The 72089-nt window shown below is 41.9% G+C and overlaps 1 protein-coding gene across 2 annotated transcripts; it reads right to left on the reverse strand.

Moving 5' to 3' along the window:
- Positions 1-2128: 2128 nt before the first annotated feature.
- LOC128741961 (phenoloxidase-activating factor 2-like) lies at positions 2129-43395 on the reverse strand. 2 transcript variants are annotated; one of them, XM_053838104.1, is made up of 6 exons: positions 43234-43395; positions 43040-43153; positions 26330-26407; positions 26150-26274; positions 2848-3131; positions 2129-2792 (listed from the first exon to the last, which is right to left on the reverse strand). In XM_053838104.1, the coding sequence occupies exons 1-6, from the start codon at positions 43235-43237 to the stop codon at positions 2198-2200; spliced, it is 1200 nt and encodes a 399-aa protein (XP_053694079.1). In that variant the 5' UTR covers positions 43238-43395; the 3' UTR covers positions 2129-2197. The 2 variants fall into 2 exon arrangements, with proteins under 2 accessions (XP_053694079.1, XP_053694080.1); XM_053838105.1 differs by lacking the exon at positions 26330-26407.
- Between the last annotated feature and the right edge of the window lie 28694 nt (positions 43396-72089).

Consider the following 72089-nt stretch of genomic DNA (forward strand, 5'->3'; position numbering starts at 1 on the left):
AATGATTACAAGCATGAATACATGCTACTATCACTACAAAGCCACTTACGTAGTCCTGCGTCACCTATATATGCGGTCGTGTCTTGTACACAACCCCTCTGATTTTTTTTATCATTTTCTGGAATACTTCTGGAGGTTAACCTGAAAAATTCTAACCAATTTGAAGTTAAAATGAATTTTTGACAAATGTCTGAAGTTGAACATGTTGAAAAATGATATTTTGTTCTTCCATACAAAATGTATGGAAAACTCAACACCAATATTCAGCAATCAAGAAAGTATGGCGGGAAACGTCAGAAAACGATCACGTTAAATGTATCTTATAGAAAATTTTCTCTACTTTTTGGAAATCTAGGTGCCTTTCTGCGCTTTGCTGCGCTAAAACGTAATGTCGATTTTTTGGTGGGTATATTAGAAAGGATTTCTTACATGAAGGAATGATTTTCTCTTCCATAGGAGAATTCCACGAAAGTCCTAATTAGAAATGCTCGGGGGTGTCAAATTTTGTGTAGTTGTTTCTTTTCGGAAAATTTTAGACCCCTGACTTTTTACTTGGTGCTTAGGGTGTCTTTTTCTGAGTTAGGGTGATGCCAATAAGCATCATTTTTGACCAATTTTCTTTCTTTAAAAATCCGTAACTGTTGAATTACTGAACCGATTTGAATTTATTTTTATATAGTGAAGATACCTTACGATGGCGCTTAGAAGAGCTAATTCTATAGTTTGAACGGGCTTAGTGGGTAAGGCAATTTGCCAAAGTTTTTTTTGTAATAATTTTTTTATGGTTTGTGAACCACCTAATGCATTATGATACAAGTTTTTTATGCTTTCAACGGCAATTACAAAATTTGCCATCTCAAAAACAAAAACCACAATGAAACAAGTAAAAAAACGAAACTATTTTTTTTTTAATTTTGTGAACCACCCTAATGAGCAATCAGTTTTTTCGATTTCTGATCCCAAATTTGAAATCAGTGATCCAAAATTAGTTAAAGATGTTATATTCAGCCGATTTGAAGTAACTTTTGGCTTTTGGCCAAGCTTTTTATGGAGGAGCGCCACTGTGCAATGGTCTGCGAAAGAAAGAGGACGATGCACGGAGGATAGGATTCTCGTTCGTCCCCGACCATACGAGTGGATTGGTGTGAGTGCAATCTCACTAACTGTCAATTGTCGTCATACGTGTGCCCCACAACATGCCTCACGCGGCATAAAATGATCGTGTACATCCGACAAATGTCCACATTATCGTTTCAACGACAGAATCCGACAAACAGATCTCGCAGTTCATGTTCACCAAACTAATATGTCTGACTGAAGTTTTTGGAGCGTCTTAGTAGAATACGAAACCTAAAATTAAAAAAGGAGAAAACTAATCCAGTATAATTCTACTATGTATATTTCATACACGACACGTATCGTGAATTAAATTGGATAAGTTTTCTTCTTTTTTAATTTTTTTAAATTTTAATTTTAAACTACTAATATGTAAATTTGGCACAAACAAACCTGTAATATATACACCCCTATTCTGTATTTCGAACGGGTTTATGTTTCGTTCGAAACTGACATTTCGTTCGAAAAAACAGCGGTTCGAACGAAAGACCTTCATATGAAAAAACAACTCGAACGAAATATTTGCCAAGTCGATCGAAATATTTCAACTTGTTCGAAATATCGAAGATGGGTGATAGTATTTTTTTAATACGAGACAAGCGCCAACAGTAACGCGAGCAAATTTCGATTCGTCTACACTGTTTAATGACTGTTTCGCACCTTTTCTTCGGAAATGCATCGGACACACCTTGAAGAGAGGAGCGAACGAGATCAATAGAGAAGCATACGACTAGAATCCACAAAGACACCGTAAAAGAGGCAGACTCAGAGGCTAATGGCGACGCACATAACCCAACGATATGGCGACTGTTGATGATAACCTGCCCCGGCGACAAGTGAAACCTATAGCGCGTAACCGTCGGCAATGGAGATCTTTAATTTCATCCCTTTGTTCTGTCGGTCCTAAAATTAAAACCGCCTTTCAGCTTTTTCTCCTGGTTAAAAAAACTGTTACATACAATATTTTTGGTATTTATTTAATAAAATCAATATATCATAAACCTGTAGCCAACTATACAAAATGTATTTGCGCGGACGTAATCATGTGCATTTTCGGGACATTTTCTCTCACATACCAGAATTATGACGATCTAGTTACATTTGTGATCCACGGCAAATATGCAGCAACATTAACATATACACCGGGGATGTTTGATGTTCCACAGCCAATCCCCCATGCTACCAATCCAACAACGAAAAATTGTCCTCCTAATGGACAAACTAGTGGTGATCCACCATCACCTGTGCAAGCATCTCTTCCAGATTCACCTCCTGCACATATAAAACTGGTTGAATCAAGTTGAAACGCAGTCCCTAAGCGTGTTGTCTTCAAAGCCACCTCACAATCTATTTGGGATCGAATCACCACATCAACTTCTTTCTGGATTGCTTGATAAACTCCATTGAAGAAATCATTTTTACCCCATCCGGAAATCCAACAACGGCTTCCAACGAAAGAAGTAGAAGTTAAACATGCATTGGTTATAGTCGGTGTAATACCCAAATTTACAGCGGATGAAAGCCTTAGCACGGCTATGTCGTTTCTCAAATTTGAAGATGAATAACTCGGATGGATAAAAAATTTCATGACATTATACTCCTGGACGGGAATCAGTTCTGATGGTGTTGAGGCATCCCATTCACCCATTCGTATTTTTAAAAGTCTGTTACTGGAGCTGAAAAGGGTTACAATAATTAAATGAAAATTATAAATATTTGAAAAGTGTTTACACGTAATCATTTATTTTGTGAGCAGCAGTAATAACGTTTAAAGGATCAATAAGCGCACCGGACCCTACGTAAACATCTCCAGGCCCAAGTAAAACTGCCTGCCACGGATACTTGCCATATGGTGCTTGACCTGCTGCAGGCTGTTTAGCCGATGCAACTGATGGAAATTGAAGACCGCACTGATACCCACCAATCCAGCAACATCGCTCTAAACCAGTAACACAGTTTACTGGAGTGACTATGTAAGGAGTCATGTTTTCAGAGGTATTAGTTGTGCCGGTAGACTGAAAAATAAAATTGTATTCTATAAACAATAATTGGTCCAACTAAAAAGTAAAGGGAAAAATGGAAAATAATTGGAGTGGTTGTGTACAAAACCCGACCGCATAGGTGAAGTCTCTTTGTAATGATCATAGCACACTGAACCAGGTAATCCAGTTTTTTTTCTATAAGTAACCCTCAGTACGCTAACGGGGATCAAAAGCTCGCACAGAGAGCCCCCTGGTATCGGACACTTACAGAAACTCAGCTTTTGAGAGAACTGGACAACGAATTAAAAACTAAAGCTGAGGAAGAAAAAACGAAAAAGGTAGTTCAATCTATTGGAAAACATATATAGTTCCTTTCCTAATGATATCTATGTGAATGCCACATAATCATTCAAAAATTATTTTTGTTTATATTTATTGGAATAATCACATTACTTTCAAGTGACTCGATCAAATAAAAGTTATTAGATTTTTTCTATGCATCACATGTGCATGTTTAAAAGTTTTTATCTGATTTCTTGTATAGTATTAATATTATTTGTTTGAAACGGTGGTTCTACAATTGATGGAGGGACGGTAGGGGACAGTAATGAATTTTGAAGATCCTCCTTATTATGATGTAGCGATCAAGTGCCTCGATGGTTATTTTGAACCATTCCTTCGTAAAACTTTCGAACGACATTTGTCGAACCAGACTGTTCAAACTCCAGGTAAAAGGTTTACGAACTTTGTCATGCGTCTACGAAAGTAAGCGATGAGGAGTAGTTATGATCCATCGGTGGTAGACGAGCTCATTGCTGACCGTATTACATAAGGCTGTTGCACAGAAGCATTGCGCGTGAAACTACTCCAGATGGATCGGTCTCTTGATGAGATTGTGGTATCAGGTATCAGGTATCAGCATCTTTGGCTCGAGCAGCACGTTCCTCACAATCATGTGGAAGACTTGTGCCTTGCCCATCTTGCCCGTGTCATCATTTACCTGATGAGGACGGGAAGGAAAACAGGAGGAATAGGAAGGGGTGGATAAGGAATTTGGACAAATACAAACATATACATACCGAGAGATTTTTGTACCCCCGAGGGGATACTGCAATCCTTGGTTAACTTATTAAAAGTACACCCCCTAGGGGGTATACTCATGATAAACAAGAGCTTATAGCTCAATACCTCTTTCGGTAAGAAACATCAAAATGTCTAGTAATTTTAGTTTCCTAAAATCCGATTCATTTAAGACGTAGGATCCAAAGATCCTATGACGCAATTGTGCTACTGCAGGACAGTTGCAAATTACGTGATATGGTGTACCGTAAATTGATGATATTGTGTACATAAATTACAATGAAACGATTCAGCTCGCTGAATCCTAGCCATGTGATAATTTAGTTTGCAGTGACCACTCTGATCTGACAAGAATACTGCAATTTACCTTTGAGTGTTGCAAAAGAAATTTCGCAACCTTCTCACAAGGCTGAACAATGAAACTTTTCGTTTGACGACAAGTTTCAAGATTTTCCCAATAACGTTCATGTTCAGATGAAAACCAAGATCGAATCTTTTGTTTTATCCAACATGCCGCAATTGGTAAAGCAGGTTCCGGTCCGAAAACCGACTTTTCTGCTCCAGATCTTGCTAGTTCATCAGCCCATTCATTTCCGGTTATACCAGAATGGCCAGGAACCCAAACCAGACGAACGGCATTTAGAATGCTTAGTTCTTCTAATTGGGTGTGGCAGGCGATGACTGTTTTAGATTTAGAATTAGCCGCACAAAGGGCTTTTATAGCGGCTTGACTGTCAGAACAGAAGTAGATAATCTTGCCTATCAGTTCTTTCTGAAGTGCAAACTGAGCTTCGCACATAATTGCAAAGATTTCAGCTTGAAAAACGGTGCAGTAAACACCAGCACCCGCGCGACCTTCGTACAAAGAACCATCGGTATAACAGACCACATAATCGGAAATTTTCCGATGTAGCCTGACATCCAATCCTCTCTAGGAGGAAAGTCACTTGAAAAAGTCCTATACGGGAAAGTACGCATGAGCGTTACATCGCTAGGAGCAAGGGCAAACTTGTCCTCAGCAATAATTTGCGACCACAATCGAGTATGACCAGTGGAACCGTCCGCAGACTGCCAAAGGCCAATCGCGTGTAGTTGATAAGCACATATTAATGCCTCTTGCTTCAGGTGGAAGTGTAGAGGTTTAATATTGAAAATAGCTTCTAGGGCGGCAGTAGGAGTTGTAGTAAATGAACCAGACATTGCTATTAAACACATCCTTTGAAGATGGTTTAGCTTTGTCTGGACAGTCACAACTTCCCCTCTCTGCCACCATACAAGACAACCATACGCCAGTATTGGTCTGACAACGACCGTGTATAACCAGTGTATGTATTTGGGTTTAAGCCCCCAAGAGTTGCCAATTGCTCGTCTACATTGCCTAAAGGCCATGCACGCTTTTTTTAATTCGGAAATCAATATTTGTGGACCAGTCAAGCTTGGAGTTGAGAATCAACCCCACGTACTTCACTTCGTTCACAACATCAACATCCGAATCGTAAAAGCGCAGAGCGCTAGCTCCATTGGTATTTCTACGTCTTGAAAATAAGACGATAGATGTTATGCTCGGATTTACCGAAAGTGTAGTTTCTCGGCACCACGTTTCCACGACACGTAGTCCCTGCTGCATTAAGTCAAATAATGTGCTTATGCACTTTCCAACTACTAGGATGAGATAGTCATCCGCAAAACCATATGACGGATAGCCTAGACCATTGAGTTTCCTCAGTAGGCCATCCGCCACAAGGTTCCATAAAAGAGGCGAAAGAACGCCACCTTGTGGACATCCACAAACACTTTGCTTCCAAATGCTTGCTTGCCGTAAGGACGAAAAAAGCAATCGGTTACTAAGCATTTGTTCTATCCACTTTATGATTAATTGAAGGCACATTATGATAACGAGCAACCTCCAAAATGGAAGCGAAAGATACGTTATCAAACGCGCCTTCAATATCCAAAAAAGTTCCTAAGCAAGATTCCTTTTGTGAAAAAGCAACCTCAATTTTATCCACCACATCATGTAATAAAGTGGTTGTAGACTTGTCACTTTGATAAGCATGTTGTGCTGAATGAAGAGGAACTTCTACTAAGCTTGTTTCGCGGATGTGGTGATCAACAATCCTTCTCAAAATGTGTTTGAAGTACTTGAATCCTTTCTGCAGTAGAATAGGGTATATTCCATCTGTTCCAGGAGATTTGTATAGAGAGAAGCTGTTCACGGCCCACTCAATCGCTTCAGTTGTGACAAGTCTCCGAGGAAAAGCCCATGAGTCTAAGCCAAATAAAACGATTTCTGGATCGTTTCGAACTTCAGGTTCCGCACAGCCCGGATAGTGACTATAAAAGAGACATTCCAGGATTTCATTATCATTCGAACAGTATTAACCGTTCGAACTTCGAATGTTATTAACCTGATAATCTTTCGATTTTGACAGTATTTTATTAAGTCGACTTGCCTCGCCGAAACTGGAAACGTTGCTACAGAACCTGTGCCAGCTCGTGCGTGCAGAAGATCGTAGAGCCTTTGCATAGGCTTTCCGGGCCTGCTTGAACGACTCCACGCCATCCCTCCGAAGTCTATTCCAGGCTCTCCTGCATCGTTTCTTTAGTTCCGCGAGATGAGAGTTCCACCATGGTGTTCCTCTAGTCGTTTTAATAGTTTTTAGCGGGCAAGCTACTTCAAAAGCTTCCGCAATAAAAGATGTTGTGACATCTACAGCCACATCCAAGTCGATCGATGACTCAATCGTCGGTTCGAATCCTTGAAATTTCGTTGCTAGTTCCTCCTCAAAGAGTTCCCAGTCAGAAAATCTCGGATTGCGAAAGGTTGCAGCGTTCAAGGAGACACCCAAATGATCAAAATATATAAAGCAATGATCAGATATTGGTGTCTCATTTGAAACATGCCATTGTGTCAACTCATGACTGATCCTGTTAGAGCAGAGTGTTATATCTAACACTTCCTCTCTACCAGCTCGTATGAAAGTTGGACAATTGCCAATGTTAAGTGTTCCAAGGTTGGTACTACTCAAAAATTCCATCAATTCAGAGCCTCTCAGATTGATATCCGAGCTGCCACAGATGATGTGATGGGCATTGGCATCACTGCCTACAATGAGCGGAAGTCCATTAGATTGGCAGTATCTCACCACATTTCTGAAATCGTCGCTGGGAGACGATTCATCGTGTGGTAAGTATGCAGAACAGTAGACATAGCGCCTATGGACATCATCCACGACGAGTTCTACTGTGACTGCACAAATATCTCGAGTAGTCAACTCAGAGATAAGGCATGCACTTGTTGACCTATGCAACAATATGCATGCCCTGGGCATCAAACGAGGATTTGTCATACCAGTTTTGCTGAAAACTGCAAAGTTCTGGTTTCCAATATCCGTCGAATGAAAGTACCCCTTGCGAAAATATGGCTCCTGAACCAATGCGATGGTGACAGAGCCATTAAAAAGTCTTTCGCATAAATACAAATTTGCTGCCCGTTTGTGTTGAAGATTTATTTGTGCGACTCTAACTATTTGACTAGCGGAGTATATGCACAAACAATCTCCAACACAAATCAGACAGCAAATTGTAAGCGAAGCCAATTATGTTGGCCAGAACGCACTTGGCGTAAAACCCATAAGGGAAATTGGGCAGGACTACTATGCTGTTCCCACGAAACGCAAGGGACAACAAAGATCGACTGTACCAGAGCCCCGCATGGCACAGTAGGGGCAAGATGCCCAAAGCACTCCGTTCGCGACATGTTTTCACCCCTCCAGCCATTCAGTCATCGGCATGAAGTTAGACCTTGACTTAGGGGCTCCTGATTTGCCGACTCCCGGCAGGATCAAAACCGCCCAAGGGCGTAACTGCAGATTGTGTAAAACAGACCGATTAAGAGTCTCTCTCTCTCTGTGCTAAGCCAGCCGAGAAAATAACTCTCTCCCGGTGTGCCCACACCCCGCAGCCGCGCCCTCCGAAAAACCTGCGCCGAACTGCATGATTAAGTAACCGGAAACCACACGGTGAGTGTTCCACCTTCTCTGTCTGCATACGACAACCAAGGTTGCGTACCACCAGGTGCGCAACTTTGGCTACCGTACCCCAGCCGGCACCTCGTGGAGGTAGAGATAGGAGTTAGAAAACAGAGGTGATATATTTGCACATGCACACTCATTTGCCAGCCAAACTTTCGAACGACATTTGTCGAACCAGACTGTTCAAACTCCAGATAAAAGGTTTACGAACTTTGTCATGCATCTACGAAAGTAAGCGATGAGGAGTAGTTATGATCCATCGGTGGTAGACGAGCTCATTGCTGACCGTATTACATAAGGCTGTTGCACAGAAGCATTGCACGTGAAACTACTCCAGATGGATCGGTCTCTTGATGAGATTGTGGCACTTGGAACAAGTATGACTGAATCTTTCCATGTAACAGTTTCCGCGCAACAACTTGGAATACCTCGACCGTGTAACTACGATAGACTTGGCTCGCGGACAACTGTCATTTGGTACACTCGGTCACTTGTGATAAATTGAAATGAATTGGAGTCGGTCGAAGTAAAAGTGTACTAGCAGATTATTGTATAAGGAGAAGATGAGGATTTTTCTCTGGTGTCCAGAAGGTTGCGCACAGCAATCCGGATCAAATCGAAGTATCTACCCTGGTCGGTTCTATGGTACTGCTTGAGTTTATTGACGAAACTTACTGTTTTATTCATAATTATAGCTTACTCAGCATAATCGCTTAAATATCGATTATTCTCAACTCGGTTCCAAAATATTCATTGTTTACAAACATTGGCAGCTATTGTATCGATCCGCAATTCGATCTTATTTTGAACTGCACTTCGCCTGTGTGATGCCAGCGGCGCGTGCCTGTTCGGAGCTGGAGCCAATGCGCACCGGCAGCGATCAGTCACATCGTCATCGCTGCGAGTGGCAACGGTTCACTCTGCATCGTAAACTCAAATGCAACACATTGTGGCTATATGCATGACACAGCAGCGGGCGTAAACCACTCGTAGGAAATAGTTGGTTTACTGTGTACTGTTCATAGTACACGGGTAGCACACCTCACCTCTTAAAAAGAACGTTGTACAGAATATGAATCATTTCAACAGCATGATTTTCTTTAGTAAGCATGATAGTAATATAAAATTTTACATAATTTTAATTTTCTTCCAAAAACATCTTAATCCAACACTTCTTAATTTAACACTTCTTAATCGGTTTGGCTGGTAAACGGCTGGGTAATGCGTACCATCGGTGCCTTGTGCACTGGGCATAAAATAGACCCCACAGTGGTCAACATCCTCTTTCCGAGGAACCTCGGTAGAGATCGGGTAACCAACCCCGGTGGAAACCAAGGTCGTATGCTGACAGGGGAGGAGAACTCCTTCGAGCTACGTTGGCCTTCCGGCGATACTGTGGGGTTGGTCGCGGGCTTTGCAAGCCTGAACCTCTAAAAAAATCAAAGCAATGGACTCCGTACCGGCGCGGCGACCAAAACGGACTAACGATTGGAAATTGAAAACATGGAACTGTCGGTCTCTAAATTTCCTCGGAAGTAACCACGTGCTTTCTAAAGAAGTGAAAAGCCGCAAGTTCAACATCGTAGCGCTGCAGGAGGTATGTTTTACCTTTGTTATACTATAACAAAGGTTTAAAGATTGGTCGAAAAACACGAAATTGATCCAAGGCCCGGAGGGCCAAGTCACATATACCAATCGATAGGGTTCGACGATTTGAGCAATGCCTGTGTGTGTGTGTGTGTGTGTGTGTGTGTGTGTGTGTGTGTGTGTGTGTGTGTGTGTGTGTGTGTGTGTGTGTGTGTGTGTGTGTGTGTGTGAGTGTGTGTGTGTGTGAGTGTGTGTGTGTGTGTGTGTGTGTGTGTGTGTGTGTGTGTGTGTGTGTGTGTGTGTGTGTGTGTGTGTGTGTGTGTGTGTGTGTGTGTGTTTTTTTTTTTTTTTTTTTTTTTTTTTAACGAGTAGGGAAATCTGCTATCAGACACCTGAAAAGACAGCTCAGGGAGTGGGGTTTGGTATCCCGTGAAGATCGTGGAGATCCAGACCCACTAAAACCCTACTCGAGTCTCCAGCCTCAATCCCCCCTGGAACCACCTTATCGGTATTACTTCAGGGAGGGGCTATTGTGCTTAACGCACGCTCTTAGATAACTACTGGACTATGGTAGTTAGGCTGTTTATTCGCCGTTGATCGGCTTTCCAACGATTTTGTAGCTCAAGTACGATCTGGGTAGCAGCCGCATTGACCGCACCCCAGACGTCCGAGCTAGAACACATCCTTTGGACTAAGTTATCCGGAGTAGTGTCCTGTCCGCTAACTGCCATCATGTTGCTTCTCACGCCCTCGAAACGAGGGCATATGAAGAAAGCATGTTCTGCAGTTTCCTCAACGTCCGCGCATTCAGGACACTCGGGGGACTCCGCATGCCCAAATTTGTGCAGATACTGTCTAAAACAACCATGCCCTGACAGAATCTGTGTTAGGTGGAAGTTGACTTCGCCATGACGCCTGTTGACCCATCCGGATAGTTCCGGGATAAGTCTATGTGTCCACCGGCCTTTTGTGGAATCAGACCATGCCCGCTGCCATGTGATCATCGAGGCGATCTTGTGGTACTCCGTATGCCTCTAGTTCCACGTTGGTTGAAGCACTCTACGTCCTCGCTGATGATGATACCAATAGGCATCATACCCGCTAAGACGCAGATTGCGTCATGTGAAACTGTGCGGTACGCACTCGCCACTCTTAAGCACATGAGACGATAGGTGCTTTCCAGCTTGGCTAGATAGCTTTTGGTACCTAACGCCGATGACCACACCGGCCCGCCATACCTGAGTATGGACTGGACCACGTTGGCTAAAAGCCTTCGCTTGCTGCCATATACCTCAGAGCTATTAGACATCATACGAGACAATGCCGAAATAGCTGTGGAAGCCTTCTTGCAGGCATAGTCGACGTGGCTCCCGAACTTGAGCTTGTCGTCGACCATGACTCCAAGGAGTTTTAAGAACCGCGTTGACGAAATAGTGCAGTCCCCGACACTGATATTTGCTTGCTGCACCGACTTGCGGTTGTTAACCACGATAACCTCCGTTTTTTGATGCGCTAGGTCCAGTTTCCTGGATCGCATCCAATCTTCAACAATGCTTATAGAGTGAGCAGCCGTCAACTCAACCTCTCTGATAGATTCACCGTAGACTTCCAAGGTGATATCGTCCGCAAAGCCTACAATCGCCACCCCTACCGGAAACTTTAGCTTCAACACCTCGTCATACATGACGTTCCACAACACCGGGCCCAGTATGGAACCTTGCGGAACCCCTGAGGTGATTGGAACGCATTTCTGACCATCCTCCGTGTTGTAGCATAGCACACGATTCTGGAAATAATTTTCCAGAATTCTGTACAGCGACACCGGCACTTGGACGTTCCGAAGCGAGCTGGCTATGGAGTCCCAGCTAGCGCTATTAAACGCATTTCTCACGTCGAGCGTGACAACTGCGCAATAACGAATACCTGTCCTCTTGGGCTGGATTGCCACCTCGGCTGTCTTAGTGACAGACAAGATGGCATCCACCGTAGATTTGCCTTTTCGGAAGCCGAATTGGTTCCTTGACAGACCGTTTGTACCCTCCGTGTACTGTACGAGTCTGTTAAGGATAACGTGTTTAGCGGGCAAGCTACTTCAAAAGCTTCCGCAATAAAAGATGTTGTGACATCTACAGCCACATCCAAGTCGATCGATGACTCAATCGTCGGTTCGAATCCTTGAAATTTCGTTGCTAGTTCCTCCTCAAAGAGTTCCCAGTCAGAAAATCTCGGATTGCGAAAGGTTGCAGCGTTCAAGGAGACACCCAAATGATCAAAATATATAAAGCAATGATCAGATATTGGTGTCTCATTTGAAACATGCCATTGTGTCAACTCATGACTGATCCTGTTAGAGCAGAGTGTTATATCTAACACTTCCTCTCTACCAGCTCGTATGAAAGTTGGACAATTGCCAATGTTAAGTGTTCCAAGGTTGGTACTACTCAAAAATTCCATCAATTCAGAGCCTCTCAGATTGATATCCGAGCTGCCACAGATGATGTGATGGGCATTGGCATCACTGCCTACAATGAGCGGAAGTCCATTAGATTGGCAGTATCTCACCACATTTCTGAAATCGTCGCTGGGAGACGATTCATCGTGTGGTAAGTATGCAGAACAGTAGACATAGCGCCTATGGACATCATCCACGACGAGTTCTACTGTGACTGCACAAATATCTCGAGTAGTCAACTCAGAGATAAGGCATGCACTTGTTGACCTATGCAACAATATGCATGCCCTGGGCATCAAACGAGGATTTGTCATACCAGTTTTGCTGAAAACTGCAAAGTTCTGGTTTCCAATATCCGTCGAATGAAAGTACCCCTTGCGAAAATATGGCTCCTGAACCAATGCGATGGTGACAGAGCCATTAAAAAGTCTTTCGCATAAATACAAATTTGCTGCCCGTTTGTGTTGAAGATTTATTTGTGCGACTCTAACTATTTGACTAGCGGAGTATATGCACAAACAATCTCCAACACAAATCAGACAGCAAATTGTAAGCGAAGCCAATTATGTTGGCCAGAACGCACTTGGCGTAAAACCCATAAGGGAAATTGGGCAGGACTACTATGCTGTTCCCACGAAACGCAAGGGACAACAAAGATCGACTGTACCAGAGCCCCGCATGGCACAGTAGGGGCAAGATGCCCAAAGCACTCCGTTCGCGACATGTTTTCACCCCTCCAGCCATTCAGTCATCGGCATGAAGTTAGACCTTGACTTAGGGGCTCCTGATTTGCCGACTCCCGGCAGGATCAAAACCGCCCAAGGGCGTAACTGCAGATTGTGTAAAACAGACCGATTAAGAGTCTCTCTCTCTCTGTGCTAAGCCAGCCGAGAAAATAACTCTCTCCCGGTGTGCCCACACCCCGCAGCCGCGCCCTCCGAAAAACCTGCGCCGAACTGCATGATTAAGTAACCGGAAACCACACGGTGAGTGTTCCACCTTCTCTGTCTGCATACGACAACCAAGGTTGCGTACCACCAGGTGCGCAACTTTGGCTACCGTACCCCAGCCGGCACCTCGTGGAGGTAGAGATAGGAGTTAGAAAACAGAGGTGATATATTTGCACATGCACACTCATTTGCCAGCCAAACTTTCGAACGACATTTGTCGAACCAGACTGTTCAAACTCCAGATAAAAGGTTTACGAACTTTGTCATGCATCTACGAAAGTAAGCGATGAGGAGTAGTTATGATCCATCGGTGGTAGACGAGCTCATTGCTGACCGTATTACATAAGGCTGTTGCACAGAAGCATTGCACGTGAAACTACTCCAGATGGATCGGTCTCTTGATGAGATTGTGGCACTTGGAACAAGTATGACTGAATCTTTCCATGTAACAGTTTCCGCGCAACAACTTGGAATACCTCGACCGTGTAACTACGATAGACTTGGCTCGCGGACAACTGTCATTTGGTACACTCGGTCACTTGTGATAAATTGAAATGAATTGGAGTCGGTCGAAGTAAAAGTGTACTAGCAGATTATTGTATAAGGAGAAGATGAGGATTTTTCTCTGGTGTCCAGAAGGTTGCGCACAGCAATCCGGATCAAATCGAAGTATCTACCCTGGTCGGTTCTATGGTACTGCTTGAGTTTATTGACGAAACTTACTGTTTTATTCATAATTATAGCTTACTCAGCATAATCGCTTAAATATCGATTATTCTCAACTCGGTTCCAAAATATTCATTGTTTACAAACATTGGCAGCTATTGTATCGATCCGCAATTCGATCTTATTTTGAACTGCACTTCGCCTGTGTGATGCCAGCGGCGCGTGCCTGTTCGGAGCTGGAGCCAATGCGCACCGGCAGCGATCAGTCACATCGTCATCGCTGCGAGTGGCAACGGTTCACTCTGCATCGTAAACTCAAATGCAACACATTGTGGCTATATGCATGACACAGCAGCGGGCGTAAACCACTCGTAGGAAATAGTTGGTTTACTGTGTACTGTTCATAGTACACGGGTAGCACACCTCACCTCTTAAAAAGAACGTTGTACAGAATATGAATCATTTCAACAGCATGATTTTCTTTAGTAAGCATGATAGTAATATAAAATTTTACATAATTTTAATTTTCTTCCAAAAACATCTTAATCCAACACTTCTTAATTTAACACTTCTTAATCGGTTTGGCTGGTAAACGGCTGGGTAATGCGTACCATCGGTGCCTTGTGCACTGGGCATAAAATAGACCCCACAGTGGTCAACATCCTCTTTCCGAGGAACCTCGGTAGAGATCGGGTAACCAACCCCGGTGGAAACCAAGGTCGTATGCTGACAGGGGAGGAGAACTCCTTCGAGCTACGTTGGCCTTCCGGCGATACTGTGGGGTTGGTCGCGGGCTTTGCAAGCCTGAACCTCTAAAAAAATCAAAGCAATGGACTCCGTACCGGCGCGGCGACCAAAACGGACTAACGATTGGAAATTGAAAACATGGAACTGTCGGTCTCTAAATTTCCTCGGAAGTAACCACGTGCTTTCTAAAGAAGTGAAAAGCCGCAAGTTCAACATCGTAGCGCTGCAGGAGGTATGTTTTACCTTTGTTATACTATAACAAAGGTTTAAAGATTGGTCGAAAAACACGAAATTGATCCAAGGCCCGGAGGGCCAAGTCACATATACCAATCGATAGGGTTCGACGATTTGAGCAATGCCTGTGTGTGTGTGTGTGTGTGTGTGTGTGTGTGTGTGTGTGTGTGTGTGTGTGTGTGTGTGTGTGTGTGTGTGTGTGTGTGTGTGTGTGTGTGTGTGTGTGTGTGTGCGTGTGTGTGTGTGAGTGTGTGTGTGTGTGTGTGTGTGTGTGTGTGTGTGTGTGTGTGTGTGTGTGTGTGTGTGTGTTTTTTTTTTTTTTTTTTTTAACGAGTAGGGAAATCTGCTATCAGACACCTGAAAAGACAGCTCAGGGAGTGGGGTTTGGTATCCCGTGAAGATCGTGGAGATCCAGACCCACTAAAACCCTACTCGAGTCTCCAGCCTCAATCCCCCCTGGAACCACCTTATCGGTATTACTTCAGGGAGGGGCTATTGTGCTTAACGCACGCTCTTAGATAACTACTGGACTATGGTAGTTAGGCTGTTTATTCGCCGTTGATCGGCTTTCCAACGATTTTGTAGCTCAAGTACGATCTGGGTAGCAGCCGCATTGACCGCACCCCAGACGTCCGAGCTAGAACACATCCTTTGGACTAAGTTATCCGGAGTAGTGTCCTGTCCGCTAACTGCCATCATGTTGCTTCTCACGCCCTCGAAACGAGGGCATATGAAGAAAGCATGTTCTGCAGTTTCCTCAACGTCCGCGCATTCAGGACACTCGGGGGACTCCGCATGCCCAAATTTGTGCAGATACTGTCTAAAACAACCATGCCCTGACAGAATCTGTGTTAGGTGGAAGTTGACTTCGCCATGACGCCTGTTGACCCATCCGGATAGTTCCGGGATAAGTCTATGTGTCCACCGGCCTTTTGTGGAATCAGACCATGCCCGCTGCCATGTGATCATCGAGGCGATCTTGTGGTACTCCGTATGCCTCTAGTTCCACGTTGGTTGAAGCACTCTACGTCCTCGCTGATGATGATACCAATAGGCATCATACCCGCTAAGACGCAGATTGCGTCATGTGAAACTGTGCGGTACGCACTCGCCACTCTTAAGCACATGAGACGATAGGTGCTTTCCAGCTTGGCTAGATAGCTTTTGGTACCTAACGCCGATGACCACACCGGCCCGCCATACCTGAGTATGGACTGGACCACGTTGGCTAAAAGCCTTCGCTTGCTGCCATATACCTCAGAGCTATTAGACATCATACGAGACAATGCCGAAATAGCTGTGGAAGCCTTCTTGCAGGCATAGTCGACGTGGCTCCCGAACTTGAGCTTGTCGTCGACCATGACTCCAAGGAGTTTTAAGAACCGCGTTGACGAAATAGTGCAGTCCCCGACACTGATATTTGCTTGCTGCACCGACTTGCGGTTGTTAACCACGATAACCTCCGTTTTTTGATGCGCTAGGTCCAGTTTCCTGGATCGCATCCAATCTTCAACAATGCTTATAGAGTGAGCAGCCGTCAACTCAACCTCTCTGATAGATTCACCGTAGACTTCCAAGGTGATATCGTCCGCAAAGCCTACAATCGCCACCCCTACCGGAAACTTTAGCTTCAACACCTCGTCATACATGACGTTCCACAACACCGGGCCCAGTATGGAACCTTGCGGAACCCCTGAGGTGATTGGAACGCATTTCTGACCATCCTCCGTGTTGTAGCATAGCACACGATTCTGGAAATAATTTTCCAGAATTCTGTACAGCGACACCGGCACTTGGACGTTCCGAAGCGAGCTGGCTATGGAGTCCCAGCTAGCGCTATTAAACGCATTTCTCACGTCGAGCGTGACAACTGCGCAATAACGAATACCTGTCCTCTTGGGCTGGATTGCCACCTCGGCTGTCTTAGTGACAGACAAGATGGCATCCACCGTAGATTTGCCTTTTCGGAAGCCGAATTGGTTCCTTGACAGACCGTTTGTACCCTCCGTGTACTGTACGAGTCTGTTAAGGATAACCCTCTCCAGCACCTTGCCGGCAGTATCGAGTAGACAGATCGGCCTATATGACGAGGGGACACCCGGAGGTTTTCCCGGCTTCGGCAATAGGACCAGGTTCTGTCGCTTCCATCTGTCCGGGAAGTGGCCAGCTTCCAGGCATCTATTCATTACTGCCCCGAATAATTCGGGAGCCTCTAAAATAGCCGCTTTAATGGCCATTTTCGGGATACCGTCTGGCCCCGGTGCCTTGCTCACCTTTAGGGATTTAGCGATATCAATGAGTTCCTCGTTCGTAACCGTCACTTCCTCCCCGACCTCCAAACCGCCGTCGCCCACGTTACTTTGGATGTTCGGCTGGGAGGCCGACCATCCTACGCTATGGTCTGAGATACTGGAACGTCGGCCGTGGGACGACTCAGCGGCCTGGGGCCAGGGCCTTGGCTCGTGGCGCGGAAAGAGGCCCTCGATGATCCGCTCCAGCATCTCTGGCGATTGCTCAGCGGGCGCCATCACACCCTTGGTCTTTGCCATTACGACTCTGTAGGCATCACCCCACGGGTTCGCATTGGCACTAGCACATAACCTTTCAAAGCAGTCTCGTTTACTAGCTTTTATCCCGCTCTTAAGCGCTGCGCGTGCAGCAACGAGTGCTACTCGACATTCAGCCCTGCTTTCATCCGAACGAGCTCTTTGCATAATTCTCCTCGCACGAAAGCACGCTCCGCGGAGTTCCGCAATTTCATCTGTCCACCAGTAAGCCGGTGACCTGCCATACCTAGGACGACCTTTCCTAGGCATGGTAGCGTCACATGCTCGCGACAGTACCTCAACCAAATGATCAGCGTTCGGATCGGGCATACCGCGATCACCGCACTCTCTCCGGATCGCTTCCACAAATACTTCGGGATCGAAGTATGATGTCTTCCATCCACGGGTGGTTGGAGTGTTGGCCCTACTCGCCGCCTGCCGCCTCGTTATCTGACCGACACCATAGCGGACCGCCTGGTGGTCACTGTGAGTGTAGCCATTATCTACCCGCCAGTCTCCTATCAGACCAGGACTGCCGAAAGTCACGTCGATGATAGACTCCGCACCGTTCCTACTGAAGGTACTTGTGTTGCCGACGTTGGCCAGATCTACGTTAAGCTTTGCCAGAGCTTCAAGCAGAATCCGACCCCTATGGTTCGTGCGACGACTTCCCCACTCTACCGCCCAAGCGTTAAAGTCGCCCGCCACAACCACCGGCCTTAAACCAGTCAGCACAACTGATACTCGGTCTACCATCCGCGTAAACTGCTCGATAGACCAACTCGGCGGAGCATAACAACTGCAGTAGAACACTCCACCCACTTTGGCAACCGCAAATCCCTCGTCTGCAGTTGACACAACCTCCTGAACCGGGAACCTGCTTGTTGTCCATATAGCCGCCGTCGCAGACCTATCCGAGACCCAGTTGCCGTTTCCGGCAGGGACGCGATATGGATCCGAGACTATGGCAATGTCCATTGCTGACTCAGAAACTGCTTGGTGTAACAGCTGCTGAGCTGTGCTGCAGTGGTTCAGGTTGAGTTGTGTCACTTGCACTATGAACGTGGCTTAGTCGCCGGCGCACCGGCCGGGCACCTTGGACCTCCCGTTACGTGCTTTGCGTCCCGTTTACCGGTGCAGATCAGGCACTTAGGAGGCTCCGCGCAGTCCTTTGCTTTATGGCCAGCACTGCCACATCTCCTGCACAACTGGCTCCTATCTGGCCCCTTGCAGTTCCAGGCTTTATGTCCGTGCTCGAAACACCGGAAGCAAGCTTCCGACTGCTTGGACACGCTCAGTGGGCATACCGACCACCCCACTTTTAGCCTAGCAGCTTTCAGGGCTTTGTTTCCGTCAATCAGCGGAAGTCGTATGGTGGCTACCTGGGTCCCGGCCGGACCCTTGCGTAGGCGAACCGCCTCGGTTGCCACCACCACTCCACTTTGCTCTTTGAGAGCTTGTACGACCTCACGCACTTCGGTGATCTCGTCCAGGTTCTTAAGCTGGAGAGTCACTTCTGGTGTGAGAGCACGTACCTTCACTCCGTCCCCGAGCACTCCTTCCGCTATTGGCTTGTATGCGGAACTCTTCTTTGTGGCGTCCTTCTTTAACTCGAGGATCATATCGCCCGTGCGTGAGCGGCGGATGCTCCGTACGTCCGCGCCCAGATCCTTGAGTAGGGCGTCTCCTCTCATGGCCTTCAGAACCTCCGAGTATTTCGACCCGTCGGTTTTCAGGATAAGAGCGTCGCCCTTCTTCGCTCGCTTTCTTGCCGGTTTAGGTGGAGCAGTTTTTTTACTGGAGCCTCCTCCGCCTTTTCTCTTGGCCCTAACCTCGGTCCACGGGCCACCTGTCTTGGAGCTTCCCGCTGGTTCATCGGTTAGCTCTGCCAACCCGCTAGCCTGAGGGCTTTTACCGATCAGGCGTTTTTTCGGTCCGCCAGGGGTGCTATCCCCCGGGGACTGTCTCGGGCGCTTGGCGGATGCCTTACCGCTGCTGGTAGCGCCTTCCGTAGCCTCCTGGGCCGCGTTACGACACTCCGTCAACGGGCAAGCGTCCGTTTGTACTGCCTTCGACGCCTTCACGGTCACCTTCTTAGCCTCTCCTGCACGCGCCACGAGGTCGTTGTGCGTTTTGGTCGCTGCATTCAAGGTTCTCCGAAGCATGAGCAAGCTCTGCTTCAGGTCCTTGGAGAAATTTCCGCGACCTGACGTGAACTCGATTATTACCTCGAGCTGCTGTGACGCTGCTACCACTTTAGGTACAGCATCTCTATTTTTCTCCATCGCCCTGATAAGCGCTGGGCCGTTCATCGCTGTGTCCGGCGTGGTAGGCATACCGCTGCCTTTGCCACCCACACTAGCGCTCCTAGTTGCATCCTTCTCCACCCTTGGTGGAGAACGCTGGATGCCTCCTCTAGCGAACGGGTTTTCCACCGTATCCACACTTGTTATATTTTTGATTTTGTCTTCCATAAGAATCCCACGAGTTGAGGGGAAAGAAAAGTCCGCCACATCAGAGCCCCTCATGATGCGGTAAGGGCTGATTACTGTGGAGGGCGCTCTGGTACTCCACAGGCTCCGTTTGAGGCTGAGTATTTATAGAACCCCCCCCACCGTTCATCCCTCGGCACGGGTCGCATGACACCTTGGATTAGGGGTTTATCCATTCATGTTTTTACTTTTAGCCATGGATAATAGCTATTAAAACCATCCTCCTTTGGGGGCTTTGGACCCTCTGCTCAGGTTCTCGGTATTTTCAGGTTCATCGAACATGCTTCTACCGAGATCCGTCATTTGCAGGCGGAGAGTTTACACTCAGCCTTCGCATGAGTGCCCCCTTCTCTGTCCGCATACGACCCTAGTTTCCACCGGTTGTCCGATTTCCACTAAGGAGCGTATCCCGGATGGTACCACGAGGAGGTAGAGATAGGAGTTGCTAAATAAGAGGCTGTGGAACTTCGTGATAGTTCTGGAGCGCATTATTCAACCATTTACCATCCTGTGTGTGTGTGTGTGTGTGTGTGTGTGTGTGTGTGTGTGTGTGTGTGTGTGTGTGTGTGTGTGTGTGTGTGTGTGTGTGTGTGTGTGTGTGTGTGTGTGTGTGTGTGTGTGTGTGTGTGTGTGTGTGTGTGTGTGTGTGTGTGTGTGTGTGTGTGTGTGTGTGTGTGTGTGTGTGTGTGTGTGTGTGTGTGTGTGTGTGTGTGTGTGTGTGTGTGTGTGTGTGTGTGTGTGTGTGTGTGTGTGTGTGTGTGTGTGTGTGTGTGTGTGTGTGTGTGTGTGTGTGTGTGTGTGTGTGTGTGTGTGTGTGTGTGTGTGTGTGTGTGTGTGTGTGTGTGTGTGTGTGTGTGTGTGTGTGTGTGTGTGTGTGTGTGTGTGTGTGTGTGTGTGGGTGTGTGTGCGGGGCGCAACTTTTCTATCGCCTGTTTCTCGGAGATGGCTGAACCGATTTGTTCGCTATTACTTTTGTTTGAAAGGTATTATTGCCTAGTAGATCACTATTGAGTTGTTTCGTTATACGATGTTTCGTTTAAAAGTTATAAACAAAACCCGATTTAATCCACCTAGTGGTGAAAGGAACCTTTGTTATACGGTCTTACTTGCTTAGAACTTGAGATAGAAATCGACACGTCTTCGAAACATAATTCATCTTTAACGTCGGTTAACGTTGCGTGGTGCGTTGGTTTTCATTAAATTTTTGGAAATTTAATAAGTTTACAAAATTTGAACAAAATAGCAGCACCTATAAATTTTGATAGATTCTTTTTTCATGAAATTACTGAGTAAGGGTAAGCTGGTTGTTTCTAATTTGAGTAAGTGCAAGTAAAAGTAAGTTATAAGAGGAAATATTATTCTTTAACATATACATTGCGTAGTAAAAGTCTAGTTCATATGTTTTTTAACTACGCATAAATTTCTGTAACGCCATTATTTTTGATTGACATCAATAAAGTTTTCTTGAATAAATTTCATCAATTTCTATTAACCTTCGATTACTCACGCTGTTGCATTTTGTACAACACGTGTAGGTTTTTGAATGCCATATTGTTATAAAGTTACAAATCTCTGCTTAACTAACGTATGTTCTTCAATTACCTTGTTATGAGCAAAATGTCATAATTATGCATTAATACTTTAAATTGTTGGGCAAATAGATCAGCATAAACTGACATCACAGAAACGAAGCAATCAGCATGTGAGTTGTACCGCGATTGGCCCTGGAAGTTTCTCTCGTTTCTTCATATGTAAAAATGGTGTCTGTATGCAGCAACATAATTAGCAAATATAAAATGTTTAAAATGCATCTGTTGGTAGTCGAGTCATTCGGGGTCAAAATTAAGGCTTTTTTTTAATCAAAGTTCTACAGCACCTAAACAAACAAACATAGAGGTATACTATATTAATCAAAGTTGTGTATTTTTACTATTTATACAATTTTGTAGTACATAAAAAGGAATGCAACAATTACAAAAAGAGCTAAAATAGAAAAAACTGATCTTACAAATTCATATACAATGAATAAGATTTTTCTCTCTTCGCTTAATAGATAGAAGGTTACTGTATTCAACAAAATTTCTTGTAATAATATGTTCTAAAACTTTGCAGAACACATCAATGTGTTATATTGAAACTGAAGAAAAATATTTTTTTTATTTCACTTATAGAGGGATTAATCAAAATTTAAATTGCACCAGACGATAGAACTTTCAATTTCAAGAAATTCTTCCGAAGGTTCCATAAACCTAAAACCAAGTTTTCCCAGTCAAAATTCTAATGCGCATGTCTTTTTGGCTTTGGACCATTGTGCGCACGAGTAACCGAATTACAAAAGTCGGGGCGAGTGTTGGAGGGTTAATATCTTTTGATCGGCAAAACCGATTCTTCTGAAATTTTGCAGATATATTTGTAGCATTAAAATCTCTAATTTGATGCCAAAATAATTCAAACTAGATAAATCATCTTAGATGAAATCGTTATAAATTATTGTAAATTTTAATGTGTTGTATTCAATTGATCATAACTCTCAAATTAAACGTCCAATCAAAAAACAAATCAATAGTGATCTATTAGGTTATGTTACCTGTCAAATGAGACTAATAGCGTATAAATCGCTTTAGTCATTTCTAAGAAACAGGCGATAATTATTACCTTGTCAAAACAGGTTTTTTAAGCATAACTTTTAAACTGATTGTTTGTTTTCAATAAAATTTATCCGAAAAATTTAGTGTTAACAAGAGCTTTCATTCGATACCAAGATCGTTGAAATCGGTCATTTGGGTTCGGAGAAAATCGTGTCACGTAATTTTTACTTTTTTATTTATAACTTTTAAACGAAATGTCGGACCTCGAAACAATTCAATAGTGATATACTAGGCAATAATATCTTTCAAACAAAAGTAATAGCGAACAAATCGGTTCAGCCATCTCCGAGAAACAGGCGATAGAAAAGTTGCGCTCCGCACATACATACACACATACACACACACACACACACACACAGACATTGCTCAGTTCGTCGAACCCTGTCGATTGGTATATGTGGCTCGGCCCTCCGGGCCTCGGATCAATTTCGTGTTTTTCGACCAATTCCTAAACCTTTGTTATAGTATAACAAAGGTAAAAATGTGAAAATTACGTAACACGATTTTCTCCGGAACCAAATGACCGATTTCAACGATCTGGGTATCAAATGAAAGCTCTTGTTAACGCTAAATTTTTCGGATAAATGAAAACAAACAAGTAGTTTAAAAGTTATGCTTAAAAAACCAGTTTTGACAAGGTAATAATTATCGCCTGTTTCTTAGAGATGACTAAACCGATTTAGGTGCTATTAGTATCATTTGAAAGGTAACATAACCTAATAGATCACTATTGAATTGTTTATTGATTGGACGTTTAATTTAAAAGTTATGAGCATTTGAATACAACACATTAAAATTTACAATAATTTATCACGATTTCATCTAAGATGATTTATCTAGTTAGAATTATTTTGGCATCAAATTAGAGATTTTAATGCAGCAAATATATCTGCAAAATTTCAGAAGAACCGGTTTTGTCGATCCGGTGTCGAAAAGATATTAACCCTCCAACACCTCCAACTTTTGTAATACGGTTACTCGCGCGCACAATGGCCCAAAGCCAAATAGAAATGCGCACTAGAATTTTGACTGGGAAAACTTGGTTTTAGGTTTATGGAACCCTCGGAAGAATTTTTTGAAATTGAAAGTTCTATCGTCTGGTGCAATTTAAATTTTTGATTCATCCCCCTAAAAGTGAAATAAAAAAATTATTTTTCTTCAGTTTCAATATAACACATTGATATGTTCTGCAAAGTTTTACAACATATTATTACAAGAAAGTTTATTGAATACAGTAACCTTCTATCTATTTGGTGAAGATAGAAAAATCTTATCCATTGTACATGAATTTGCAAAATCAGTTTTATTCTATTTTAGCTCTTTTTGTAATTGTTGTATGACTTTTTCATGTATTACAAAATTGTATAAATAGTAAAAATACACAACTTTGATGAATATGTTTGTTTGATTAGGTACTGTAGAATTTTGATTAAAACAAATGCCTTAATTATGACCCCGAATGACTCGACTACCAACAGATACATTTTAAACATTTTATATTTGCTGATAGTTTTGCTGCATACAGACACCATTTTTTCATATGAAGAAACGAGAGAAAATTCCAGGGCCAATCGCCGTACACCTCACATGCTGATTGATTCTTTTCTGTGATGTCGGTTTATGTTGATCTATTTTCCCAACAATTTAAAGTATTAATGCATTGAATAATTATGAGGTTTTGCTCATAACAAGTTAATTGAAGAATATACGTTAGTTAAACAGCGATTTGTAACTTTATAACAAAATGAAATTCAAAAACCTACACGTGTTGTACAAAATGCAACAGCGTGAGTAACCGAAGGTTAATAAAAATTGATTAAATTTTTTCAAGAAAACTTTATTGATGTCAATCAAAATTCTGAACCTGAAAGTTCAGCGCATCTGCTCTGCTATTGCGGAGCTCTTGCATTATCAAGGCACAACTTCTTAGGAAGTTTCCTTCTTACTCCATATCAGGTATGGAGCCTAAGTCCCAAAACGGTCATTGGCTTTATAAACCATGTAGTACCGAATTGGGGCACAGGATTACAACTATTCCGCTCAACTCCATCAATGGGTATGAGCGATCCGTAAACTGTGTACAGCAATCGGGGCCTGCCACAAAAGACGATCATTAAGACTGTCGCAGTGGCCTTTTAACCCAATGCCCTTCTGGCATACAAAAAAAATGTATAAGTAGAGTTTTGTAGTTTTTGAGGAGTCCAACGCTTGATGTAATTGATTACGCACTGAATTTTCAGAGAGCGTGTATATCTAAAAGCCTTAAACCCTTAATAATAAATGACAATCTAACAAAAACTCAAAATTTATCGGCTACACGTCGGAAAATACTCGGTGTAAAAGTTGGTTTGTCAATTCCCAATACTCTACGGTTGTATTGGTAGATTTTGCATCGACCCTTGTATTATAAACTCTGCTGATTATTACCTTATTTTTTGTAAAAGTGAATTCTTAAACAGCGCCTGATTTCATCTGCTGCAGCTGATCGTCTAATTACAACCTTTCTAAAAACAGGATCATTAATCACCAACTATATTTTAATTGACGCTGAAATATATCATTGTTCTATTTGATTCTCTCAAACACTTTTCGACCCAGTATCATCTTGCTATTCTGTATGCTGGTTCTTAAGTAAGCTAACAATTTGTTGACACTCGAGCATATTCCCTTCATCACAATCAAAGGTCCGTTTAAAATTTCCTGAGAATTGGAAATTCAATTCAATATTCTGATATATATTCCATGTCAATAGCCATGCGCTTTTTATTCTTAATCGGTTCATAAATTGTTTGATAAGAATTAGCCGAAATAATTGCATTGCCGATTCTCGATAACTGTAATTTGAAAACTACGTTAGTATTAAGTACTGATTCACAAAATGAATAAAAATTGTTAATTTCATTTCTAACCGCCTCCTTATCATTTTATAAACCTTTTTACACTTTTAAGGAGTCTAATACGAAATGAAATCTTTTGAAAGTTATCATTAGGTAGTAAATATTATATAATTACGATTCATTATAGTTGCTTCGTTTACTACTTTTGTAAAAATTCTCAATCATGTACTTTTACTGTTGATTTATTTGCACTGATTATCAACAATAACTGAATATCAACAGTTAAACGGAATATGTACGTAATCTGTTGACATATGCAAAATGTATTCTCCATTTGACGATTAGGAAGTGGAAATTTAGTGTTGTACCTTATTAATTGGTTATTTTCTGACATTGCAAACCCGTAAAAATTGTTAACAACATTGTTACATGTGGCGATTTCAATGAAAGTAACCACGTGTTTGATTGAATACGGAAACGGCGCTGCTAGAAATCGTACGATGATCATAGCAGCGAATGGCATGGCGCGTGCAATGCGCTGTGGATTTTATATGGAAAACTAATTTTTCGAGTTTTCCAATCTCTGCAGTAAATTTTCCAATTTTTCTCGCCGTAAAGACATAGCGGTGGTGAATACGAACAAAATAAAAAAAAGACGAACTAAATCGGACGCTCCGTTCTCAAGTGATGCGCGGTCGAGTTTTTTCGCTCCTCTTTTATATATAAGAAGATTTTCATATAGTAGAAAAGCAAAACCTTAATGAAATTGTGTACTTACAGTTACTATCCGAACATCCAGCATTCCAGAACCATCAAGTGTGTTTTGTGTTGAGTTACAGCGCCCGATTGGTACACAAATACATGTTTGTGTTATAGAACTTGAATTGTAGATCCCGGTTAAGCCTGAATGATTAATTTTTGGTTATTACTATAAGAGATATAAAAAAAACTATAGTACCGCTTTGTACCGGAATAGTACCACCCAAAATACCGGTAATAACTCCCATATTCGTACTTGTCTGTTGCTTCAACATATCTAAAACAAAAACATGAATTAATCCACCTAGCGGTGTGACCTAGCCTTTCTACTACAACAATTATTTTTCATTTTCTAAAGAACATCTATAATTATCTAATGTTTTGGAGCGTCTTAGTAGAATAGAAACTGGGAATTAAATAAAAAGAAAACTAATCCAATTTAATTCTACTATGTATATTTATTTTTGACAGATACGTATTTCACCTATGACTTGCTGGTGAAAACCGACGCTGAGGAAGCCGTAGCCGTCGTAGGCGAAATACGTATCTGTCAAGAATAAATATACATAGTAGAATTAAATTGGATTAGTTTTCTTTTTTTTTTTAAATTCCAGATCTATAATTATGTCGACTATATTTTTACATATCATGTATCAAAACCCTTACGTAACAGTAAAGTTCGTGCAAAAATAATATTTGCTTTTCCTGGGTGCGTAATTATTTATAAGCGTCATTTAATCTAGTTTAGAAAACCTTTTTTGTTTTTAAAATATTTACGTGGTTTATAGAAACATACGCAAACACAAAAGTTAATTTTTGCAGACTTGCATGAATATATGTAGAAAATTAGAAATTATGGAAACTAAATGAAATCAAAGAAATAAGTAGTGCAAAAGCAGCACTATAAATATGCTTGAGGACGGCAAAAAATGATCATTTTTCCAGCGCAAGTCGTTTTTGATAGCATGAGTGGTGCTATATGTGTTAAATTTGTTAACTTTTCGCTTAAAATTTGCGTTTCAGCGGCTTCTACTCATATAAGCCATTCCATTTAAAAATCTGGCAAGTTTTATTTACTTTATTCTTAAACATTAGATGAAATGCATGCCGACTGCGAACCAGATGTTTCCAAAATTATTCCGGTAAATGAACGTCTTTTTTTAACGAGTAGGGAAATCTGCTATCAGACACCTGAGACGACAACTCAGGGAGTGGGGTTTGGTATCCCGACCCCCTTACTGGGGCGTGAGGATCCAGACCCACTAAAACCCTACTCGAGTCTCCAGCCTCAATCCCCCCTGGCACCACCTTATCGGTATTACTTCAGGGAGGGGCTATTGTGCTTAACGCACGCTCTTAGATAACTACTGGACTATGGTAGTTAGGCTGTTTATTCGCCGTTGATCGGCTTTTCAGCGGTTTTGTAGCTCAAGTACGATCTGGGTAGCAGCCGCATTGACCGCTCCCCAGACGTCCGAGCTAGAACACATCCTTGGACTAAGTTATCCGGAGTAGTGTCCTGTCCGCTCATTGCCATCATGTTGCTCTCATGTTCTGCAGTTTCCTCAACGTCCGCGCATTCGGGACACCCGGGGACTCCGTATGCCCAAACTTGTGCAGATACTGTGTAAAACAACCATGCCCTGACAGAATTTGTGTCAGGTGGAAGTTGATTTCGCCGTGACGCCTGTTGACCCACCCGGATAGTTCCGGGATAAGTCGATGTGTCCACCGGCCTTTTGTGGAATTAGACCATGCCCGCTGCCATGTGATCATCGAGATCGATCTTGTGGTACTCCGTATGCCTCTAGTTCCACGTTGGTTGAAGCACTCTACGTCCTCGCTGATGATGATACCAATAGGCATCATACCCGTTAAAACGCAGATTGCGTCATGTGAAACTGTGCGATATGCACTCGCCACTCTTAAGCACATAAGACGATAGGTGCTTTCCAGCTTGTCTAGATAGCTTTGGGTACCTAACGCCGATGACCACACCGGCCCGCCATACCTGAGTATGGACTGGACCACGTTGGCTAATAGCCTTCGCTTGCTGCCATATACCGCAGAGCTATTAGACATCATACGAGACAATGCCGAAATAGCTGTGGAAGCCTTGCAGGCATAGTCGACGTGGCTCCCGAACTTGAGCTTGTCGTCGACCATGACTCCCAGAAGTTTTAAGGACCACGTTGACGAAATAGTGCAGTCCCCGACGCTGATATTTGCTTGCTGTACCGACTTGCGGTTGTTTACCACGATAACCTCCGTTTTATGATGCGCTAGCTCCAGTTTCCTGGATCGCATCCAATCTTCAACAATGCTTATAGAGTGAGCAGTTGTCAACTCTACCTCTCTGATAGATTCACCATAGACTGCCAAGGTGATGTCATCCGCAAAGCCGACAATCACCACCCCTACCGGGAACTTTAGCTTCAACACCTCGTCATACACGACGTTCCACAACACCGGGCCCAGTATGGAACCTTGCGGAACCCCTGCGGTGATTGGAACGCACTTCTGACCCTCCTTCGTGTTGTAGCATGGCACACGATTCTGGAAATAATTTTCCAAGATTCTGTACAGTGACACCGGCACTTGGACGTTCCGAAGCGAGTTGGCTATGGAGCTAGCACTATTAAACGCATTTCTCACGTCGAGCGTGACAACTGCGCAATAGCGAATACCTGTCCTCTTGCGCTGGATCGCCATCTCAGCTGTCTTAGTGACAGACAAGATGGCATCCACCGTAGATTTGCCTTTTCGGAAGCAGAATTGGTTCCTTGACAGACCGTTTGTATCCTCAGTGTACTGTACGAGTCTGTTAAGGATAACCCTTTCCAGCACCTTGCCGGCAGTATCGAGCAGACAGATCGGCTTATATGACGAGGGGACACCCGGAGGTTTTCCAGGTTTCGGCAATAGGACCAGGTTCTGTCGCTTCCATCTGTCTGGGAAGTGGCCAGCTTCCAGGCATCTACTCATTACTGCCCCGAATAATTCGGGAGCCTCCAGAATAGCCGCTTTAATGGCCATATTCGGGATTCCGTCAGGTCTCGGTGCCTTGCTCGCCTTTAGGGATTTAGCGATCTCAATGAGTTCCTCGTTCGTAACCATTACTTCCTCCCCGACCTCTAAACCGCCGTCGCCCACGTTACTTTGGATGTTCGGCACGGAGGCCGACCGTCCTACGCTATGGTCTGAGATACTGGAACGTCGGCCGTGGGACGACTCAGCGGCCTGAAGTCAGGGCCTTGGCTCGTGGCGCGGAAAGAGGCCCTCTATGATCCGCTCCAGCATATCTGGCGATCGCTCTGCGGGCGCCATCACGCCCTTGGTCTTTGCCATTACGACCCTGTAGGCATCACCCCACGGGTTCGCATTGGCACTGGCACACAACCTTTCAAAGCAGGCTCGCTTGCTAGCTATTATCCCACTCTTAAGCGCTACGCGTGCAGCAACTAGTGCTACTCGACATTCTGCTCTGCCCTCGTCCGAACGAGCGCTTTGCATAATTCTCCTTGCACGAAAGCACGCTCCGCGAAGTTCGGCAATTTCTTCTGTCCACCAGTAAACCGGTGACCTACCATACCTACGTCGGCTTTTCCTAGGCATGGTGGCGTCACACGCTCGCGATAGCACCTCCACCAAATGATCAGCGTTCGGATCGGGCATATCGCGATCACCGCACTCTCTTCGGATCGCTTCCACAAATACTTCGGGATCGAAGTATGATGTCTTCCATCCACGGGTGGTTGGAGTGTTGGCTCTACCTGCCGCCTTCTTCTTCTTCTTCAGCAGCATAGAGCCGGGGTGGCTCGTGCTGTTTCAAGCACTCGTCTCCATTCAACTCGGTCTTGGGCCACTCGTCGCCAATTTCCTAGTCGTCTCAGAAGTCGCAAATCGCTTTCGACCTGGTCGAGCCATCGTGCACGTTGGGCCTCCCTGTTCCTGGTGCCGGTGGGGTTGTTGAAGAGGACCGTTTTCGTCGCACTGTCGTCCGGCATCCTTACGACGTGTCCGGCCCACTGTAGCCTGCTAACTTTCGCTAGATGTACGATGGGAGTCTCCCCAAGCAGTGCCTGTAGCTCGTGATTCATACGCCTCCGCCACTCTCCGCTTTCAGTTTGTACTCCGCCAAATATCGTGCGCAGCACTTTCCGCTCAAACACGGCAAGGGCGCGTATATCCTCCGTAAGCAGCGTCACGGCTTCAAGTCCATAAAGAACTGCCGGTCTAATAATGGTTTTGTACATTGTTAGCTTCGTGCGGCGGCGTATGCTTCCTGATCGTAGCGTTTTACGAAGGGCAAAGTAGGCCCGATTTCCCGCTTGGATGCGCTGCTGGATCTCCTTACTAGTGTTATTGTCCGCGGTCACCAGCGATCCCAAATACACGAACTCTTCTACCACTTCTAGTTCGTCGCCGTCAACGGTTACCGTCCGTGGGATGCGCGCATTTGTTTCCTTTGAGCCTCTTCCTTTCATGTATTTGGTCTTCGACGCATTTATTTTTAGCCCAATTCTCCTAGACTCCGCTTTCAGTCTGGCGTAGATTGCCTCCGCCGTCGCAAAGTTCCTGGCTATGATATCGAAGTCATCTGCAAAGCCTAGAAGTTGGCTACTCTTGGTAAAAATCGTGCCTCTCGTTTCAATGCCCGCTCGTCGGATCACCCCCTCAAGAGCGATGTTGAACAGCATGCAGGATAGACCGTCACCTTGTCTCAACCCTCGTCGCGTCTCGAAGGGACTCGAGAGTGTCCCAGAGATGCGTACGAAACACATCACTCGATCCAATGTAGCTCTGATCAGTCGCGTCAGTTTGTCCGGAAAACCGTATTCGTGCATTATCTGCCATAGCTTGTCTCGATCGACTGTATCGTATGCTGCTTTGAAATCGATAAAGATGTGATGCGTGGGCACGTTGTACTCCCGACATTTCTGCAAGATCTGTCGGATAGTAAACATTTGGTCCGTAGTTGCGCGAGCCCCCATGAAACCCGCCTGATAATTCCCTACGAAACCTTGTGCTATCAGTGACAGCCGGCGTAACAGGATCTGGGAGAGTACCTTGTAGGCAGCGTTTACCAGCGTAATACCACGATAGTTGCAGCAGTCTAGCCGATCACCCTTTTTGTAGATGGGACAAACCACTCCTTCCATCCATTCCTCCGGTAGCTTTTCCTCCTCCCAAATCCTCGAAATAACCCAGTGTAGAGCCTTTGCTAGCGTTTCCCCGCCATGTTTATTAAGCTCTGCCGGTAGGCGGTCCTTCCCAGCGGCTTTATTGGTCTTCAGCAACCTGATTTCTCGTTTGACTTCTTGGAGATCAGGTGCTAGGACATCACTATCTTCCATGGGCGCTCCTAGGTTAATTTCCGTTCCGCCTCCTTCTGCGACTTCGCCATTGAGGTGTTCATCGAAGAACTGCTTCCACCTGTCGACCACCTCGCGCTCGTTTGTAATTAGATTCCCTCCCTCGTCCCTACACATGTCAGGTTTCGGTGTGTAGCCCTTCCGAGTTTGGTTCACCTTCTCATAAAACTTGCGCGTGTCATTAGCTCGGAATAGTTGTTCTAATTCTTCACGATCTCTGTCCTCCTTTTGGCGCTTTTTCCTCCTCAGGATCGTGGTCAACTGGTTCCTAGCTCGTCGGTACTTGGCCAGGTTCTCTCTAGTGGCAATACTTAGATAATTTTTCCAAGCGTTTATTTTCTCCTCCACCGCTTGTTGGCATTCTCCATCAAACCAATCATTTTGTGTACTCCGAGGCTCAATACCTAGTGCGGTAGCGGCCTCTCCGATGGCCGAGCGTATTCTGCCCCAACCGTCTTCGAGGTTTGAAGCACCTAACTCCTCGGAAGAAGGCAGTGCCTCATTCAGTACTCGCGCGTAGTTCTCGGCAGCTTGTGGGTTATCTAGCTGCCTGATGTTCAGCCGATGAGGGCGGCTTTGACGTGTCCGGTATACGGTGGACAGCTTTGAGCGCACATGTACTGCTACTAGGTAATGGTCAGAATCAATATCCGCACCCCGACGGGAGCGTACGTTCGTGATGTTAGAGAAGAACCGGCCCTCTATGAGAACGTGGTCAATTTGGTTCATTGTACGTTGGTCAGGTGATCTCCAGGTGGCTTTGTGGATATCCTTGCGCGGGAAAAAGGTACTTCGGATCACCAGGCCTCGGGAAGCTGCGAAGTTTATACATCGTTGGCCGTTATCGTTTGTGTCGGTGTGCAGGCTATGGGGTCCTACCACCGGTCTATACATTTCTTCCCTACCGACCTGGGCGTTCATATCCCCGATGACGATCTTGATGTCCCGTGACGAGCAGCTGTCGTACGTAGCCTCCAGCCTCGCGTAGAACGCTTCTTTCTCATCGTCGGGTCTACCCAAGTAACACACTTGGTTTTAAATAAGAATTGACAACGGATTTAAAACAAATCGAATTGCTAACCTTTCGTTTCCACATACTTAATTACGACCGGATTAACACTGAAACAGCGCAAGAAACGAGCTAAAATGTAACATGTTTGTGAAATATTTCAAAGTGACGCCTATACGTTGCATGGTATTTGTACTACCAACTGAAAAGCTTAATCGCGCTGTTGACAGGAATTTTTTTTTCTGATATTTCCCTGAAGTTATATTTCCATTTACAAGCAAATAATGACAGACATTTTTCGCAAGATAAAATGGCTAAAGTTATATTTCGGTAATTCATCAATCACTCAAAGCAACATTGTAGCCTTCAAATAACCCAAACTGAAGTGCAATTTTAAATTTATCGTGAACTTTGCCATGCTACTTCCGAAAAATTGATGCGCTCAAGATTTACTTTTATAAGCAAAAGTTGAGTGGAATCGAAATAAATATCATTTTTTGACAATCTCACAAAACATGCTAATCTCTTTGAAAACCGGCGGGATATTTTATATTAATTATGTTATATGTCCCTTGTATATATAAAATCATTCTACGAAACAAAAATAATGATCTATTACATTATATTTTGGCGCAGTCATCGGCCATGTTTATACAAGATTGCGTTCAAATGAGCACACCGATAACCGAAAAATTCGAAACCAATAAAAAGCTTTACTGTATGCATTTTGTTTCGCGTTAACTTACAACTGATTCACAGTTAATTTTTATTTGTGAAAGAACTTAAATTGCGCTCAAAAAATACCCAGAATACTCATAAACTGGAGCATTTAAGCTCAATAAAATATTGGAATGTTGCGAAAATGTGTCAAAATTATGGATCTGTGCTTTGCCGCTGTTCAATGCCGGCAATTCGCCACTACGAAGTTGCTGATATTGGTTTGATTTTTGTGTGAGAAACAAAGAGAAGGAAGTATTTTTGCTTTTGTTTTCACGTAAGTTTTGACAATTCGGCACGGGGTTTCGTGTGAGTGCGAACAGACTTAGAAATCTCTTTTACTTTCGTAGTCGCGAATACTCAGTTGTAAATGTTCAATAAAAACTTAGCTTTACAACCGAAATGCAACTTTAACCTGTCATTCTGGCTGAAAACATCGGCGTTAGAAATAAAACATTTTTATAACATCTTGTTTTCCATGAAACTTATTTATAATTTAAATGCAACTGTTTTCTGAATATTTTTCTAAAAAACATGTTGCAAGTGTTACTTGGGTACCTTCGTGCGGGCAGTGCACGTTAATGATGCTATAATTGAAGAAACGGCCCTTTATCCTCAATACACACATTCTCTCGTTGATCGCCTTCCAATCTATCACGCGATCCTGCATTCCGCCCAGCACTACAAAGCCCGTTCCCAGTTCGTTGGTAGCGCCACCGCTCTGGTAAAACTGGGCCTTTCCGCCACGGATCTTCCATACCTTCTCTCCTTTGCGACAGATTTCCTGCAGAGCTACGATGCCGAGTTTGCGGGGTTCCAGCTGTTCAATCAGCACCCGCTCGCAACCTGCGAAATTTAGCGATCTGCAGTTCCAAGTCCCGAGTCTCCATTCGTCGTCCTTATTTCGTCGCCTAGGTCGATGCCGAATATTCCGCTCCGAATATGCTTGAATGTTGTTAGTTAAGTATAGTTTAGGTGTGTAGCCGTACTGGGGCAACACTACCGAGTCTCGCGATGGGGCTGCCATCTCATAGTGCCGAGACGCACTATACCTCCTTCCCGGTTAGTATACGACCTTAGTTTCCACCGGGGTTGGTTACCCGATCTCCGCTAAGGTTGCTCGTATTCCGGCTGGTACCACGAGGAGGTCGGGATCGGAGTTGCTGGATAAGAGGCTAACGACCACTATGGGGTCTATATTCCGCATTATCTAGCCGTTTACCTACCCGCCGCCTGCCGCCTCGTTATCTGACCAACACCATAGCGGACCGCCTGATGGTCACTGTGATTGTAACCATTGTCTACCCTCCAGTCTCCTATCAGACCAGGACTGCCGAATGTCACGTCGGTGATAGACTCTGCACCATTCCTACTGAAGGTACTAGTGGTGCCGACGTTGGCCAGGTCTACGTTGAGCTTTGCCAGAGCCTCAAGCAGAATCCGACCCCTATGGTTCGTGCGACGACTTCCCCACTCAACCGTCCAAGCGTTAAAGTCGCCCGCCACAACCACCGGTCAGCCTTAGACCTTAGACCAGTCAGCACAACTGATACTCGGTCTACCATCCGCGTAAACTGCTCGATCGACCAACTCGGCGGAGCATAACTGCTGCAGTAGAACACTCCATCCACTTTGGCAACCGCAAATCTTTCGTCTGCAGTTGACACAACCTCTTGAACCGGGAACCTGCTTGTCGTCCATATAGCCGCCATCCCGGACCTATCCGAGACCCAGTTACCGTTTCCGGCAGGGATGCGGTATGGGTCCGAGATGAAGGCAATGTTCGTCGACGACTCAGTTTAGTTGTATTACCTGCACTACGCCCGTGTTTTAGTCGCCGGCGCGTCTGCCGGGCACTTTGGGCCTCCTGTTATGTGCTTAGCGTCCCGTTGGCCGGTACATATCAGGCACTTGGACGGTGCAAAACAGTCCTTCGCTATATGGCCCGCACCGCCACATTTTCTACACGGGTGGCTTCTGTCAGGCCCCTTACAGCTCCAGGACTTGTGCCCTCGCTCAAAGCACCTAAAGCAAGCCTCCGGCTGCTGGAACACACTCAGTGGGCATACGGACCATCCCACCTTCAGCTTGGCCGCCTTCAGGGCTGTATTTCCGTCTACCAGTGGAAGTCTTATAGTTGCTACCTGGGTTCCCGCCGGTCCCTTGCGCAGACGAACTGCTTCGGTAGTCACCACCACGTTACATTGCTCCTTGAGAGCTCGTGTCAGTTCGACCGCTTCGGTGATCTCGTCCAGGTTTTTAAGCTGGAGAGTCATCTCAGGCGTTAGTGCGCGGATCTGTATGCCATCACCAAGGACCTTTTCTGCCAGCACTTTGTAGGCAGAACCCTTCTCAGTGGCATCCTTTTTGAGCTCAAGGATCATGTCACCGGTGCAGGAGCGGCGGATACTCCGCACATCCGCGCCATGACCCTTCAGCTGCTCGTCCCCTCTCATGACCTTCAAAACTTCTGCATAACTCAGCCCCTCTGTTTTGAGGATAAGGACATCGCCCTTGCTCCTCTTTTTTTTGACCACTTTCGGTGGAGTTCGATCCTCCTCCTTCTTCCTGGCCTTCCTCTTTTTCACTGTTTCCCACTGATTGTCGGGCGCTAACTGCATCTTATTGCCCTCGGTGGGTTCCTCCGTTTGCTTGCGACCCTCAGCGATCAAGCGCTTCTTCGGGCCCGTGAGGGTTTCTTCCCCTGGGGACTGCCTTGCGCTTTTAGTGGATACCTTGTTGTCACTAGACTGCTCCGTAGTCGCAAGGGCCACGGTGTGGTCAGTCGTTGACAGGCAGGCATCCGTTTGTACACACCTCGATACAAATGCCTTCTCTACCACTTTTACTCGTGCTTCGAGTTCTCTGTATTCTTTCGTCGCAGCACGCATGGTGCCCCGAAGCATGAGCAGACTTTGTTTCAGGTCCTTCGCTAGGGTGCTGCGGCCTGCCACGAACTCGATAATGGCATAGAGCCGGTGAGACGCCGCTACCACTCTTGGTAGCATGTCTCTCTTTCCTTCCACTGCTTTTATTAGCGACGGGCCATTCATCGCTGCGTCCGGCGTAGATGCAGTTGGAGCGACAGGTGTGCCGCTTCCCTTTCCGCTTACGCTGGCGCTTCTACTCGTATCCATCGGCGGAGATTGCTGGATACCACCTCTTGCGAACGGATTATCTAATCCGCCCGCGCTCACTGAAGTTACGTTTTTTTATTTTGATTATTCTTATAGAATCCCACGAGTTGAGGGGAAAAAAGAGTCCGCCGCATCAGAGCCCTTCATGATGCGGTAAGGGCTGATTACTGTGGAGGGCGCTCTGGTACTCCACAGCTCCCGTTGAGACTGAGTATTTATAGAACCCCCCCCCCACCATTCATCCCTCGGCACAGGTCGCATGACACCTTGGATTAGGGGTTTATCCATTCACGTTTTTACTTTTAGCCATGGATAACAGCTATTCAACCATCCTCCTTTAAGGGCTTTGGGCTTTGGACCCTCTGCTCAGGTTCTCAGTATTTTCAGGTTTATCGAGCATGCTTCTACCGAGATCCGTCATTTGCAGGCGGAGAGTTTACACTCAGCTCTCGCATGAGTTCCCCCTTCTCTGTCCGCATACGACCCTAGTTTCCGCCGGTTGTCCGGTTTCCACTAAGGAACGTATCCCGGATGGTACCACGAGGAGGTAGAGATAGGAGTTGCTAAATAAGAGGCTGTGGAACTTCGTGGTAGTTCTAGAGCGCATTATTTCAACCATTTACCATCCGGTAAATGAACGTCTCGATTTTTTAGAGTGCATCTATTTCATGCGGCAGGCAGAGTTGCCATTTTGAAATCTGTGTTTCTTGTTTAAAAATCTGTGAAAATCTGTAAAACTATCGAAAAAAATCTGTTACTAAATCTGTGTTACATAAATTATGCTCCCATGAAGAAAAATTAGCATTTTAATGTTTTTGAACAATATGGTTTATTCAATATCATCCATACACTTCGTAGATTTTGTTTTTGATGTGCAGTAACTTTACCTCCCGATTTTTTGTGTCATTTCGCTTCCACTGATAAAATTGATAAACTTTTCTTCAACATGTAGCATATCTGTGAAAATCTGTGATTTTCAAAAATATCTGTCATTTGTGATCACAGATTCTGTGCTTTAAAATGACGAAAAAATAAACGTTTGCAATTTGTCAGTGCTCATGCCGTTGCTCTTGGCGGGGTTGAAACTGTAAAAATAGCCAGAGCGAAACCTTCGTCTAAAAAGTTCAACTCAGAGCGAAACAAAATTCAACCTGAGTGAAAAAACAATTTTTTTGACAGCGGTTCGTTTGGAACTAGTGCAAACCTAAGCAAGGTTTTCGTCATGTAATAAAAAAATCTAACGGAAGATATGGCAACATTACATTGGGTAAAGAAAAGCGAATTTTGTGTTAAGCTCTCGCGTGACTTTAGCTGAAATGTTCATCATATGCTATACAATACTCACGTGTTTTAATAACATTGCACGTCAAACTGCATGTATACACACAATGCGTTTGGTTATTTGACGCTTACAGTTTCTATTCTATTCGCAAAAGAATACGCTCAAAATAAATTTTACGTCGAAATCATAGGAAAAGTTATGTGAAAATAATTACTACTTACATTTACGTTTACTAGCTCCAAAGAGCGCGTCGATAAAATTTCTTCATTAGACTGGGCGTCGTCGTTTGGTGATTCAAATTCTTCCGTGTTGTGCGTCAATTGTAGAGAAAATTCGCGTTGTAAGATTTACGTCACGGTACAACGCTTGTCGAAAATTTATTGTTACTTTCGCGCAATTGCTGAAGGCGGTGAGTTCGTTCGCTCTCTAAAAATTGTCTGTACGACTGCAAGTTAGCTTCTGCTTCCGGCGGTAAAAATCCATATTCCTGGTAGACTTCTAGAAAGATGCGCTTAAGATGTTCGAGAGACGTCGGGAGTCCTTCGGATGCCAAAAGCATTCGAATGCTGGTTGATGTTAGTCCTATACAGACTGACGGCTGCTGGTCTTTCATATATGCCAAGTACAGGCGGACGATTTTCATTATTTTTGGTTCGCGCAGTCTAGCTTTCAGAAAGTGCCCGTCGCCGTTTTTGACTGCTGAGTGAGACGGACTATAGGTGGACGCATTGGGTCGTATTCAAATAGACTGTCTTGAGGAGGTGCTGGAGCTGGGTGTGAGGTATTGTTATTGCTGGCGTTGTTATTTTCGTTTTCGTTCAGGGTGGTGTTAGTCTGGTTTTCGGTCCTATATGGATGAATTGTTTCGCTTTTTTGAAAATTTATGAATTTGGATATTATGTGCGTTGTTGGTGGTCCAGAAGCATTGGCTGATTGCTTTCGACAGTTCTATGGACAGTGTTGCCACATGTACAGATTTATCTGGAAAAGTACAGATTTTTCCGATTTTTACCTTTGTTATACTATATAACAAAGGTTTAGAAATTGGTCGAAAAACACGAAATTGATCCGAGGCCCGGAGGGCCGAATCACATATACCAATCGATAGAGCTCGACGAACTGAGCAATGTCTGTGTGTGTGTGTGTATGTGTGTATGTGTGTATGTGTGTATGTGTGTATGTGCAGTTCATTTTCTATCGCCTGTTTCTCAAAGGTGGCTGAACCGATTTGACCGCTTTTACTTTTGTTTGAAAGGTATTATTGCCTAGTATATCACTATTGAATTGCATTGCTGTCTGACGTTTCGTTTAAAAGTTATAAGCAAAAATGTGAAAACTACGTGATACGCGTTTCTCCGGACCTACGCAACCAATTTGAACGATCTTAGTACCAAACGAAAGCTCTTGCTATTACTAAACTTTTTACCAAGTTTTATTGAAAACGGACAAGCAGTTTAAAAGTTAGCCTCAAAAAACCGGTTTTGACTAGGTACAAATGATCGCCTGTTTCTCAGAGTTGGCTGAACCGATTTATACGCTATTATTCTCATTTGAAAGGTAATATAGCCTAATAGATCACTATTGATTTGTTTTTTGATTGGACGTTTAATTCAAAAGTTATGAGCAATCGTATACAACACATTAAAATTTACAATTATTTTCGACTATTTCATCTTGGATAATTTATCTAGTTTAAATTTTTTTGGCATCAAATTAGAGGTTTAAGTGCTGCAAATATATCTGCAAAATTTCAGAAGAATTGGTTTTGCCGGTCAAAAGATATTAACCCTTGAACACTCGCGCCAACTTTTGTAACACGGTTGCTCGCGGGAGACAATAGCCCAAAACCAAAAAAATGTGCGCATTAGAGTTTTGACTAGGAAAACCTGGTTTTAGGTTTATCGCACCTTTGGAAGAGTTTCTTGAAATTGCAAGCTCTATCGTCTGGTAGAATTTAAATTTTGATTAATCCCCCTAAAAGTGAAATAAAAAAAATATTTTTCTTCAGTTTCAATATAACACATTGATGTGTTCTGTAAAGTTGAAGAGTATATTATTACAAGAAACTTTGCTGAAGACAGTAACCTTCTATCTCTTCAGCGAAGAGAGAAAAATCTTATTTATTTGTCAAATCAGTTTTTCCATTTTAGCTCGTTTTGTAATTGTTGTATGACTTTTTCATGTTGTACAAATAGTAAAAATACACAACTTTGCTGAACATAGTATACCTCTATGATTGCTTGTTTAGGAACTGTAGAACTTTGATTATAAAAATATCCTAGTTTTGACCCCAAATTACTCGACTATCGACAGACGGATACATTTAAAACATTTTACTTTTGCTGATAGTTTTGTTGCATACAGAGACTATTTTTCCATATGGAGAAACGAGAGAAAGTTCCAGCTGGGGCCTATTGCGGTACATTTCACATACTGATTGCTTCGTTTCTGTGATGTCAGTTTTTGCTGATCTATTTTGCCAACAGTTTAAAGTATTAATGCATTGAATAATTATGGTATTTTGCTCATAACAAGTTTATTGAAAAATATACGTTAGTTAAACATCAATTTGTAACTTTATAACAATATGGCATTCTAAAACCTACACGTGTTGTACAAAATACAACAGCGTGAGTAACCGAAGGTTAATAAAAATTGATGAAAACTTTATTGGATCAATTAGAATGGCATTACAGTAAATTATGCATAGTTCAAAACCTTTAAACTAGACTTTTACTACGCAATGTATATGTTAAATAATAATATTTCCTCTTACAACTTACTTTTACTTGCATTTACTCAAATTAGTAACAACTTACTTATACTTTCTCAGCAATTTCATGAAAAAAGGATCTATCAAAATTTATAAGTGCTCCTATTTTGTTCAAATTTTGTAAACTTTTTCAATTGCCAAAAAAATTATGTAAACAAACGCACTACGCAACGTTAACGTAGATGCAGACCGTATAACAAAGGTTCTTTCACCACTAGGTGGATTAAATCGGGTTTTTTGGTACAGATTCTGTACGGTACAGATTACAGATTTTTGTCATAAAGTACAGATTTTTTTGGGTGTCAAAAACTAATTTTTTTCTTTCAGTTTTGTTACTTGAAATCAATAGAGGAGCACCTCTTGACATGAATGCAAACAAAACAAAACATGTCTCTCTTTAAGGTTATGTACCAATATCATCAAGGAAATCAGTAATTTGCGATTTTTCTATTCTTTAAAGCAAACAAACCAGGTTTCCCTATGTAACAAACCAACTTTGTGGTACAGATTTTGGTACAGATTTTTGAAAGCAAAAGTACAGATGAAAAAGATTTTTTTACCTTCCAGTACTGCTACTCACAGCATGAACCCACTTCCCGTTTCATGAACGCCTTTAACGAGCTTCAGCAAATTATAACCACTGACATGAGCGCAAATACCATTAAACATAGGCTTAGGTTATACTACAGAGGACAACTGCTTTAGTGATTGTATTTTTATTTAATATTTAACTTGTTCCTATATGTAGAATTTGTCCAATAATTGTTTGTAAATTAGTCTTAAGAAAGGATAACGGGCTCATAGCCTATATTCAAAAACAAATACAAATACAAATTGTAATATCGCCCGGGTGTTTGCTGTATGACCTGCACTGCATTTCTTTTTGCTATAATCGCTATTGAGTGAGCGATATGCTTATTAAGTTTTTATGCGTGCTTGCGTGTATTGGGGTTTACCCTTCCTACAAAGCTTGATCTACGTTACCCACTTATTCCTCGCTGCCAGCACTATCCCATATTATAGCCGTCCCTGGCGAGGACTCATTCGTACCTCTGATCAGTACACTTAACTATAAGAGGGACATTTGCACTGTCAAGAGGCTTCAGAGGGTAAATATAGAATTCAGCACGAAGGAAGGATAAATGGAGGGGCCTGAGAATAAACCCATGCTAAAGTCACTTGACATCGAATGGCTTCATTCTACTAAGATTCGAACCCACGACCGCTCGCTTGTCAAAGCAGACTCAGTAACCTTGCGGCTACGGAGCCCCCCTTCGACAGTAGGTTGCTTATTTTAACATTATTTGGAATCACAGGAAGTTATAATTACTCCTAGTTATACAAAATCGAGGACAAAATGAACAGCTCTTGATTCGAAATCCGTACACTTTTTTATGTCTGATTCAAAATCCGTACACCTTTGATTCAAATTCCGCACACCATGTTTAAAATTAACTAAAGCCCGTGAATCTAAATCCGTGTATACGTGTCGATTAGACCTCACCTCTATTTTTTACATTTTAAGAGTACATTAACTTGACATATACTCACAGTATATAACAGTTTTATTCTTGATTTTTATTGCAAATTATACGGAAAACTAAAAAGTTGCAGAAGGGACTCCGTTATTTCGAGAGTACCAATTCAATATGGAGAGTACCAATTCTTATCGTAGTGACCGGAACTGCAATTTTCTACTATCTATCATCGCAAATGCCATATTCCAGTATATCAACATTTGTTTAGCTTTAGTCCTTTCTATTTTCTTTTCAAAACATGGAATAAAGTTGGATAACTAAAGATATTGCACTGGTATACGGATTTAGATTCAACTAGTAAAAATGATTCAAAATCCGTACAGTACTAAATAGGATGAATAAATATTACTTCAATGTTATAATGAATAAAATATAACTGTACAACGATAATCATCTATCTTTCAAATCTATTTTCGGGATTTGAAACAGGAAAATCACTTCAAGTACGCTGTACACTTGATTTTATTGAAAATGATTTTCTTGGCAAATTGCTAACGACACGGCAAATGGACAAAGAAATCCAACAGAAATTTCTAGTTTGATTTATATTAATTGTATTTCATAGCCTACTGCCTAAGTTTTGACTTCGATATAATGCTAATAAAAAATGGGTCTGGACCTGTTATTATTATTTTGCATTCAGACTTTTTTAATACATATAAACAAGCAAATTCTATTAGGTGTACGGATTTCAAAGCTCTACGGAATTCGATACTGTATGGTATAGTTCCAGTAGTAATCTCTGCTACTGGACTAATTTCCTGTACTCTTGTGCGCTCATTGGTAGAACTGAAGCTGCGCACCGAACTGCAAATAATCAAGTGCAAGTGGTTCTTGGTAGCTGGAACATAGCACGGAGGTTCCTGAATCACCATAACTGATCAAACTGAAGCAAACAATCAAACACTTAAAAAAATTAATAACTGATGAATGAGACCGTTTGGCAAAATGGTTAGCGCGAGGTAGATGAGAGTTTCCAGCATTACTGCTGAGAAGTGAAAAATTATAATAAACAAATTAGTTCTCAATGTTCCATTGTTGCACGATATCATGATATCATCTTACAGAAGGGTCTTACCGTTTATATCTCCACCGGACCAATCCGCGAAACTTATTTTTTGAGTGGTCGCGTCAAACCAAGACAGTAACATCAAAATGGATACGACTCCAAAAAATCCTTTTATGTTTGAACCTGAAAATGAAAAAGTTGAAGGTTGTATCAAAGACGTTGTCGACATTGGACTGTAACGGGAGTGGTATGTCATGTCATACCCATGTATATTGGTTTCTATAGTCTAAAGTTGCGTTATACAGATGATCACTAATTCTTGTAGAACTATATGTATATCCAAGAGAGAAACGAAATAATAAATACTTCGTTTTCAGAACTGTTCTGAGTCGCACGTATTATTCTTACATGATGTCAGTAAGTACAAAAGAAAACGTCCTTTGGTCTTGTGCGACTTGTATCTATATGAGGAAATCACCCATTGCGCAGCGCATTGACCGGAATGTAAACTGACGTCTTACCTGACAAGCTGCTTGACACTGAATGACGAAATCAGTGTTGCCACCTGTACAGATTTATCTGGAAAAGTACAGATTTTTTCAAATTTTTTGGTACAGATTCTGTGCGGTACAGATTACAGATTTTTGCCAAAAAGTACAGATAGGTACAGATTTTTATGAGTGTTAAAAACTCATACTTTTTTCTCAGTGCTGTTTCTTGAAATCAATAGAGAAGCAATTCTTAGTTATATATAATTCGATTACTATAAATTCTTTTTTTTCGAGCCGAACGCCTTGCCTTCGTTCGAACTACGGGTTCATGACCCTTTTTCATTCCTAAGTTTCAACGTAAGGTTGGTGACTTTTTCCATACCTTCGTTATTTCATTAAAAGCTCTGTTTTGCACCTCGTTGGTATTTTTCAACGTGTAAAAAAAATAAAACCTTTCCCCCCCCCCCTCTCTCTCTCTCTCTCTCTCTCTCTTTCACTTTGCGCTCTCTCATTTGCCTTTTAACTCTTCTTCAATAATAAATTTATCTTTGATCGTCTGTCTTTTCCCGACTTTCCCACTTTATTATGCAGTAGCCTGCATCTTCCTCCCCTCTCCCTCTATAGGTGCAGGCACCTGAGTATTTTGGCATAGGGGCACGGTAAGACTGTGCCATTCATACTTCCATTTATTCCAGGCGCCGAAACCGGCTCATTTACTCATCACCATTCATACTCGGCAAACAGTTTGATTCAATAACAGTCCTACTAGCCGGCTTGCGCGAGAAATCCCCTTCAGGAGATTCTACCAACATTCCAAATAATTCTTGTCAACATTTTCCCCTGTGTCTATGTTTCATCTTTGCTAATAATAAAAAAACTTTCATTGTCATAACCATCATGGCCTCTTGTCATTCATTGTTCTTTTTGCACAATCTTGTATGTAGAACAAATCCTTTAATTACCTTTGCCTTCTGGGAAAAGTCCTACGACTCCCTATCGTCATTATGTATTCGTTTTTATTATGGAGTGGCTGTTTCTGGCTCTTCTCCATATTTATCTTGTTATTTTTCATAAATCATATTCAATAGATTTGCTCGTGTGCATAGTATCTCACGTTTTCTATGCACCGGCGCTTGTATATTTTATATCTTCTCCCGATTTCATCATCTCTTTTTAGTTTTGCTCGCGTATCATGTCTCATGTTTTCTATGCACCGGCCTTCGCGTTCTTCGCGGATATATTTATTATTTTCTCACTATCTTTACCCGTTTCCATCTGTTTTATATTTCTCGCTCCTCCACGCAGTGTCTTATGTTTTCTACGTGGGGCGTTCGTCCTTAAATTAGGGTTGTCATATACCCTTTCGGCCGTGAAAGTCTTCCATGTTCATTGCCTTTTTGCAGAGAGAGAGAGAGAGAGAGAGAGAGAAAATTTGGCAGTTCTTTGCTGTTTATATATGATATTAAAAGGGAGGTGTTTTTCCACACTCTTTCGTCTGTCCGTTTGACTTGTTATATTGTCAAATTTGTTTCTTTCTAATGAGGGTACTCGTACTATTCCTTCTCATTTATTACTTTCCTTTCCATTTTCTCAAGTGAAGAAAAGTTATTTAATATTTACTCTACGTGTACTTTGAGTTTTGAATAAAAAATATTAACCAAGATATTTCCTACGAAATAAAAGAAATTTTTTTGTATGAAGTAGGCATCCCTACTACTAACAGACATCAGTCAGAGTCTGCAGCATGGTTAAAATCGCTGCTTGTGCATACAAATATGCTGTGGATGCCGCTGGCTGTCTCCACTGCTGCTGTCAGCTTATCAGCTGATCACATCGAATCAGTGTTGCCACATATTCATCTGTACTGGAAGGTAAAAAATCTTTTTCATCTGTACTTTTGCTTTCAAAAATCTGTACCACAAAGTTGGTTTGTTACATAGGGAAACCTGGTTTGTTTGCTTTAAAGAATAGAAAAATCGCAAATTACTGATTTCTTTGATGATATTGGTACATAACCTTAAAGACAGACATGTTTTGTTTTGTTTGCATTCATTTCAAGAGGTGCTCCTCTATTGATTTCAAGTAACAAAACTGAAAGAAAAAAATTAGTTTTTGACACCCAAAACAATCTGTACCCATCTGTACTTTATGACAAAAATCTGTAATCTGTACCGTACAGAATCTGTACCAAAAAAATCGGAAAAATCTGTACTATTCCAGATAAATCTGTACATGTGGCAACACTGATCATCAATCCATATGCATGTCTATGTAATATACTAATAAATTTGTATAATATGTGAAAGCAATCCAAAAATGTCCTCCTTTTATTTGTAATTTATTATTATGAGTTAATAGCGGGGTCGCATTCCGGGGTTTGGTTTAATTAGAAACTGGCCGTTTTCCTGGATGTATTCGGAACGTTCCCAGAACGTGTCAAGCTGTGGTCAATGTAATCCTGGACACTTTATATCACGACAAATGAACTACTTTTGCAATTTTGAGTACTTGTATTTTGATTGTATTTTAGTTCAATTCAGAAACTGATCCCCGATCCGGAACATTGCCTGACGTGTTCAGATAAAGCCGATGATGTCTTGAACATTTTATATGCACTTGGAGGTGTCGCATGACGGATTTGTTATGATTCAAGCTGCATCTATGTTCAAGTTTCATATATTCCAGAACTTGTTCCGAACATTTCTTCGGAACCGTACACCCGGTCCAAATTCTGATCAATAGAATTCTTCTAGGCCACAAAACTTTGGTAGGGGTACTAGGGGCATAATGAGCACCCTAACTTGTTGGCTGATTTAAGCACCCAAAATGACTGAATTTTTAAAGTGTCGTCATTGCAAAACATGCATTCACTATCGATAATTAAAGGCATACTGTTAACAAATTGAAAAATAATTGATATGATGACGAAAATTGCAATTTAAACCTATGCTTCAAAAACTAAAAATCGGTTAGTGTGTGGGGCACAATGAGCACCCCCTGGGGCATAGTGAGCACCCTTGTAAACACATGCTTGAAGGGTGTATATAAGTACAACAACCACACACACCTACACACACATACACTTACATTGAAACACATGCATATACACATACATACACATACACAAACATAAAACGTGTCAAAACATCGAAAAAACTATTGACCGCAAACCGCTTAAAGCTGTATTTTAGTGTTGAAGACATATGCTTTTTCGTTTCCCTCTGCCAGCTGGTATACGAGGGTTCTGATTTCACGGGTAGTGATACCGTAGCATCGAACCTCCATATACAAAATATGGACCACCAGCTCTTGTTCTGCAGCGGGAGCGAAAACAGTTTTGAAGGAACCAATTTGGTCCACCTCCTGCCCCGAGATTGCCCTTTCGTATGGCCTCACATACCGAGTTAACGTGTGCCGCAGAATGCTGTGGTACTTGGCGACTTGTTTTGTAGATATTCCGTCTCGCCTTATAATGGTCAAGGCCGGCCGCTTGCAAGGCTTTTTTTGACAAATTATGTCTTTCGGATTCTCTTGGCATATTCATACCATCACTGTAAACAAACAATGACGCGATAAACAAAGAAACTGACAGGTTAGTTAATGCGAAATAGTGCTCGTTTCACCCCACCTGCCCATTTCGCCCCCAGTCAAATAGTTAAAGTAAAAATGGGTTTTTACACTAATTATAGTATAAAATCAAAACTTCAATGAAGGTAAAATTTGAGATACAATGTGTACAACATGTTGCACTGTGCACTTGATAGTTTAAGATATTTAAAAGATCGCAAAAGCTTATTTGGCAGTGCACCAAAATTATAATTTTTTCAGCGTCTGAGAACAAAGTTGACTTTTTTAATATAACTCCGTGTTTTAAAAGTAGAGATCACTCATTTGTTGATAAATAGATACTGTATTACCTACAGCAATGTTTCACATGCCATTTGATGTTACAAAATGCGTACTTTCGAAGAAAAGAGGGGTGCCCATTTCGCCCCGTGTGCTCATTATTCCCCCTCATTATGCATTAATCCCCCTAGTTATTCAGTCAAATCGGTCTAGGCATTTCCTAAAAACAGATGTTTATTGCTATATTTTCACTACTGAGACTGTTATGCGTTTATTTCTAACTTGTGACTGACATAGTTTGATATTTTGACGTAGGACTACGTCTTTCAGGAAGGTAACTGGTATAAGGAGTCATTCCAAAAAATCTTTCTCGAAAAGTGGTCAGGTTTCGAACGCTAATAGCTTAGTGGTTTCCACAACGATTTTCAATATTCTTACACCAATCGATTGGAAAATCTTCTAAGAATTGGCCCAAATGAAGAAAAGTATGGATTCTTGCTGTTGAACTATTGAAAAATTGAAAATAATGAACCTAATTTTTACCAAAATTCTCGCTTCGTGATTGGTTGGAAGATTCTTTACGATGATCTAAACCTATACCAATTTGATATCTGTGCTTGGGAAGTAAGCCAAAACAAGTGACAAAGTTTCCTTACTTGAACAAGATTTCTTACACCGCGATTAACCCATTAAGCCCCAGACTTTTCCCAGCAGGGATAGAAAGTTGAAACTTTCAGGAAAATTCTCTTTTAGGTCAACTAAGAAAAAACCACTGACATGTATTTTTAATTTTGATCCTGTGTCCCGCAACGCTACGTTGCGAAAACGCAACGCTGGGCATTAAGGGTATACCGTTTTTGCATACCTTCATTATTATGCATATAAATGCTTCATACTTTTTTACCGTTAAATCAAATTTGGGATTTTTTTTGTGATTTTGAGTATTAATAAAGATTAAATGAACGTCTTAGAGTATTGCATGTTATGTTTTATGATAGATATCAAACATTTGGGTTGGAGACCATCTTTGCACTAGACATGTATGCAGTTTGAATGCTAAATAAATGTCATCGCAGATGATTAAATGCCTACCAACACGTTCCGGAAAGGTTGTAACATTAAATTTGAGTCCATGAAACTGTCGTTGCCATCACTCAATTCCTCCAGATATTCCGGAGGCAAAGGTACTTTAACAATTTTATTACGTTCTTATCACAACGGCTTCTCCATCTGCCATTAGTGTTTGAAGCAGCGAATTGTATGTTATGTAAACTTTTATAATGTTTCCGGAAAATTTTAAATAAGCGAAAGATAAGATTTACATTCATTTGTTTACTAAAAAGCAACGAGATCAAATGAAACACCGCAGCGAACGAACGAAAACAAACATTCCCGTTGCAAATTTTGAATATCGTTAGTTCCTAGCGTTGCGTTTTCGCAACGCAAAGCTTCAAACCTATCTGAAAATTACAAAAATAATCAAAATTATGAAACAAAGTTTTTTTTGGCAAGCAACCGATTCTTACTAACACTGATTGATAGGTCAGGCGTTAATAGAGGTAAAATCGAGTTTTATGAGCATTTTTCCTTAACTGTCTGAAAAATAGCAAAACCTGTTGTTTTATCACAGCTGTAATTATGTTACATGTAACATCTGACCTTTGAGCAAAAACAGGTCGATTAGATTTTTTTTCAATCTTTCTTTGTTTCTCAGGGTCCAAGTTGATATCTTCAACCGGGTCTTCTCTAGAAACGAATGAAAGTGCGTTGCGTTTTCGCAACGCTGGGAGGAAATGGGTTAAACCGAGACTATTTTGATGTCCTTGCTTGAGAAGCACGCCAGAAAGAGTGACAAAGCCCCCTCGTGCCAACAGATTTCTTTCGAACGCGATTAAGCCTAGTCCGATTTGATGTCTGTGTTAGGGAAATGTGCCAGAAAAAATGACACAAGTTCGTTGTCCCAACAGATCGCAAATTCTTTACTGCGAGACGATTAAACCTAGGCGAATTTGATATCTGTGTTGGAAAAATGTGCTACAGCTGTAGTGTTCGGTTGTAATCTGACTCTGTATGAATACGCATGCTTACCGTTTCATTAGAAGTGTAGTGAAAAGATGTGCTGTTGATAAAATAGGATTGAATTGGTAAAATCCCTTCAACGTGGGGAACCATGGGTAATAAAAACAATCTTTAATTTCTGGAAGGTAGCAGGAAAGCAATAGTTTGTGTTCTTGAGCTTTTGAGGATTGAACGTATGCAATGTTACTACTTTGATAAATGTTACATACAACGCATGTAGCATGTATATATGTTGCATATAGCATATATGCATGAAGAATCGAATGATTACAAGCATGGATACATGCTACTATACTACAAAGAGACCTACGTAGGTCTGCGTCACCCAATGTTGCAGAAATTCATCGAATCGAGTATTCATGAAGCTTTCAATAACGGCAGTACTCGAGCAAGTGAATGTAGTGGTTTGCGTCTTGAGTGAAGCTTTGCGTACATACATTGGGTAACGCACGAATTCTTCAACTTAATTCCCGAACTTACACGAATCCACGCATACAAGTTCGGCTTATGTACGATTCACCAGTAATCTTCGATGCTTGCTCGTAATAAAGTTTGCCGTTCATTCGCGATTCTTCGCTTTATGTCCCATGTAGGTATTCGTTCATTAATATTCGCAGTGAACCATTCGCGATGAATATGGCGAATTGTGGTACATACTGGAGCGGCATTGCTCGACAAGAAACGCTAAAGTTAATCATTTTCATTATCTAATTAATGACAAGCAGCGTTGCGATTTTTTAATTTCAATTTGAAAATTCCAATTTCTAATTTAAAATTGGCTATAGCATATCAATCGAAAAAGAAAACAGCACGCTTTACCCGTAATAATTATTTTTAGGTGCTTCGCATCTAAATTAATTTTGTAGTGAGGTGCGGAATTCATGTGCGGAATTAGTTTCAGAAAGCGAGAATGTTAGTATAATATTAGGATGGAATTAGTCGTCATCGATTCTGCAAATTTAAAAACCAAAATTAAGACAATAATTTTGTTCACGAAAATATATTTGCTGTGTTCAGATTGGCAAGAAGAATGCAGTGAATATATTTTTATAAACAGTACCACGCTTTTGGGACCAACAACTGCTTCTGAAATTGGGCTCTCCGACGAAAAGTTAATGACTGCTAGTTTCCCGTTAACATTAAAATATTAACATGCGTCATATTTCTTTTAACATGCATCATGTAACTTTTAATATGCGTCATGTAACATCTAATATGTGTTATGTAACTTTTAACTTTTAAAAGGGTACATATTTGTTATATGTTACATACTCCTTAGGTGCGAAACAGCATACTATTAGTACTACTTACATGTTGCATGTTACAACTTACATGTTAGATATCAATTAAAATCATACAATAATTTCTCAGCTTTTCATTTTAGAAATTCAATATCAATAGCGTCTTAGTGATATTGATATTAAATGTCAATCATTGCCGATTACAATAAACAGCGCTGCTTTGTGCGAAAAAGGGCTGAGCTTATAAATACAAAAGCAAAAGTCGCGTCCCAGGTCGTTTGCACCCGTGGTATATATATCACTATCTGATCAATCGATATTATTGATCACATCAAGTAGACCAATTTTGTCTTTTTTGTTAATCGCTACTAAAAAAATATCATTGCAAAAAACGAGCGCTAGTCAATCAAAAAAGTTTGATGCCAAAAATGGCTGCTTCCAAAACTGGAAACGCACAGAAAATTCCAAATCACCGTAGGAGTCTAAAATTATTTATGCGCTAAAAATTCCGATTCGTTTCCACAAATTACATCATTAGAAATTGCTTTAGAAATAGAATAAAATTTATTTACATTTAAGTTAGAAAAAACTAGCCGAGTAAGCTGGCAGCGCAACGAGCAAATTTTGTTATTCTTCGCGAATGCCTCACAACGAATGATATACCTGCTCTTCATAGCGCATCTTCGCCGGTTATTCGTCAACCAACTCATCCAGTAACACTTGCTTCGAAAAGTGATCGAATGATGTGGCTAAAAGTAAAGCAAGATTCAACGAATGAATGCATGCAAGTAACCTATCGAAAGACAACCATTCGTTCAGTGCTTATTTACGAGCTTGACAGATTGCGTGCAATGAACATTAGTGTGTGCAATCTTCCTGGCATAACTAATATCGTTCATATTCATGAATATATTCACCGATCTGCAACCTTGGCGTCACCTATATATGCGGTCGTGTCTTGTACACAACCCTTCTGATTTGTTTCAAAATTTTGGGAACAAACATAACATTTCTGTTTGAAATATTAAAAGCATGAACAATTTAAAGATGATTCCCAGGCTTATCACAAAAGGGGTGAAAATCACATGGGACTGTTATGCATTTATGAGCAGTAATGGTAGTTATCATCAACACATATGCATGTGTATGTAATATACTGATAAATTTGTAGAATATTTGAAAGCAATCAAAAAATTGTGTGCAAAGTTCTTGGGCAGCATTGATATTTAAAGGGAACCCTCACTATAAAGTCGGAAAACTTGTTTGTTTTGCATTTTTAGAAACCTTTTACCTTCAGAAATGTTGAGTCCAAAGTATTTTTGGTACGTGGTCTCGTTGAGAATTTACAGTAAACTGTGGGATGGGAAGTGCAGTGCTGTACAATAGTAAACGCGCTCTCCTCGAAACCATATGTTTTCAGCGACGCACAGAGGAGTAACTAGGGCAAAAAGCTGGCCAAAATTATTTTCTTACGTATTAAGTAATATTTCGCTCGAATATGAAATGAAACGTAAAAATAGTTAATTTTGTAACAAACTGGTGGCATTACAAGTCATTTCAATTCACTTAATAGTGCAAATTATGCTTTTCTTCTATTCACTATTCACTATTTAGCCTTCTCCAAAACCTACAAATGCATTAGTAAATCAATGAGTATCTTGTTTGTCTCTTATTCATATAAAAAATGACATTGGTTAATACCAAATTGATGATACTGGAGTAGACTGATTCTTCGACACTAAATCGACGCAGATGTCTTCTCTGTGATATATAACCTCTGTTATGCAATTTATCGAATAACAATCGCGCCACACATACTATTACATACTTCACCGTCACCCAACTAACATTTTTCCTACTATTTTTGTCAGCGAATTTTGTTGAATGGGAATGTAGATTCAAATAGTGACATATTTGGAGAACAGACCTCATAATCCCTAGACATGTAGTATTGCTAGTGTGCCCATTGTATTGAAGGTGAATTATCTTGCACAGAAGATAGTACGCAACTAGATGCGAATGGTCGATATTTCCTTCAAAACAATGTGAAACATACAATTTTCAAAAGGGTCGCAAATGCCAGTCCGGACGTTTCCGGATGAGCTTTAGGTACCGATTTGTTCAGAATACCACAAAGATTCATTCCTTCATAGAATGTATGACCAGATTCTGCAAGATTAGATAACTTTTTTACCGTTGAAAAAGCACAAAATAGCAAAAAAATAGTTGTTTGACAAAACTATTTAAAACAAGTCATATTTTCAAAATTTCAAATTTTCTTCCTACAAACCAGTTAGAATTACTTATGATGAACCTATGTTTTTATAAATATCCTTTGTTAATCTTTTTGTTTACTTCTGATGGAATCCGTTTCCTGATACTTGATGATTTTTCAAAAAAATGTTTCAAATATTGTCAATGTTTGTACACCTGCCAAAACTTACAGGTATGTTTCCACGTGTTTTGACTAAGAGTACTTTGTGCAGCATCTATTTAAGCATACAAATATATATATATATATATATATATATATATATATATATATATATATATATATATATATATATATATATATATATATATATATATATATATATCTATATATATATATATATATATATATATATATATATATATATATATATATATATATATATATATATATATATATATATATATATATATATATATCTATACCTATAAAGAAGGATTTCTGTCTGTCTGTCTGTCTGTCTGTCTGTCTGTCTGTCTGTCTGTCTGTCTGTCTGTCTGTCTGTCTGTCTGTCTGTCTGTCTGTCTGTCTGTCTGTCTGTCTGTCTGTCTGTCTGTCTGTCTGTCTGTCTGTCTGTCTGTCTGTCTGTCTGTCTGTCTGTCTGTCTGTCTGTCTGTCTGTCTGTCTGTCTGTCTGTCTGTCTGTCTGTCTGTCTGTCTGTCTGTCTGTCTGTCTGTCTGTCTGTCTGTCTGTCTGTCTGTCTGTCTGTCTGTCTGTCTGTCTGTCTGTCTGTCTGTCTGTCTGTCTGTCTGTCTGTCTGTCTGTCTGTCTGTCTGTCTGTCTGTCTGTCTGTCTGTCTGTCTGTCTGTCTGTCTGTCTGTCTGTCTGTCTGTCTGTCTGTCTGTCTGTCTGTCTGTCTGTCTGTCTGTCTGTCTGTCTGTCTGTCTGTCTGTCTGTCTGTCTGTCTGTCTGTCTGTCTGTCTGTCTGTCTGTCTGTCTGTCTGTCTGTCTGTCTGTCTGTCTGTCTGTCTGTCTGTCTGTCTGTCTGTCTGTCTGTCTGTCTGTCTGTCTGTCTGTCTGTCTGTCTGTCTGTCTGTCTGTCTGTCTGTCTGTCTGTCTGTCTGTCTGTCTGTCTGTCTGTCTGTCTGTCTGTCTGTCTGTCTGTCTGTCTGTCTGTCTGTCTGTCTGTCTGTCTGTCTGTCTGTCTGTCTGTCTGTCTGTCTGTCTGTCTGTCTGTCTGTCTGTCTGTCTGTCTGTCTGTCTGTCTGTCTGTCTGTCTGTCTGTCTGTCTGTCTGTCTGTCTGTCTGTCTGTCTGTCTGTCTGTCTGTCTGTCTGTCTGTCTGTCTGTCTGTCTGTCTGTCTGTCTGTCTGTCTGTCTGTCTGTCTGTCTGTCTGTCTGTCTGTCTGTCTGTCTGTCTGTCTGTCTGTCTGTCTGTCTGTCTGTCTGTCTGTCTGTCTGTCTGTCTGTCTGTCTGTCTGTCTGTCTGTCTGTCTGTCTGTCTGTCTGTCTGTCTGTCTGTCTGTCTGTCTGTCTGTCTGTCTGTCTGTCTGTCTGTCTGTCTGTCTGTCTGTCTGTCTGTCTGTCTGTCTGTCTGTCTGTCTGTCTGTCTGTCTGTCTGTCTGTCTGTCTGTCTGTCTGTCTGTCTGTCTGTCTGTCTGTCTGTCTGTCTGTCTGTCTGTCTGTCTGTCTGTCTGTCTGTCTGTCTGTCTGTCTGTCTGTCTGTCTGTCTGTCTGTCTGTCTGTCTGTCTGTCTGTCTGTCTGTCTGTCTGTCTGTCTGTCTGTCTGTCTGTCTGTCTGTCTGTCTGTCTGTCTGTCTGTCTGTCTGTCTGTCTGTCTGTCTGTCTGTCTGTCTGTCTGTCTGTCTGTCTGTCTGTCTGTCTGTCTGTCTGTCTGTCTGTCTGTCTGTCTGTCTGTCTGTCTGTCTGTCTGTCTGTCTGTCTGTCTGTCTGTCTGTCTGTCTGTCTGTCTGTCTGTCTGTCTGTCTGTCTGTCTGTCTGTCTGTCTGTCTGTCTGTCTGTCTGTCTGTCTGTCTGTCTGTCTGTCTGTCTGTCTGTCTGTCTGTCTGTCTGTCTGTCTGTCTGTCTGTCTGTCTGTCTGTCTGTCTGTCTGTCTGTCTGTCTGTCTGTCTGTCTGTCTGTCTGTCTGTCTGTCTGTCTGTCTGTCTGTCTGTCTGTCTGTCTGTCTGTCTGTCTGTCTGTCTGTCTGTCTGTCTGTCTGTCTGTCTGTCTGTCTGTCTGTCTGTCTGTCTGTCTGTCTGTCTGTCTGTCTGTCTGTCTGTCTGTCTGTCTGTCTGTCTGTCTGTCTGTCTGTCTGTCTGTCTGTCTGTCTGTCTGTCTGTCTGTCTGTCTGTCTGTCTGTCTGTCTGTCTGTCTGTCTGTCTGTCTGTCTGTCTGTCTGTCTGTCTGTCTGTCTGTCTGTCTGTCTGTCTGTCTGTCTGTCTGTCTGTCTGTCTGTCTGTCTGTCTGTCTGTCTGTCTGTCTGTCTGTCTGTCTGTCTGTCTGTCTGTCTGTCTGTCTGTCTGTCTGTCTGTCTGTCTGTCTGTCTGTCTGTCTGTCTGTCTGTCTGTCTGTCTGTCTGTCTGTCTGTCTGTCTGTCTGTCTGTCTGTCTGTCTGTCTGTCTGTCTGTCTGTCTGTCTGTCTGTCTGTCTGTCTGTCTGTCTGTCTGTCTGTCTGTCTGTCTGTCTGTCTGTCTGTCTGTCTGTCTGTCTGTCTGTCTGTCTGTCTGTCTGTCTGTCTGTCTGTCTGTCTGTCTGTCTGTCTGTCTGTCTGTCTGTCTGTCTGTCTGTCTGTCTGTCTGTCTGTCTGTCTGTCTGTCTGTCTGTCTGTCTGTCTGTCTGTCTGTCTGTCTGTCTGTCTGTCTGTCTGTCTGTCTGTCTGTCTGTCTGTCTGTCTGTCTGTCTGTCTGTCTGTCTGTCTGTCTGTCTGTCTGTCTGTCTGTCTGTCTGTCTGTCTGTCTGTCTGTCTGTCTGTCTGTCTGTCTGTCTGTCTGTCTGTCTGTCTGTCTGTCTGTCTGTCTGTCTGTCTGTCTGTCTGTCTGTCTGTCTGTCTGTCTGTCTGTCTGTCTGTCTGTCTGTCTGTCTGTCTGTCTGTCTGTCTGTCTGTCTGTCTGTCTGTCTGTCTGTCTGTCTGTCTGTCTGTCTGTCTGTCTGTCTGTCTGTCTGTCTGTCTGTCTGTCTGTCTGTCTGTCTGTCTGTCTGTCTGTCTGTCTGTCTGTCTGTCTGTCTGTCTGTCTGTCTGTCTGTCTGTCTGTCTGTCTGTCTGTCTGTCTGTCTGTCTGTCTGTCTGTCTGTCTGTCTGTCTGTCTGTCTGTCTGTCTGTCTGTCTGTCTGTCTGTCTGTCTGTCTGTCTGTCTGTCTGTCTGTCTGTCTGTCTGTCTGTCTGTCTGTCTGTCTGTCTGTCTGTCTGTCTGTCTGTCTGTCTGTCTGTCTGTCTGTCTGTCTGTCTGTCTGTCTGTCTGTCTGTCTGTCTGTCTGTCTGTCTGTCTGTCTGTCTGTCTGTCTGTCTGTCTGTCTGTCTGTCTGTCTGTCTGTCTGTCTGTCTGTCTGTCTGTCTGTCTGTCTGTCTGTCTGTCTGTCTGTCTGTCTGTCTGTCTGTCTGTCTGTCTGTCTGTCTGTCTGTCTGTCTGTCTGTCTGTCTGTCTGTCTGTCTGTCTGTCTGTCTGTCTGTCTGTCTGTCTGTCTGTCTGTCTGTCTGTCTGTCTGTCTGTCTGTCTGTCTGTCTGTCTGTCTGTCTGTCTGTCTGTCTGTCTGTCTGTCTGTCTGTCTGTCTGTCTGTCTGTCTGTCTGTCTGTCTGTCTGTCTGTCTGTCTGTCTGTCTGTCTGTCTGTCTGTCTGTCTGTCTGTCTGTCTGTCTGTCTGTCTGTCTGTCTGTCTGTCTGTCTGTCTGTCTGTCTGTCTGTCTGTCTGTCTGTCTGTCTGTCTGTCTGTCTGTCTGTCTGTCTGTCTGTCTGTCTGTCTGTCTGTCTGTCTGTCTGTCTGTCTGTCTGTCTGTCTGTCTGTCTGTCTGTCTGTCTGTCTGTCTGTCTGTCTGTCTGTCTGTCTGTCTGTCTGTCTGTCTGTCTGTCTGTCTGTCTGTCTGTCTGTCTGTCTGTCTGTCTGTCTGTCTGTCTGTCTGTCTGTCTGTCTGTCTGTCTGTCTGTCTGTCTGTCTGTCTGTCTGTCTGTCTGTCTGTCTGTCTGTCTGTCTGTCTGTCTGTCTGTCTGTCTGTCTGTCTGTCCTGTGTTCCTTATAGAATCAAAAACTACTGAACCAATCGGCGTGAAAATTTGCATGTAGGTGTTTTTGGGGCCAGGAAAGGTTTTAGTGATGGTTAGAGACCCCTCCCCCCACTAAGAGGGGGGGCTCCCATACAAATGAAACACAAATTTCTGCATAACTCGAGAACTAATCAAGCAAATAGAACCAAATTTGGCATGTGGGTGTTTTCGGTGACAAGAATTTATTCTAGGGTAATTTGAGAACCCTCCCCTCTTTATAAGGGGAATTATAACTCCTCTACCCTTTAAGAGGGGGGGCTTCCATACAAATTTCCTCATAACTCGAGAACTAATCAAGCAAATGGAACCAAATTTGGCATGTGAAAGTTTTCGAGGGCAAGAAAATTTTCTATGTTGAATTAGGACCCCTCCTCACTTTAAGAGGGGGGGCTCCTGTACAAATGAAATACCAATTTCCTCATAACTCGAGAACTAATCAAGCAAATGGAACCAAATTTGGCATGTGTGTGTTTTTGGAGACAAAATTTTTTTCTATGATGAATTGGGACCCCTCCCCACTTTAAGTGGGGGGGGGGCTCCTATACAAACGAAATACAAATTTCCTTATAACTCGAGAGCTAATCCAGCAAATGGAACCAAATTTGGCATGTAGGTGTTTTTGGAGGCAAGAATTTTTTCTAGGATGAATAAGAACCTCTCCCCACTTTAGAAGGGGGGCTCCTATACAAATGAAATACAAATTTCCTCATAACTCGAGAACTAATCAAGCAAATAGAACCAAATTTGGCATGTGGGTGTTTTCGGTGACAAGAATTTATTCTATGGTGAATTGAGACCCCTCCCCTCTTTATAAGAGGAATTATAACTCCTCTCCCCTTCAAGAGGGGGGGGCTTCCATACAAATTTCCTCATAACTCGAGAACTAATCAAGCAAATGCAACCAAATTTGGCATGTGAAAGTTTTCGAGAGCAAGAAAATTTTCTATGGTGAATTAGGACCCCTCCCCCACTTTAAGAGGAGGGGCTCCTGTACAAATGAAATACAAATTTCCTCATAACTCGAGTACTAATCAAGCAAATGGAACCAAATTTGGCATGTGAAAGTTTTCGAGGGCAGGAAAATTTTCTACGGTGAATTAGGACCCCTCCCCACTCTAAGAGGGGGGGCTCCTGTACAAATGAAATACAAATTTCCTCCTAACTCGAGAACTAATCAAGCAAATAGAACAACATTTGGCATGTGGGTGTTTTTTTGGTGACAAGAATTTATTCTATGGTGAATTGAGACCCCTCCCCTCTTTATAAGAGGAATTATAACTCCTCTCCCCTTTAAGAGGGGGGGCTTCCATACAAATTTCCTCATAACTCGAGAACTAATCAAGCAAATGCAACCAAATTTGGCATGTGAAAGTTTTCGAGAGCAAGAAAATTTTCTATGGTGAATTAGGACCCCTCCCCACTTTAAGAGGAGGGGCTCCTGTACAAATGAAATACAAATTTCCTCATAACTCGAGAACTAATCAAGCGAATTGAACCAAATTTGGCATATGTGTGTTTTTGGAGACAATTTTTTTTCAATGATGAATTGGGACCCCTCCCCACTTTAGGAGGGGGGGTCCTATACAAACGAAATACAAATTTCCTCATAACTCGAGAACTAATCCAGCAAATGGAACCAAATTTGGCGTGTAGGTGTTTTTGGAGGCAAGAATTGTTTCTGTGATGAATTAGGACCTCTTCCCACATTAGGAGGGGGGGCTCCAATACAAATGAAATACAAATTTCCCCATAACTCGAGAACTAATCAAGCAAATAGAACCAAATTCGGCATGTGGAGGTTTTTGGAGGCAAAAATATTTTCTACGGTGAATTAGGATCCTTCCACACTTCAAGAGGGGTGGCTTCTACACAAATGAAATACAAATTTCCTCATAATTCGAGAACTAATCAAGCAAATGGAACCATATTTGGCATGTGGGTGTTTTTGGAGGCAACCATTTTTCCCATTATGAATTAGGACTTCTTACCTTTTTAGGAGGGGGGGGGCTCCCATTCAAACGAAATACAAATTTGCTCATAACTTTAGAACTAATCAAGCAAATGGAACCAAATTTGGCATGTGAGAGTTTTAGATGGCAGAATTTTTTTTCTGTGGTGTATTACGACCCCTTTCCCTTTTAAGAGGGTGGGCTCCCATACAAATGAAATACAAATTTCCTTATAATTTGAGTACTAATCAAGCAAATGGAACCAAATTTAGCATGTAGGAGATTTTTGAGTCTTGAATTTATTTTATGATAGTTAGAGACCTCTCACCCCTGTGGTAGGGGGATATGGACTCTCATACAAATAAAACAGAAATTTTTGCGAAACTCAAAAACTAATCCAACTCGAGAAATTCGAGACTCTTCCATAAAACATTAATCAATAACAAGACCACAAAAACTATCTATAGTAACACTAGATCATTCAGGACGAGCCGGTCGCGAGTGTTGCCGGTGACCCGCCGTCGGAAGCGCCGCCCACTGGGGGGCTTGCAAAACTCGAGATAGTGACAAAGATCATCCGAGATTCATGATTTATGTACAACACAGGTTAATTTGTGGCAACACGAAGTTTGTCGGGTCAGCTAGTATATATATATATATATATATATATATATATATATATATATATATATATATATATATATATATATATATATATATATATCTATACCTATAAATAAGGATTTCTGTCTGTCTGTCTGTCTGTCTGTCTGTCTGTCTGTCCGTATGTTCCTTATAGAATCGAAAACTACTGAACCAATCGGCATGAAAATATGCATGTAGAGGTTTTTTGGGGCCAGGAAAGGTTTTAGTGATGGTTAGAAACCCCACCCCCCATTAAGAGGGGGGGCTCCCATACAAATGAAACACAAATTTCTGCATAACTCGACAACTAATCAAGCAAATAGAACAAAATTTGGCATGTGGGTGTTTTCGGTGACAAGAATTTATTCTATGGTAAATTGAGACCCCTCCCCTCTTTATAAGGGGAATTATAACTCCTCTCCTCTTTAAAAGGGGGGGGGCTTCCTTACAAATTTCCCCGTAACTCGAGAACTAATCAAGCAAATGGAACCAAATTTGGCATGTGAAGGTTTTCGAGGGCAAGAATATTTTCTATAGTAAATTAGGACCCCTCCCCACTTTAAGAGGGGGGGCTCCTGTACCAAAGAAACACAATTTTCCTCATAACTCGAGAAGTAATTAAGCAAATGGAACCAAATTTGGCATTTGGGTGTTTTTGGAGACAAAAATGTTTTCTATGATGAATTGGGACCCCTACCCGTTTTAGGAGGGGGGGATCCTATACACATGAAATACAAATTTCCTCATAACTGAAGAACTAATCAAGCAAATGGAACAAAATTTGGCATGTGAAAGTTTTCGAGGGCAAGAATATTTTCTATGGTGAATTAGGACCCCTCCTAACTTTAAGAGGGGGGGCTCCTATACAAACGAAATACAAATCTCCTCATAACTCGAGAACTAATCAAGCAAATGGAACAAAATTTGGCACGTGGGTGTTTTTGGAGACAAAAATTTTTTCTATGATGAATTTGGACCCCTACCCGTTTTAGGAGGGGGGGATCCTATACACATGAAATACAAATTTCCTCATAACTGAAGAACTAATCAAGCAAATGGAACAAAATTTGGCATGTGAAAGTTTTCTAGGGCATGAATATTTTCTATGGTGAATTAGAACCCCTCCCCACTTTAAGAGGAGGGGGCTCCTATACAAACGAAATACAAATTTCCTCATAACTCGAGAACTAATCAAGCAAATGGAACCGAATTTGGCACGTGGGTGTTTTTGTAGACAAAAATTTTTTCTATAATGAATTGGGACCCCTACCCACTTTAGGAGGGGGGGCTCTTATACAAATGAAATTCAAATTTCCTCATAACTCGAGAACTAATCAAGCAAATAGAACCAAATTTGGCATGTGGAGGTTTTTAGAGGCAAAAATATTTTCTATGGTGAATTAGGACCCCTTCCAACTTTAAGAGGGGGTGCTTCTACATAAATGAAATACAAATTTCCTCATAATTCGAGAACTAATCAAGCAAATGGAACCATATTTGGCATGTGGGTGTTTTTGGAGACAACCATTTTTTCTATGATGAATTAGGACCCCTTAGGTTTTTAAGAGGGGGGGCTCTCACACAAACGAAATACAAATTTCCTCATAACTCTAGAACTAATCAAGCAAATGGAACCAAATTTATCATGTGGGTTTTTTTGTAGGCAAGAATATTTTCTACGGTATATTTTCTATGGATTTCCCCACTTTAAGAGGGAGGGCTTCCATACAAATGAAATGCAAATTTCCTCTTATCTCGAGAACTAATCAATCAAATGGAACCAAATTTGGCATGTGGGAGTTTTAGATGGCAGAATTTTTTTCTATGGTGAACTACGACCCCTTCCCCTTTTAAGAGGGGAGCTCCCATACAAATGAAATTCAAATTTGCTTATAACTTGAGAACTAATCAAGCAAATGGAACCAAATTTGGCATATGGGAGATTTTGGAGTCTTGAATTTATTTTACGATAGTTAGAGACCTCTCACCCCTGTGGTACAAATAAAACAGAAATTTTTGCGAAACTCAAAAACTAATCGAACTCGAGAAATTCGAGACTCTTCCATAAAACATTAGTCAATACAAGACCACAAAAACTATCTATAGTAACACTAGGTCATTCAGGACGAGACGGTCGCGAGTGTTGCCGGTGACCCGTCGTCGGAAGCGCCGCCCACTGGGGGACTTGCAAAACTCGAGATTGTGACAAAGATCATCCGAGATTCATGATTTATGTACAACACAGGTTAATTTGTGGCAATACGAAGTTTGTCGGGTCAGCTAGTATATATATATATATATATATCTATACCTATAAAGAAGGATTTCTGTCTGTCTGTCTGTCTGTCTGTCTGTCTGTCTGTCTGTCTGTCTGTCTGTCTGTCTGTTTTGTGTTCCTTATAGAATCAAAAACTACTGAACCAATCGGCGTGAAAATTTGCATGTAGAGGTTTTTAGGGCCAGGAAAGGTTTTAGTGATGGTTAGAGACCCCTCCCCCCACTAAGAGGGGGGGCTCCCATACAAATGAAACACAAATTTCTGCACAATTCGAGAACTAATTAAGCAAATAGAACCAAATTTGGCATGTGGGTGTTTCGGTGACAAGAATTTATTCTAGGGTAATTTGAGACCCCTCCCCTCTTTATAAGGGGAATTATAACTCCTCTCTCCTTTAAGAGGGGGGGTTTCCATACCAATTTCCTCATAACTCGAGAACTAATCAAGCAAATGGAACCAAATTTGGCATGTGAAGGTTTTCGAGGGCAAGAAAATTTTCTATGTTGAATTAGGACCCCTCCTCACTTTAAGAGGGGGGGCTCCTGTACAAATGAAATACCAATTTCCTCATAACTCGAGAACTAATCAAGCAAATGGAACCAAATTTGGCATGTGTGTGTTTTTGAAGACAAAATTTTTTTCTATGATGAATTGGGACCCCTCCCCACTTTAAGAGGGGGGGGGGGGGGGCTCCTATACAAACGAAATACAAATTTCCTTATAACTCGAGAGCTAATCCAGCAAATGGAACCAAATTTGGCATGTAGGTGTTTTTGGAGGCAAGAATGTTTTCTATGATGAATAAGAACCTCTCCCCACTTTAGGAGGGGGGGCTCCTATACAAATGAAATACAAATTTCCTCATAACTCGAGAACTAATCAAGCAAATAGAACAACATTTGGCATGTGGGTGTTTTTTTTGGTGACAAGAATTTATTCTATGGTGAATTGAGACCCCTCCCCTCTTTATAAGAGGAATTATAACTCCTCTCCCCTTTAAGAGGGTGGACTTCCATACAAATTTCCTCATAACTCGAGAACTAAACAAGCAAATGCAACCAAATTTGGCATGTGAAGGTTTTCGAGAGCAAGAAAATTTTCTATGGTGAATTAGGACCCCTCCCCACTTTAAGACTTTAGAACTAATCAAGTAAATGGAACCAAATTTGGCATGTGAGAGTTTTAGATGGCAGAATTTTTTTTCTGTGGTGTATTACGACCCCTTTCCCTTTTAAGAGGGTGGGCTTCCATACAAATGAAATACAAATTTCCTTATAATTTGAGTACTAATCAAGCAAATGGAACCAAATTTAGCATGTAGGAGATTTTTGAGTCTTGAATTTATTTTATGATAGTTAGAGACCTCTCACCCCTGTGGTAGGGGGATATGGACTCTCATACAAATAAAACAGAAATTTTGGCGAAACTCAAAAACTAATCCAACTCGAGAAATTCGAGACTCTTCCATAAAACATTAATCAATAACAAGACCACAAAAACTATCTATAGTAACACTAGATCATTCAGGACGAGCCGGTCGCGAGTGTTGCCGGTGACCCGCCGTCGGAAGCGCCGCCCACTGGGGGACTTGCAAAACTCGAGAAGTGATAAAGATCATCTGAGATTCATGATTTATGTACAACACAGGTTAATTTGTGGCAATACGAAGTTTGTCGGGTCAGCTAGTATACCTATAAAGAAGGATTTCTGTCTGTCTGTCTGTCTGTCTGTCTGTCTGTCTGTCCTGTGTTCCTTATAGAATCAAAAACTACTGAACCAATCGGCGTGAAAATTTGCATGTAGAGGTTTTTGGGGCCAGGAAAGGTTTTAGTGATGGTTAGAGACCCCTCCCCCCACTAAGAGGGGGGGCTCCCATACAAATGAAACACAAATTTCTGCATAACTCGAGAACTAATCAAGCAAATAGAACAACATTTGTCATGTGGGTGTTTTTTTTGGTGACAAGAATTTATTCCATGGTGAATTGAGACCCCTCCCCTCTTTATAAGAGGAATTATAACTCCTCTCCCCTTTAAGAGGGGGGGCTTCCATACAAATTTCCTCATAACTCGAGAACTAATCAAGCAAATGCAACCAAATTTGGCATGTGAAGGTTTTCGAGAGCACAAAAATTTTCTATGGTGAATTAGGACCCCTCCCCACTTTAAGAGGAGGGGCTCCTGTACAAATGAAATACAAATTTCCTCATAACTTGAGAACTAATCAAGCGAATTGAACCAAATTTGGCATATGTGTGTTTTTAGAGACAATTTTTTTTTCAATGATGAATTGGGACCCCTCCTCACTTTAGGAGGGGGGGTCCTATACAAACGAAATACAAATTTCCTCATAACTCGAGAACTAATCCAGCAAATGGAACCAAATTTGGCGTGTAGGTGTTTTTGGAGGCAAGAATTTTTTCTGTGATGAATTAGGACCTCTTCCCACATTAGGAGGGGGGGCTCCAATACAAATGAAATACAAATTTCCCCATAACTCGGGAACTAATCAAGCAAATAGAACCAAATTCGGTATGTGGAGGTTTTTGGAGGCAAAAATATTTTCTACGGTGAATTAGGATCCTTCCACACTTCAAGAGGAGGGGCTTCTACACAAATGAAATACAAATTTCCTCATAATTCGAGAACTAATCAAGCAAATGGAACCATATTTGGCATGTGGGTGTTTTTGGAGGCAACCATTTTTCCCATTATGAATTAGGACTTCTTACCTTTTTAGGAGGGGGGGGGCTCCCATTCAAACGAAATACAAATTTGCTCATAACTTTAGAACTAATCAAGCAAATGGAACCAAATTTGGCATGTGAGAGTTTTAGATGGCAGAATTTTTTTTCTGTGGTGTATTACGACCCCTTTCCCTTTTAAGAGGGTGGGCTCCCATACAAATGAAATACAAATTTCCTTATAATTTGAGTACTAATCAAGCAAATGGAACCAAATTTAGCATGTAGGAGATTTTTGAGTCTTGAATTTATTTTATGATAGTTAGAGACCTCTCACCCCTGTGGTAGGAGAATATGGACTCTCATACAAATAAAACAGAAATTTTTGCGAAACTCAAAAACTAATCCAACTCGAGAAATTCGAGACTCTTCCATAAAACATTAATCAATAACAAGACCACAAAAACTATCTATAGTAACACTAGATCATTCAGGACGAGCCGGTCGCGAGTGTTGCCGGTGACCCGCCGTCGGAAGCGCCGCCCACTGGGGGGCTTGCAAAACTCGAGATAGTGACAAAGATCATCCGAGATTCATGATTTATGTACAACACAGGTTAATTTGTGGCAATACGAAGTTTGTCGGGTCAGCTAGTATACCTATAAAGAAGGATTTCTGTCTGTCTGTCTGTCTGTCCGTATGTTCCTTATAGAATCGAAAACTACTGAACCAATCGGGATGAAAGTATGCATGTAGAGGTTTTTTGGGGCCAGGAAAGGTTTTAGTGATGGTTAGAAACCCCTCCCCCCGCTAAGAGGGGGGGCTCCCATACAAATGAAACACAAATTTCTGCATAACTCGACAACTAATCAAGCAAATAGAACAAAATTTGGCATGTGGGTGTTTTCGGTGACAAGAATTTATTCTATGGTAAATTGAGAGCCCTCCCCTCTTTATAAGGGGAATTATAATTCCTCTCCTCTTTAAAAGGGGGGGCTTCCATACAAATTTCCTCATAACTCGAGAACTAATCAAGCAAATGGAATCAAATTTGGCATGTGAAGGTTTTCGAGGGCAAGAATATTTTCTATAGTAAATTAGGACCCCTCCCCACTTTAAGAGGGGGGGCTCCTGTACCAAAGAAACACAATTTTCCTCATAACTCGAGAAGTAATTAAGCAAACGGAACCAAATTTGGCATGTGGGTGTTTTTGGAGACAAAATTTTTTTCTATGATGAATTGGGACCCCTCCCCGTTTTAGCAGGGGGGATCCTATACGCATGAAATACAAATTTCCTCATAACTGAAGAACTAATCAAGCAAATGGAACCAAATTTGGCATGTGAAAGTTTTCGAGGGCAAGAATATTTTCTATGGTGAATAAGGACCCCTCCCCACTTTAAGAGGGGGGCTCCTATACAAACGAAATACAAATCTCCTCATAACTCGAGAACTAATCAAGCAAATGGAACAAAATTTGGCACGTGGGTGTTTTTGGAGACAAAATTTTTTTCTATGATAAATTGGGACCCCTCCCCACTTTAGGAAGGGGGGCTCCTATACAAATAAAATGCAAATTTCCTCATAACTCGAGAATTAATCAAGCAAATGGAACCAAATTTGGCATGTGAAAGTTTTCTAGGGCATGAATATTTTCTATGGTGAATTAGAACCCCTCCCCACTTTAAGAGGGGGGGCTTCTCTACAAACGAAATACAAATTTCCTCATAACTCGAGAACTAATCAAGCAAATGGAACCAAATTTGACACGTGGGTGTTTTTGGAGACAAAAATTTTTTCTATGATGAATTGGGACCCCTACCCACTTTAGGAGGGGGGGCTCCTATACAAATGAAATTCAAATTTCCTCATAACTCGAGAACTAATCAAGCAAATAGAACCAAATTTGGCATGTGGGTGTTTTCGGTGACAAGAATTTATTCTATGGTAAATTGAGACTCCTCCCCTCTTTATAAGGGGAATTATAATTCCTCTCCTCTTTAAAAGGGGGGGCTTCCATACAAATTTCCTCATAACTCGAGAACTAATCAAGCAAATGGAATCAAATTTGGCATGTGAAGGTTTTCGAGGGCAAGAATATTTTCTATAGTAAATTAGGACCCCTCCCCACTTTAAGAGGGGGGGCTCCTGTACCAAAGAAACACAATTTTCCTCATAACTCGAGAAGTAATTAAGCAAACGGAACCAAATTTGGCATGTGGGTGTTTTTGGAGACAAAATTTTTTTCTATGATGAATTGGGACCCCTCCCCGTTTTAGCAGGGGGGATCCTATACGCATGAAATACAAATTTCCTCATAACTGAAGAACTAATCCAGCAAATGGAACCAAATTTGGCATGTGAAAGTTTTCGAGGGCAAGAATATTTTCTATGGTGAATAAGGACCCCTCCCCACTTTAAGAGGGGGGCTCCTATACAAACGAAATACAAATTTCCTCATAACTCGAGAACTAATCAAGCAAATGGAACAAAATTTGGCACGTGGGTGTTTTTGGAGACAAAATTTTTTTCTATGATAAATTGGGACCCCTCCCCACTTTAGGAAGGGGGGCTCCTATACAAATAAAATGCAAATTTCCTCATAACTCGAGAATTAATCAAGCAAATGGAACCAAATTTGGCATGTGAAAGTTTTCTAGGGCATGAATATTTTCTATGGTGAATTAGAACCCCTCCCCACTTTAAGAGGGGGGGCTTCTCTACAAACGAAATACAAATTTCCTCATAACTCGAGAACTAATCAAGCAAATGGAACCAAATTTGACACGTGGGTGTTTTTGGAGACAAAAATTTTTTCTATGATGAATTGGGACCCCTACCCACTTTAGGAGGGGGGGCTCCTATACAAATGAAATTCAAATTTCCTCATAACTCGAGAACTAATCAAGCAAATAGAACCAAATTTGGCATGTGGAGGTTTCTGGAGGCAAAAATATTTTCTATGGTGAATTAGGACCCCTCCCAACTTTAAGAGGGGGTGCTTCTACACAAATGAAATACAAATTTCCTCATAATTCGAGAACTAATCAAGCAAATGGAACCATATTTGGCATGTGGGTGTTTTTGGAGGCAACCATTTTTTCTATGATGAATTAGGACCCCTTACCTTTTTAAGAGGGGGGGCTCTCATACAAACGAAATACAAATTTCCTCATAACTCTAGAACTAATCAAGCAAATTGAACCAAATTTATCACCCACATGATAAAGTTGGTTCCATTTGCTTGATTAGTTCTAGAGTGTTTGTAGGCAAGAATATTTTCTATGGTATATTTTCTATGGATTTCCCCACTTTAAGAGGGGGGGGGCTCCTATACAAATGAAAATCAAATTTCCTCATAACTCGAGAACTAATCAAGCAAATGGAACCAAATTTGACATGTAAGTGGTTTTGGATGCAAGATTTTTTTCTATGGTGAATTGAGACCCCTCTCTTCTTTAGAAAGCGAGTTATGGCCCATCTCCCCTTTAAGAGGGTGGGCTTCCATACAAATGAAATGCAAATTTCCTCTTATCTCGAGAACTAATCAAGCAAATGGAACCAAATTTGGCATGTGGGAGTTTTAGATGGCAGAAATTTTTTCTATGGTGAATTACGACCCCTTCCCCTTTTAAGAGGGGAGCTCCCATACAAATGAAATTCAAATTTCCTTATAACTTGAGAACTAATCAATCAAATGGAACCAAATTTGGCATGTGGGAGATTTTGGAGTCTTGAATTTATTTTACGATAGTTAGAGACCTCTCACCCCTGTGGTAGGGGGATATGGACTCTCATACAAATAAAACAGAAATTTTTGCGAAACTCAAAATCTAATCGAACTCGAGAAATTCGAGACTCTTCCATAAAACATTAGTCAATACAAGACCACAAAAACTATCTATAGTAACACTAGATCATTCAGGACGAGCCGGTCGCGAGTGTTGCCGGTGACCCGCCGTCGGAAGCGCCGCCCACTGGGGGGCTTGCAAAATTCGAGATTGTGGCAAAGATCATCCGAGATTCATGATTTATGTACAACACAGGTTAATTTGTGGCAATACGAAGTTTTTCGGGTCAGCTAGTTAATTAATAAATTGATAAAAGATAATTAATTTTTACACATAACACACGGCGGGTCACCGGCAACACTCGCGACCGTCTCGTCCTGAATGATTTAGTGTTACTATAGATAATTTTTGTGGTCTTGTATTGACTAATGTTTTATGGAAGAGTCTCGAATTTCTCGAGCTCGATTAGTTTTTGAGTTTCGCAAAAATTTCTGTTTTATTTGTATGAGAGTCCATATCCCCCTACCACAGGGGTGAGAGGTCTCTAACTATCGTAAAATAAATTCAAGACTCCAAAATCTCCCACATGCCAAATTTGGTTCTATTTGCTTGATTAGTTCTCGAGTTATGAGGAAATTTGAATTTCATTTGTATAGGAGCCCCCCCTCCTAAAGTGGGTAGGGGTCCTAATTCATCATAGAAAAAAATTTTGTCTCCAAAAACACCCACGTGCCAAATTTGGTTCCATTTGCTTGATTAGTTCTCGAGTTATGAGGAAATTTGTATTTCGTTTGTATAGGAGCCCCCCTTCTTAAAGTGGAGAGGGGTTCTAATTCACCATAGAAAATATTCATGCCCTAGAAAACTTTCACATGCCAAATTTGGTTCCATTTGCTTGATTAATTCCCGAGTTATGAGGAAATTTGCATTTCATTTGTATAGGAGCCCCCCTTCCTAAAGTTGGCAGGGGTCCCAATTCATCATAGAAAAAAATTTTGTCTCCAAAAACACCCACATGCCAAATTTGGTTCCATTTGCTTAATTACTTCTCGAGTTATGAGGAAAATTGTGTTTCTTTGGTACCGGAGCCCCCCTCTTAAAGTGGGGAGGGGTCCTAATTTACTATAGAAAATATTCTTGCCCTCGAAAACCTTCACATGCCGAATTTGGTTCGATTTGCTTGATTAGTTCTCGAGTTATGAGGAAATTTGTATGAAAGCCCCCCCTTTTAAAGAGGAGAGGAGTTATAATTCCCCTTATAAAGAGGGGAGGGGTCTCAATTTACCATAGAATAAATTCTTGTCACCAAAAACACCCACATGCCAAATTTTGTTCTATTTGCTTGATTAGTTGTCGAGTTATCCAGAAATTTGTGTTTCATTTGTATGGGAGCCCCCCCTCTTAGTGGGGGGAGGGGTTTCTAACCATCACTAAAACCTTTCCTGGCCCCAAAAAACCTCTACATGCATATTTTCATGCCGATTGGTTCAGTAGTTTTCGATTCTATAAGGAACATACGGACAGACAGAAATCCTTCTTTATAGGTATAGATTAATTGTGACGCTTTTCGATATCTCAATTTTCGCTGCATTTTTAAAAAAAATCGTTACACTTCGCAACCAGTAAGAGATAGATAGTTACTATGTACACCCAATTCTTTTTTTGCACGGATTTTTTTTACACAGATTTTTGTTTGCACGACTTTTTTTGCACGGTTTCTCGAAATAACACGGTTTTTCTAAAATTCAACATCAGTTATACATCCAATTCTTTTTTACACGGATATTTTACGCGGAATTTTTTTTGCATGGCTTTTTTTGCACGGTTTCTCGAAATAACACGGATTTTTTCACCCGGTTTCTCGAAATAACACAGTTTATTTTTGCACGGTTTTGTTTTTACACAGCACGCATCCCCTGTGTAAAAAAAGAATTGGGTGTACTGCAAAGCCGCTTATTCTACTGTGTTCTACAACTTTTGTGGAAAAGTTGCGCCATAGTTTTTTAATAAACTTTTCCAAAGACACACCACCTGGAAAATTAAGCATTTTTACGCTAGAGCACAAATCATACCATACTCATATCAGTAAAGTTTGCTTACATAATTTCATCAATGTTTTATCAAATAATTTTCGACTGGTAAGGCCAATTCTAATCAAATTTAGCAGATATGTTCACCATGTTAAGGCTTCTCGTTTGGTACTAAGATGATTGAAATCTGCTTAATTATCTGGTTAAAATCGTTATAAATAATTGTAAAATTTATTATGCTGTACACGACTGCTCATAACTTTCAAATTAAACTTCCAATCAAAAAACAAATCAATAGTGATCTATGAGGCTATATTACCTACCAAATAAGACTAATAGCGCATAAATCGGTTTGACCATCTCTGAGAAACGTTCGACTAATTGACACCTTGAAAAAGTACATTTTTAAGCATAACTTTTGAACCGCTTGATTGTTTTCGATAAAACTCTTCGGCTGTTACACAATAATTATAGGAAAGCAGAATTAGCAGGAACCAACCTAGAAAAAAAATTATGCAAAAAATAGATTAATTTTAATATTGAAGGTTTATTTACATCATAAATAGAATCTGTCAATACATTTTCAATTCACATTTTCAACACTGATACATCATAAGTGCCATTTTGCGTTGGTAACAAAACATGTTTTCTAGTTGATATCAACAGCAGAATATGTAATAATTTTGAGATACTTTTGTTGTCAATCCTTGCACGGGTCGATAGTCACCACCACGTTACATTGCTCCTTGAGAGCTCGTGCTAGTTCGCTTGCTTCAGTGATCTCGTCCAGGTTTTTAAGCTGGAGAGTCATCTCAGGCGTTAGTGCGCGGATCTGTACGCTATCACCAAGGACCTTTTCTGCCAGTACTTCGTAGGCAGACCCCTTCTCAGTGGCATCCTTTTTGAGCTCAAGGATCATGTCACCCGTGCGGGAGCTGCGGATACTCCGCACATCCGAGCCAAGACCCTTCAGCTGGCCTTCAAACTTCTGAATATTTCGGCCCCTCAGTTTTGCCGTTGCTCCTCTTTTTCTGACCACTTTATGTGAAGTTCGATCCTCCTCTTTCTTCCTGATCCTCTTCTTTTTCACTAATTCCCACTGATTGTCGGACGCTAATTGCATCTTGTTATTCTCGGTGGGTTCTTCAGTTGGCTTGCGACCCTTTGTGATCAAGCGCTTCTTCGGGCCCGTGGGGGTTTGTTCACCTGGGGACTGCCTTGCACGTTTGGTGGATACCTTGTCGTTGGACTGCTCCGTAGTCGCAAGGGCCACGGTGTGGTCAGTCGTTGACGGGCAGGCATCCGTTTGTGCAAACCTCGATCCAAACGCCTTCTCGGTCTCTTTCTCTGCCACTTTTACTAGCGCTTCGAGTTCACTGTGCTCCTTTGTCGCAGCTCCGAAGCATGAGCGGTCTTTGTTTCAGGCCCTTCGGCAGGGTGCTGCGACCTGCCACGAACTCGATAATGGCATCGAGCTGACGAGGCGCCGCTACCACTCTTGGTAGCATATCTCTCTTTCCTGCCACTGCTTTTATTAGCGACGGACCGTACATTGCTGCGTCCGGCGTAGATACAGTTGGAGCGACAGGTGTGCCGCTTCCCTTTCCGCTTACGC

Source organism: Sabethes cyaneus, chromosome 3 (assembly GCF_943734655.1).
Source record: "Sabethes cyaneus chromosome 3, idSabCyanKW18_F2, whole genome shotgun sequence".
In the NCBI taxonomy this organism is placed as follows: domain Eukaryota; kingdom Metazoa; phylum Arthropoda; class Insecta; order Diptera; family Culicidae; genus Sabethes; species Sabethes cyaneus.

Coding starts and splice junctions, on each gene's coding strand:
- LOC128741961 (XM_053838104.1), bottom strand. Junction 26,275..26,329: donor TACTATTCCGGTACAAAGCG/GTACTATAGTTT, acceptor TTAATCATTCAG/GCTTAACCGGGATCTACAAT. Junction 3,132..26,149: donor TGGATGTTCGGATAGTAACT/GTAAGTACACAA, acceptor TTTATTTTTCAG/TCTACCGGCACAACTAATAC.